Raw genomic sequence first — 72,089 nt, 5'->3', positions numbered from 1 at the left:
ACGGAACCCATATCCCTATCTTGGCACCGGAGCACCAAGCCGGCGAGTACATAAACCGCAAGGGGTACTTTTCAATAGTGCTGCAAGCTCTGGTGGATCACCAGGGACGTTTCACCAACATCAACGTGGGATGGCCGGGAAAGGTACATGACGCTCGCACCTTCAGGAACTCTGCTCTATTTCAAAAGCTGCAGGAAGGGACTTTATTCCCAGACCAGAAAATAACTGTTGGGGATGTTGAAATGCCTATATGTATCCTTGGGGACCCAGCCTACCCCTTAATGCCATGGCTCATGAAGCCGTATACAGGCAGCCTGGACAGTAGTCAGGAGCTGTTCAACTACAGGCTGAGCAAGTGCAGAATGGTGGTAGAATGTGCGTTTGGACGTTTAAAGACGCGCTGGCGCAGTTTACTGACTCGCTTAGACCTCAGCGAAACCAATATTCCCACTGTTATTACTGCTTGCTGTGTGCTCCACAATATCTGTGAGAGTAAGGGGGAGACGTTTATAGCGGGGTGGGAGGTTGAGGCAAATCGCCTGGCTGCTGGTTATGCGCAGCCAGACCCCAGGGCGGTTAGAAGAACACAGGAGGGCGCGGTACGCATCAGAGAAGCTTTGAAAACCAGTTTCATGACTGGCCAGGCTACGGTGTGAAAGTTCTGTTTGTTTCTCCTTGATGAAACCCCCCGCCCCTTGGTTCACTCTACTTCCCTGTAAGCTAACCACCCTCTCCTCCTCCCTTCGATCACCGCTTGCAGAGGCAATAAAGTCACTGTTGCTTCACATTCATGCATTCTTTCTTCATTCATCACACAAATAGGGGGATGACTACCAAGGTAGCCCAGGAGGGGTGGTGGAGGAGGGAAGGAAAATGCCACACAGCACTCTAAAAGTTTACAACTTTAAAATTTATTGAATGCCAGCCTTCTTTTTTTTGGGCAATCCTCTGTGGCGGAGTGGCTGGTTGGCCGGTGGCCCCCCCACCGCGTTCTTGGGCGTCTGGGTGTGGAGGCTATGGAACTTGGGGAGGAGGGCGGTTGGTTACACAGGGGCTGTAGTGGCAGTCTGTGCTCCAGCTGCCTTTGCTGCAGCTCAACCATACACTGAAACATACTGGTTTGGTCCTCCAGCAGTCTCAGCATTGAATCCTGCCTCCTCTCATCACGCTGCCGCCACATTTGAGCTTCAGCCCTCTCTTCAGCCCGCCACCTCTCCTCCCAGTGATTTTGTGCTTTCCTGCACTCTGACATTATTTGCCTCCACGCATTCGTCTGTGCTCTTATCAGTGTGGGAGGACACAATGCGCTCGGAGAACATTTCATCTCGAGTGCGTTTTTTTTTCTTTCTAATCTTCACTAGCCTCTGGGAAGGAGAAGATCCTGTGATCATTGAAACACATGCAGCTGGTGGAGGAAAAAAAAAGGGACAGCGGTATTTAAAAAGACACATTTTATAAAACAGTGGCTACACTCTTTCAGGGTAAACCTTGCTGTTAACATTACATACATAGCACATGTGCTTTCGTTACAAAGTCGCATTTTGCCTCCCCCCACCGCGTGGCTACCCCCTCAACCCTTCCCCCTCCCTGTGGCTAACAGCGGGGAACATTTCTGTTTAGCCACAGGCAAACAGCCCAGCAGGAACAAGCTCCTCTGAGTGTCCCCTGAAGAAAAGCACTCTATTTCAACCAGGTGACCATGAATGATATCTCACTCTCCTGAGAATAACACAGAGAGATAAAGAACGGATGTTGTTTGAATGCCAGCAAACATACACTGCAATGCTTTGTTGTACAATGATTCCGAGTACGTGTTACTGGCCTGGAGTGGTAAAGTGTCCTACCATGAAGGACGCAATAAGGGTGCCCTCCCCAGAAACCTTTTGCAAAGGCTTTGGGAGTACATCCAGGAGAGCCGTGATTGCCAGGGCAAAGTAATCCTTTCACATGCTTGCTTTTAAACCATGTATAGTATTTTAAAAGGTACAGTCACCGGAGGTCCCTTCTCCGCCTGCCAGGTCCAGGAAGCAGCCTTGGGTGGGTTCAGGGGGTACTGGCTCCAGGTCCAGGGTGAGAAACAGTTCTTGGCTGTTGGGAAAACCGGTTTCTCCGCTTGCTTGCTGTGAGCTTGCTGTGAGCTATCTACAACCTCATCATCCCCATCTATAAATTTAATGTCTTCATTATATTCTTTTTTCAGCAAGAGTCCAAAAAGACTTACTATCTTGGAAAATATAGAAGATCCACTGGGACTGAAGTTAAAATTAGTCCAACCTGGGAAAACCCGCTGGCTTTCCCATGAGCAATCCTTGGCTGTTGTCTTAAAATTACTCCAGCCGTTATTACTGGCTTTGGAAAGTATCTACCAAGATGGGATGGATCTAAGTAGTGAGGCTGGTGGATTACTTTTGCTACTACATTCAGAGAAGACTATTGCCATTCTCTCTCTCGTAAGTCTACTGTTGAAACCACTTGGGTCATTAAACAATGCCATCCAGGCATCTGCTACAACAGTAGTAGATCTTTGTCCAGCAATAGAAGCTACATTTGGATCAATTAGAGAGCTATCCATTGAAAAAGTACTGGAAGAAGCAAAGACTTCAGTCCAGAAGTTGACTAATGAAGGCATTTATATTGAATCCTAAAGTGAAGAGGACAAGAAGTGTTTGTTAAGACAACTGAAAAAGTACACAGACTTGATTCTTAAAAATCTACAACAGCGACTTCTAGATTCTAGTCCACCTCTACGTAGCTTTTACAGATGCCTGTCCTATAAAACACCGACAGTTGAGTGGAGTGAGGCACTACCAGCAATGGGGCTACCATGTGCTCAGGACAGAATAGAGAATTTGAACACAGAGTGGAATATCATACAATGAATGAATGAAGATTTGACTTCAACTTCTTTTTTATCACCACTAGTGGCTCGACCTGATCTTTGTGTTCTGTTTCCTGGGATGAGAGAAGTAGAAATTCATCTCTTGCTACTCCCAGTCACAACAGCTCCAGCTAAGTGTTCTTTTTCATCGTAGAATAGAATTTTGTGTTCTGAAAGAAGTCACCTCCTGCCTGATCATGTGAATGAACTAATGAGCATATCAGTTGAAGAAATGGAAGTACCGGGTACACAAGAAGCCACCAAAGATGAACGCATTGCATTCAAGAAGTTCATTAACAGAGTTGTGCAAAATTATAACAAGAAACAAAGAAGGATGTAGACGTAGTGCTTCATAGAAGGCTTCCGAAGCCAAGTTTCATTTGTGTGATGATTTTAAAACATGAGTTAAATCTAATAAAATGGTCATGAAACATTTTTCAGTTTTTACTATGGTGCATACAGCCCACCTTCACCCTCACAGTCTCACCCCTTATCGGCCCTGACACCAGCCCTACCCCCTGTAAATTCGAACACCCCCCCCCTAATTTCATTTCATTTCAATTCAGTCCCCCACACCTCATGTCCTAACTCCTGCACCCCCTCACACATCCCCACCCCCACCCTGAGCACCAAACGGAGAGCTTCTGCGCCCTCCCGCCCACATCCACCTGCGCCCCTCACACAAAATGGGAGCTGCCCCAGGTAAGCGCTCCACACCCCAACCTCCTGCCCCAACGCTGAGCCCCCTCCCTCATTCTAGCTCCTGGCCAGACCCTGCACCCCAACCCCCAGCTTGCTCCTGCACCCTAACTCCTTCCCAGACCCTGCATCCCTAGCCCTGTACTCAGTGCACCCCCACCTTCAGCTCGGTGCGGAGAGAGACAGAGAGAATGGGCTAGAACCAGGGAGAAGGTAGGTACCCACTCTATATGGGCAGGAGTGGGGGGGATCCTGTTTACACCCTCCCTAACCCTGCTGCACTTGTAGTTTACCCCCAGCCCCTCCCTTGCTCCAGGGACCAACCCTAGCTCCCGCCCCGCTGTGCTTTTGCCACCGGCCCCTGCCTTGCTCCAGTCAGCAGGAACTAATCCTCCCCCCATGCCCCACTGTGCTCCTCTTTCCCCTGGCCCCTGCCTCACTCCAGCTGGTGACCAGTTCCCCCCATGCCCCACTGTGCTCTTGTCCCTGGCCCCTGCCTCGCTCCAGCTGGGGACCAATCCTTCCCCCCGCATCCCCACCAAGCCCAGCTGTTAGGGTGGATAAAAATCAATGACTTTAAAAAAAGAAAATCTGATTTTTTTATTTAAATTGTTTTTTTAAGGAAAAAACATATCTAAAGATAGATACATTATATCTCATCATGGAATAAGGATTATTAATTCTATAGTATGAGACAATATATTAATGTAATGTTTAAGAAAAGTTTTGTAAATGAGTTCTAATAGTTTATGGATTAGGGACCCAATTTTATGGGGTTCCACAGGCTTCTGTATAGATTATTTAGGTTAATCTTTCTATCTACCCAGTGGGACTCAGTGCTCAGTCTAGAAGATACCATCAGAAATGCTTAGTTTTGCAGTTGTATTATGCAGTAAGTTCCGAATTGTGTAATATAGATGTTGTAGAAATGTATAGAAAGCCCGCATTCGCTTGCAGCATGTATCCCCTCCCCCTCCGCATTACCATTGATCCTCCCTTCCCCCTCCAACTACTATTCTAGAAAATTCTTTGACCTATATAAGCAGCCGCATCAGGCGTGCCCAGCGCAGTGTCTACAGTGTTTGTAATTTTTGTTGCATGTACTCTACTGAAATAGCATAACAAGCCTGTGGCTTTAAGTTTTAATTCAATGGTATGATACCCCCTTTTAATTTTAAAATATGGATCGGTTCGTTGTTAATATAAGAAAAGGAGCAGACAAACTGAATTATAATGAATGTGCTGATAGTAGTGCAAATACCTCGGACTCCTCGGTTAAGAACTTACATGAAGATAATGCCGCCACCAGTTCCAGTGCGTGCAATAAACTGAGTAATGACCAACCGAGACAGACTTTGTCTCTTAGTTCATGTCAGTGTAGTTCCTATTCAAAGCCATCAAACATTCCATCTGACGACCTGGTCTGTGATATTCCAAAAAATAGATTAGAACGCCAGTCTTGATTATCTAGAGGTCCTTATCAGCCTAGATTGAGTATGTTTCCTAGAAGTAAAATAGGGAATAAACAAAGAAGTTTTCAGTCCGATTGGTATGAAAAGTATAGGTGGTTAGAATAGAGCCCATCAAAGAACGCAGCATTTTGCTTTTACTGCCGTTTCCTCTCCTCTAACGATGCAGCAAACAAAGGTCACACTGATCCAGCATTCATTGATAAGGGATTCAGAAACTGGCATAGGGCTAACGAATGTTTTTAAAACAACCAATTGTCAAAAAATCATGTGTTGAGCTGTTCTTCATGGTCAAGTTTTAATGAAGGGACACCTACTGATGTATTGGTGGATGAGAGTAAGCAGGCTTATCTGTCTAAACAAGAAGAAGAACGGTACCATAACCGAAGTGTAATGGAGCAACTGATTGACATTGTTCTGTGTTTGGCGAAAAGTGGGAGACCATTCAGGGGTTTGAGAGAGGTTTATTTCTAAATCTTGTCAATATGCTCCAAAAATATGATCCCATAATGGCAAAGTATGTGCAACAATCTCCTCGAAACGCTACCTATCAGAGTAATCGCATCCAAAATGATTTAATTGTAGCCTTGCACAACATTGTGCAACAAAAGATTGTGTCTTCACTAAATGGAAAAATGGTCTCAATAATTGCTGACGACACTACTGACTGAGGACACCGTGAACAGATGTCCATTGTGGTGCGGTATTTTGACAACGAAAAACAGTCCAGTTGAACATTTTTTGTCTGTTCAGACACTATTAATAGTTGATGCTCAGTCAATTTTTACCAGTTAAATGATGTCCTTGGCATTCTTAAAATTGACCATCAGTGATGTCTGTCTGTTTTGATGGCGCATCTACTATGTCTGGGTGTACTGTGGGAGTTCAAATGAAATGTGAAGAAAGAAACAGTGAAATACCCTATGTACACTGCTATGCGCATTGTTTGAACCTCGTCCTAGAAGATGCATGCACTGCAAGTAAACAAAACAGAACTGTCTTTGATTTTTTTTCATGTTATTCAGACTCTTTATGCCCTCATGGAGGGGAGTCCTGTGCGACATGCAGTAATGGAGAAGATTTCACAAGAAGTAGGATCCCAGTTGAAGACTTTGAAGTCCCTGTCAAACACAAGATGGGCATGCAGAGCAGAAGCAGTGGCTGCTGTAAAACAAAACTACTCTATCGTTTTACAAGCTTTACAAGAGATTATCGAAACAACTCGCCTTGCTGACGCTAAAATAAAAGCCAGGGGCTTTATCCATGAACTAAATTCATTCAAGTTCGTCTTTGCCCTTCACATGATGCACCCTATTCTCCAGATGGTGGTAAAAGTGAGTAAGGCTCTTTAAGCTCCAGATCTCAACTTACTTACTGCAATGACAGGGGTGATAAGCCTTGTGTATCTCTTTGGCTGTGATGAGAAGTGGCCCAGAATATTTTCAATCTATTTTCAATGACAGTGTGAAAATGTGTGTAGAGAATGATATATCGATTCCTCCAGTTAAGAAGAGAAAAACGTCCAATCATATTCATGACGCGTTTGAGTCCCTGCATCACTTTGATACAAAAGAGGCGCAGGAGAGAATAACTTCATTTTCCCCCACTCCTAGACTCCATGATTACCTGCATTGACCAGCGATTTGATCAGGAGACTTGTAAAATTGTGATTGTAATGGGAAAACTGCTGAGCTTAGACATTGGCAGGGACGATATGAGAATCATTGCCAACAAATTTAAAGTGTCCTTGGATGAGTTGGAAGCTGAAGTCGGATTGCTTCGGGGTTATGACGGATCTGTTCCTAAAGGTAGCACTACGAACACCACCAGCGAGAGGCTTGATTGGCTAAAGGAATTGGATCGGTCTTCCATGTTCCAGGCCTTTTACAAATCTATTCAATGCTTTGCAGTCTTACCTGTTACAAGCTGTTCACATGAAAGAGCCTTTTCGAAACTAGCACATGTAAAAAACAAACTAAGAAGTACAATGTCCTAGAAGCGCCTCGACTCACTCGTGATTTTGTACATTGAACGAGAATTGGCTTCGTCAGTTAATTACAATGATATGATTGAGGAATTTAAGTCCATAACACCTGGTGAGCAACATCTCATCCTCTAGGACAGGAAGATGAAGAAACCTTAACCATTTGGGTCAATTTGGGTTAGCTCATTATCTGGTTAAAGATAAAGATCATGAAAATTGACGGTATCTTTGTATACGCCTGGTTATCACTACAGCAAACATTTGGTATTTTGTCTCATTTTTTAAGTTTTGTATTTTTTAAGTAAAGTTTAGTTTTTAATTTAAAAAACATTAAGTTGAGTTAAGTTTTAGTTTCTTTAGTTTGATGAATAAAAATGTCCTTTATGATTTGAGTATTCAATAAATGTTCTCCTTTAAAAAAAATAAATAAATAAAATTCCCTGGGTGTACACCCTAATGCAATGTGCTGCGCATGCCTATGGCCCTGAGCCAGCTAGATTAAAGCTAGCTCAGCTACCTATACTGTAATCACACCTCCAGTTGCACTGTAGACATACCCTATCTAGGGCAAGCCACAATTCTGCAGGAAAGCTACACATTGCACAGATTTATTCAGGACATATGCACTGAATTTTGTGACAATGTTAATTGATTATGAAACATTTAATAGTCTTAAATTTACTTCATTTTAGTCTCAGAAGTTCACACTTCAAATGAATACAGAAGGTGCAGGGGAGGGCAACTTCACACATGATGATTATTATTCTGTGGGGAAAGATTCCTGATTTGCAAGATTGTAGGAGTAGGTGGCAAACACAGCCAGCACAGTTTGAGCTCTGCATGGCAGGTACCTTTGCTGCAAGCCTCCCCAAGTCTCAAAGTACTGCAGTGCCTGCTGCCAGTTCTCCTCACTTAAGTCCTGTATAGAGGAGCAGTTTAGCCACTTCTTTTGGCCTCAGCCTGAATGGTAAAACTCAATTGAGATAATCGCCTTTGAGCAACAGTGCGTGGGGATGGTGATTGTTCTGTTTGCACTACTTTTAATCTGCAAGCATCTTATTGCTGCCTGTGCTTTTAAAGGGTAGTAGCAGGCAAAAGACAGGAGCCAACTGAGGAAGACGTAGAACAAATGAAGAATAAAATACTAGGGAGAAAGCAAAATTGCAGGCAAAGGAGCTCCAGAGCAGAAGGTAGTATTTATAGATTTATGGATGCACAAGTGCTGGTAACTAGTGGAGTTCCTCAAGGATGGACCTTAAGACAGATCTTATTTAATATTTATATTAATGACTTTAGCACACTTCTACTTTTTGTGCCAATGATACAAAGTTGGAAGGCGTTGTCCATACAGAGGAACTAGATGTCCTTTAAGACTGGAGTAACAGAAATGGGATGGAATTTAATAGGACGAAGTGCAAGGGTCTAATAATTTCTGCTACAAGCTGGGGGCTCATTGGTGGGAAGTTACAGAGGAGGAGAGGGACCTGCATACGTAGGTCAATCATAGGATAATTGAACCACCACTCTGATGTGGCTGTGAAAAAAGAAAATGTGATCTAGGATGTATTAAATGAGGCATTTCCAGTAGAGACAGAAATATTAATGCCATTGTACAAGGCACAAGTAAGACCTCATTTGGAAGGCTGTGTACAATTCTGGTCACTCATTTTCAAGAAAGATGAATTCAAACTACAACAGGTGTAGAGAAGAGCTACTTCGATGATCAGGGGAACGGAGTGTCTATCTTATGAGAGAAGATTGGAAGAGCTTGGCTTGTTTAGCCTCGCACAATGAAGGCTGAGAGGTGATATGATTGTTCTCCAGAAATACATTGGGGGTAAACACCAAGGAGGTTGAAGAGCTGTTTGAGATAACAGACAATGTTGGCACAAGAACAAATGTGTGTAAACTGGCTATGAACAAATTCAGCCTGGAAATTGGAAGAAGTTTTCTAACCATCAGAGGAGAGAGGTTCTGGAACATCCTCCCACGAGGAGTTGTAGGGGTAAGCAACTTAATTAGTTTTGAGAGAGAGCAGGACAAATTTATGAGTGGGATTGTATGACAGGGTTGCATGTAACGGTGGAGGGCAGGGTGCGTCAGCGCTGGGAGTTGCTTCTGGTTTCTAAGATTTCAGGCTTCAGGGCTTCAGCCAATCAGCTGCAGGGGTCAGGAGGGGATTCCCCTTCTCCCCCCAATGCATTCTTCTTTTTCTTGTCTCCTTCTGGAGCACTAGGGATGCCACAGCTGGAGATGGGATACTGGTGTGGTGGGACAGTACTCTGAGGTGGCACTGACCATTCTGTCTCTCATGCTTGTCTGGCTGGTTCTTGCTTCTGTGCTCAGGGTCTAACTGATTGCCATATGTGGGGTCAGGAAGCAGTTTCCCCCAGATCAATTTGTCAGTGACCTTGGAGGTGGGTTCACCTTCCTCTGAAGCATAGAGAGCAGGTCACTTGCCAGGATTATCTGAATATATCTCACTTAATCAATTCCCTGCCACTGCAGGGACCTTGTGCACTGGTGCATTTCAGTATCTCCTCTTCTGTCTGGCACATAATAGTCTAATCACCTGTGGGCTGTAATACCTTGATCTATTTTCAGTTGTTGGGTTTAGTGTGTGGGTGGTGTTGGTGGCCTGTGAGACACATGGATCAGACTAGATGATGTGGTGGTTCCTCTGGCCTTAACCTGTGATTCTCTGACAAATAGATTTATACTGCAACTTGACAAAATGGCAAATTGTGGGGTTATTTTACAGGATTGGACATTGAGGCCCAGACAATATTGCTACTTGAAGAGCCAGAATAAAAGCTTCCCCTGAAATACCGAGTGTGTAAACGTTTATATTTGTAATCTAAATTACAAAATAAGATTGGGCAAATCATATGCCTTACCAGTGTGGGGAGTTTGTTTTATGTCAAGTTTTGACTGTTAGTAAATTAACATGTCCTGGAAACTCACAAATATTTGGACTTCATGTATATCATTGCCTAAGACAAATAAAAATATAGAAACAGTAAGTAAAACTAAATTTGGGAAGATAGGAGCAAGTAGCTAATAGCAAATAGCAAAGCTAATGTGCGGAATAAAAATAAGTCTAATTAAAATGAATACATTCTGCAGAGATTCTGTATTCTCAACTCCTTACTATGAATCTCACCCACAGACAGATATTTTTCAGGACTTTATTTAGACAAGGAAGAAAAAGCCTAAATTTGCCCTCCATTCAATGAGAGGGAAGGTGGCAATTCCCCCAAGTTTATACAGTATGATTCAATTATTCATTAGACACACTATGTACACTTGACAAAATAGAGACACACCGTCTCACATGGAGTCCCAGTTGAAGAATGCCTCAACCCTATTTCCTTAAAGCTAGAGTTAAGCAGGATGTAATCAAGGAGCTTACGTCTGCAGTGTCAGCTGTGTGTATTTTCCCACTGTTGTAAGTCTTCCACTGGCTTATAGGCTGGAGGGGTGCTTTTTGACTCTCAGGTCTGCTCCTTCTGGGGGAAACAAAAGTGCAACACAAAAAAGTAGTTCTTGGACTCAGTAATTCAGCACCTCCATTGAGGCAGGCTAGGAAAAAATTTGAGAAGCAACTTGACAAAAATGCAAAAACTAACAGGTTTTTATTAATATATCAGAAGCAGAAAGCTTGCCTAACACACAGTGGGACCACTAGAAAACAGAGGTTTAAAGAGTTAAAAGACCACTCAAGGAAGACAAAGCCATTGCAGAGAAACTAAATTAATTTTTTGCATCAGTCTTCACTGTGGAGGATGTAGGGGAGATTTCTACATCAGAACTATTCTTTCTGGTAAAAAGAACAGGAGTACTTGTGGCACCTTAGAGACTAACAAATGTATTTGAGCAAAACCCACTTCATTGCAGTGGAAAATAGAGTAGGAAGATATAGATATATACATACATAGAGAACATGAAACAATGTGTGTTATCATACATACTATAATGAGAGTGATCAGTTAAGGTGAGCTATTAGCAGCAGGAGAGAAAAAAAACCTTTTGTAGTGATAATCAAGATGGGCCTTTTCCAGCAGTTGACAAGAACATGTGAGGAACAGTATGGGGGGAAAATAAACATGGGGAAGTAGTTTTTCTTTGTGTAATGACACATCCACTCCCAGTCTTTATTCAAGCCTAATTTAATGGTGTAACTCTCATTATAGTGTGTATGATAACACCCATTGTTTCATGTTCTCTGTGTATATACATATCTTCCTACTGTATTTTCCACTGCATGCATCCGATTAAGTGGGTTTTAGCCCATGAAAACTTATGCTCAAATACATTTGTTAGTCTCTAAGGTGCCACAAGTACTCCTGTTCTTTTTGCGGATACAGACTAACACAGCTGCTACTCTGAAACCATTCTTTTTGGTGACAGTTCTGAAATACTGTCCCAAATTGATGTGTCAATAGAAGAGGTTTTAGAACAAATTGATAAACTAAACAATAATAAGTTATCAGGACCAGATGACATTCACCCAAGAGTTCTTAAGGAACTCAAATATGAAATTGCAGAACTGCATATTGTCACTGAAATCAGTCTCTGTAGCAGATGACTGGAAGGTAGCTAATGTAATGCCAATATTTTAAAAAGGCTCCAGAGGCGATCTTGGCAATTACAGGCTGGTAAGCCTAACTTCAAAAACGTGGAAATTGGTGGAAACTATAGTAAAGAACAGAATTATCAGGCACATAGATAATCAAGATTTGTTGAGGAAGAGTCAACATGGCTTGTGCAAAGGGAAGTCATGCCACACCAATCTATTAGAATTTTTTGAGGGAATCAACAAGCACGTGGACAATGGTGATCTAGTTGATATATTGTACTTCGATATTCTGAAAGCCTTTGGCAAGGTTCCTCATCAAAGGCTCTTAAGGATACTAAAAGTAGCCATGAGATGAGAGGCAGGTCTTTCCTGGATCAATAACTGGTTGAAAGATGGGAAACAAAGGATAGGAATAAATGATCAGTTTTCACAATGGAGTACTGGGACTTGTGCTGTTCAACATATTCATTAACAAACTGGAAAGTGAAGCAGCAAAGTTTGAAGCAGATGCAAAATTACTCAAGATAGTTAAATGCAAAGCAGACTGCAAGGAGTTACAAAGGGATCTCACAAAACTGGATGAGTGGGCAACAAAATGGCAAATGAAATTCAGCATTGTTAGGTGCAAAGTAATGCACATTGGGAAAAAATAATAACTGTATATATATAGTGATGGTAATAGTTCATTTAGAATCCATCCAAGAAAGAGATCTTGGAGTCATTGTGGATAATTCTTTGCAAACTTCCGCTCAATGCACAGCAGAGGTCAAAAAGGCTAACAGGATGAAAGGAACTATTAGGAAAGGGATAGAAAATAAGACAGAGAATATCATTCCACTATATAAATCCGTGTCGTGCCCATACTTTGAATACTGTGCCAAGTTCTGGTCACTACATCTCAAAAAGAATATAGTGGAACTAGAAAGGTTCAGAAAAGGGCAACAAAGATGATCAAAGGTACGGAATGGCTTCCATACGACGAGAGACTAAAAAGTTTGAAGCTGCTCAGCTTAGAAGAGAGACAACATAGGAGGGATGTGATAGAGGTCTATGAAATCATGAATGATGTGGAAAAAGTGAATGGAGAAGAGGAAGTTACTCAACTTGTGCAGTAACGATGGTTTTTTGAGATGTGTGTCCCTATGGGTGCTCCACTTTACGTGTCTGTGTGCCCTTGCACCTCTAATCGGAGATTTTTAGTAGCAGTGTCCCGTTGAGCCTGTGCATGTGCTCTCCCTCCCTTGTGGTCTGCCTCGAGGCTATTTAGCACTGCACAGGCGAACCCCCCTCACTTTCTTCTCTACCACAGAGCCCTATAGAGAACATTGAAGTAGAGGGGAGGAGGGCAGGTTGCGGAGCACCCATAGGACACACATCTCGAAGAACCATTGTTACTGCACAAGGTGAGTAACTTCCTCTTCTTCTTCGAGTAGTGTCCCTGTGGGTGCTCCACTTTAGGTGACACTGGAGCAGTACCTACCACTGGAGGCTGGGACTTCAGAACGGAGTCTTTTACTACAGAGAATACTGTGGAGTCGAAGATGGTGTCAGCAGCCAAATCTTCAGTGATCGAATAATGTTCTGCAAAAGTATGGACAGAGGCCCCAGTCATTGCTCTATAGATTGGGGAGATAGGGGTATCCCTGTGGAATATGATTGAGGTAGGAACTGATCTCATGGAGTGCGTATGGACGGAAGCAAGTTGCGCCCTTGCCAAGTGATTAATGCAACTAGAGACCCATTTGGATAGTCTTTGAGGAGATATCACAGAGCTTTTGGATCTTTCTGTGGAAGAAAGGAAGAGTTTAGGGGATTTCCTGAAGTCCTTAGTCCTGTCCAAGTAGAATGCTAATGTCCTTCTAATCTGTAGCATATGCACAATTGTCTCCCAGTTGTCACAATGTGATTTTGGGGAAAAAAACAGGGAGATGGATCTGTTGATTCATATGGAAAGTGCAGAAAAAGTAGGGAGAAACTTGGGTTATGGCCTTAGAGTGATTATTATTATTTTATTTTTTAAAGACAAAGGCCGTGAATGATGGGTGTGCCATCAGGGCCTCTATTTCTCCTGTGAGCGTAGCTGAGGTGATGGCAATTAGAAATGCTGTTGTCGTGGACAGGTGTAAGAGAGAATAAGTTGCCCTGGACTCGGAGGGAGGTCTAGTCCAAGCCCTAAGAACTAGATTAAAGTCCCAGGCTGGAGCGGGTGGTGTCACAAGGGGGAAGAGAGTCCGAATGCCCTTAAAGAGTCTATGCATTAGTGATTGAGCAAACTCCAAGTGGGAAGCCATTTTTGCCATGAGATGTACCTTAAGGAAGCTGAGTGAGAGTTTAAAATGTAGTGCAAAATCAGAAGGAGGAAAGATGAGATTGGGTTTGTCCATTTGGAATGGTACAAACTTGGAGTCATTTCCATTTTGTAGGTAGGTATGTGGAGTGGTCAACTTGTAGTTGTGTTGCAACATGTGTTTCAGCTTGTCAGAGCATTCTGCTTCTTAGCCTTGGAACAAAGAATGATCCAAGCCTGGAGGCGGAGGACCCATGGGTTGGGGTGAAGGGTCAGCCCATTGTTTTGAGAGAGTGGGTGAGGAATTGGCTGATGCCAGAGGAACAGGAGGGCATATTGCCATCTGCATTAGGTAAGGGAGCCGGACTTGTCATAGTCAAGAGGGGCAATCACAATAACTCTTGCTTTGTTTTTGTTCAATTTTCAACAGAATCTTGGATAGGGTAGGAAACTGGGAAAAGACATACAAGTGGGCCCTGTCTGCTGGGAAGATGAGGGCAACTGCCACTGAATGTTTCACCAAAGGGTGGCTATATCTTGAAGCACCTGTGAATTCAGTATACGCTCATTGTCATGAGAAAATTCCAACAGAGACCGTTGGTTATCCCATTCTGTATCCCTTCTAGACAGACAGCTGAGATGAGCACATTGTGATGGGTGCATCAATTCTAAAGTTTGAATGCTGTCTTGCAGAGGGAGGGAGATCTGGCAGCTCCTTGGCAGTTTATACAAAACATACAGGTCACATTAAGTCCATCATAACCTTTGTGTGTTGTTTTTGATGAAAGGCAGAGTTTGTGCACAGGCACTCCTGACAGCCCTTAGCCCCAAAAGAGTGATATGGAAGGTCATTTCTGTGGAAGGCCATTTGTCCTGAACCTTGTTGTTGTGTAGGTGAGCTCTCCGGCATATTAGGGAGACGTGTCCCAGGGTGGTGAATGTGGGTAGTGAGAGGAGCGCTCTCGCTTGTACTGCATCAGGTTGGTGCTGATAAAGTCCAGTCACTGTACCGGGGTTCGTATGCCACTACAATGAAGTGAACCTTGGAGACTACCCTGTGTGGAGCAGTCTGTACCTATAACGATCCTGCCCCAAAGGTAAGCAGTAGGAAATCTTCTGTACAATGGTTGTATTGAGATATGGAAGTAGGCACCCTGTAGGTTCAGGGCTATAAATCAATTTCTTTGCTCTAGACCTGGTCCTAACTGCTGTGAAGTAAGGCAAGGTGACTTCTGAGTGGCGTGACAGATGTATAGATGGCAGCTGATGCTGTAAGGTATCATTGTTCAGGCCCCCGACCAGCTCATCAAAGTGCTTATAAGAGGCAGTTTTAGAGGTCATGGACTGGGGTGCAGACTGTTCTCACTTTTGAGCCCTGGGCCTCTTACACTGTGGCTCATAACAGCACAGAGATGTGATGGAGCACCATCCAGCACTATGATGGAGTTGGGTTGCGGAAGTTGAAAACAAAGTCTGCCTCTTTGGGTAGAGATGTAGGGTTGTTTTTGTTTACACTCTGTTGCTAGTTGGTGCGATGGAGGCTGGCTCTACCAGATGATTTTGGTAGGATCTAGAATCAGCTCATTAATTGGGAGGACAGTTCTAGATAAGAAGGTAGTGTGCAGAATTTCCACCAACTTGTGATGTGTATCTGCCACCTCCTGTAAGGGAATCTGCAGCTCGTCTGCCACCCTCTTGGTAAGATCCAGAAAGTTCTTAAATCTTCACCTAGTGATGAGGGGTGGGCAGCACAGTCTCATCTGGGAGAGATGTGGAGAAGTGTGCTGAAGAGGTAGCTTCCTCTTCAGGTGTGTGGGTTTTTTTTCCCCTTCCCCCTTCTTTCCTGTTCTGAAAAGGCTTTCTCCTGTCCTGGCTCAGGTGCCAGGCTGTAGCAAACCATCTGATGGACTCTCCGAGAGACACCGGAGACGGTCGCGCTGTGTGTGTATATACCCGAAGAGTTACAATATGGCCTTGGGAGGGATAGGCAGGAAGGCAGGCACGGGCGGTTGGCGTGATGGAATTGGGGGTGACCCTTGTAGTGTGGTGGTGGGCCACCTTGAGGGGCCAGGGAATGTCTCCTCCTGGCCAGTGTCAGATTCATCAGTGGGTAAGGGTGCCGCTGACTGGGATATTGGCAGTATACAGCCCAGTGCTAAGAGTGATTCTGGGTGCCGGGACGTGCTCAATACCAGGGTCCTGGTACCAAGTAATGGGGATTGTGGTTCTTCCCCAATCATCAGGTCTCCACGGTACCAGAGCTCATGCAGTACCATGGGTTCATTTGGTACCACAGAGGAGGGTCTGTGGTACATTGTCAGTACCGATAGATGGGCAGAGCACTCCCTAAATGAGAGTTTTGCCCAGTACAAAAAGTTCGTTGGTGCCACTTTTTTAGAGACGTATGGTAATTGTCTCTCCCTGGTACTGAGGCCACAGGTCTCCAGAGTATGGGAGTACCTGTGTTACCATGGGCTCATCCGGAACCCCAGAGGAGTGTCTGTAGTCGGTATCAATGGTTGGGAAGGTGCAAAACACTTCCTAGATGGGAGTTTTGTTGCATCTGGTATCAAAGGGTTTCTCTATGCCGCTTTTTTAGAGATGGTACGGTAACTGTCTGCTCTCCTTAGGGGACAGTACCCTTGCCTCAGAGCATGATGGTGGAAGCCTCTGGTGTCTTGGTGCCAAAGCAGAGCTGACAGCAGGGCTTCTCTGTGTCACTCTTTTAGAGATGGTACGGTAACTGCAGTAGTTGCCCAGAGAAGAGCTCAGAGCAGCACAGGGCTTACAGAAGCCCCTTGTCCATGTGGAGAGCAGAGCTCAGAGCAGGAAGCCCCTTCTCAGGTTTCAGCTTCCAGAGCGTCTGGTGGGGACGGGAGCGGAAGCTGAGCTCACAGCAGGAGGTTCCTCTGCTGGTATTGTCCTACTGAGATGGCCGCACTGGGGAACACCCCTCTGGCTGGCCAGTTGCTCGGGGATCGGTGCCGAGATGGCTGCACTGGGGAACACCCCTCTGGCTGGCCAGTTGCTCGGAGGAGCCTTTCCAGGGGCAGTCTGCTGGTGGCGTCTTCTTTTTCTCTCTTTCTCTTCTCCGCTCCACCACTCAACCCCTTTTGAAGTGAAAGCTCCGGGGATGAGCCGGGGTCAACACCCACCAGAGTCCCCTGCAGACTGAAGTGTTTTCTCTATAGGGAGGAATTTTCAGCTCCCAGCTCCTGTGTGGCTGCAGTTTTAGGTGTGGCAGGTAAAGCACTTCTGTGAGGGTCTCCCAGGCACAGGGAGTGTCTGGCCATTACAGGAACTGACTCCTGGCAGGAGAGGCACCGCTTGGAGCAGAGAGAGCCAGGCAAGCCCCTGGGCAGGGGGTTCTCATCCTCTAGCAGGGAGGAATATGCACAAGAACATCGTCTTTTTTTACTTTTTTAACTTAAAAAGAAAATAATTATGAGTCTACTAGATGCTGGGGGGGGGGATGCCCCCAGACAGGGAAGGAAAGAGAGGTTCTTTTCCGTTTTCTCTTTTCTTTTTAAACCAAAGGAATAAAATAAAATAAATAAAACACTAGCCTGAGTACTTTTAGGGAGAACAAAGGTAACAAAACAAACACTACTTATGCTAACGACACAGATAAGAAAGGGACAACTGCTCCTTCTGTCAGAGGCCAAAGGCAGTAGAGAAGAAGGTGAGGGGGGGTTGCCCATGCAGTGCTAAATAGCCTCTAGGCAGACCACAAGGGAGGGAGAGCACATGCCCGGGCTCAACTGGACACTGCTACCAAAATTCTCCGATTAGAGCTGCAGGGGCACACAGACACCTAAAGTGGAGCGCCCATAGGGACACTACTCGAAGAAGAAGCATTATTTACTCTTTCCCACAATACAAAAACCAGGGGTCACCCAATGAAATTAATAAGCAGCAGGTTTAATACGAACAAAAGGACATACTTTTTCACACAATGCACAACTACCCTGTAGGACTCAAGGCCATTGGATGTTGTGATCGCCAAAAGTATAGCTGGGTTCAAAAAAGAACCGGATACGTTCATGGAGGATAGGTCCACGAATGGCTATTAACTAGGTGGCCAGGGATGCAACCCCATGCTTGGGGCAATCCTAAACTTCTGACAACCAGAAGCCAAGAGTGGAGGACAGGAGTGGGTCACTCCTCAGTTGCTCTGTTCTGTAAACTCCCCCTGAAGCTCTGGTATGGGTCATTGTCAGAGACAGGATATTGGGCAAGATGGACCATGGTTTGACCCAGTATGGCAGCTCTTATGTTCTCTCTCGGAGGGTTACACAGTATCTTCAGCCTCCCCAGGATACAGCTCCTGTTTATCCCATCCCCCAACCTAGTAGTTCATTTCCAGTGCGGTGGGGGCTGGAGGAGTGGTCAGCCCACAGGAGTGGGCTGGAGTAACCATCAGCTCAAGGTGGGATTCAGGGACCACGTTCATTGTATATCTAAAGGTTCATTATTATGAAGGGCTTTATAGTGAGGGTGTGCTGTAATATGAACATGTATTCACATAAGTTAGTGATGTATATAATGTAATGGTTCTGACTCATTTAAAGGTTTTTGTTTAAATCTAAATAAAAATCAGTAATCATTGGCCCTCTGCATAGCCATTATCAGTAGCCATCATGGTATAAGGAGATCATGTACAATAAACACTGATCATTAGAACTAGACAGTTTGTGCCGGTATCAGCTGCATTCAGAAAGCTATCCTGGAATTTAGAAAACTATTTCTAGATGGGTCACATGCATCTTACTCCTACAAGAACATCCAATTGAGGAAATGAAAAGTTTGTGCTCAGAGAATGAAAGGGAAAGCATCTCCCAAAAGCATCCAACACCAAGCTGCATAGCCACTTTGAGCAGGAAACACAAATTTGTTTCTTTACATACTAGCATGTACTAGTTTCATTCCAGCAAAGGAACTGACAATAAATATTACTTCACCTTTCATCCACTGATGATGTATCACTTTACAAACATTAAATAAAAATCTCTCATCGCTGTGAGGTTGGGAATAATTATACTCAGATATAATTATACTATGCACATATATAGGTAAAGTGCAGAGACTGTGTTTTGTCCTAGGCCACAGTGCGTCAGTGATCGAGTTAGGGAGACTGATTCAGGGAAGTACTTTAAGCATGTGAGTAGTCCCACAGGCACCAAATTTCCAGTTTGCTGGGGGGTGCAGGACCTCTGGCTCTACCCTTCCCCCAAGTCTCCAGCCCCGCCCTGCCTCTTCTTGCCCCTGCCCCGCCTCTTCCCGCCCCATTTTCCCTTGCCCCGATTATCACACCCTTGCTCCTCCCCTCACCCCCTCAGAGCCTCCTGCATGCCATGAAAAAGCTGATCGCAGCATGCGGGAGGTGCGGGGAGGGACAGGGAGGAGCTGATCAGTGGGGCCTGCCGGCTGGTGGCAAACACTGTCGGGGAGGAGGGGAGCTGATAGGGGAGCTGCCGGTGGGTGCTCAGCACTCACCATTTTTTCTCTGTGGGTGCTTCAGCCCCGGAGCACCCATGGAGTTGGCGTCTATGAGTAGTCCTATTCACTTGTATTTAAGTCAGACATACGTTTAAGTATTGTGCTGAATTAAGGTCATAAGCTTTAAGGCTCAGATGCACAAAGGGACTTAGATGTTGCAACACCTAACTTTCAGATGCCTAGAAAATCATTGGAAAATGTGGTGATCCACAAAGTTTGAGTTAGGCACCTCAGCACCCTATACTGTAAAATGAATGGGGAGAGAGAAGCGCCTTAGAATGTAATCTATAAAAGCCAGCAAGGTAGGCAGTGAGGTCTCTCAGCTAGTCACTGGGAGATGCCAATGAGAGGTGTGTGTCCTAAGCCCTGCCCCTCTCATAGAATTAGGCAGCTAAATCTGGACTGCTAGGAGGCACTTATCATTGTGTGTGAGCCACAGCCGGGACCCCTCTCCTTGAGTCAGGCAGCTTAGGTGACTAAGTTATTTCTTGTGACACTAATTTAGGTACTCGCCTACCTCCATGTAAAACAGCCAGCAGAGAACGTGGTAGTCTCATTTTATAACTTTTAGCCTAGCAGTTAGAGCACTAACCTGGGACACAGGTGTGACACTATCTCTGGGTGTCCAGGACTGTGAGTCCCGCTCTTAATGCCACTGCTGCCAGCAAGAGGAAAATTTGTTTGTGGAGAAAACCTTTTGTCGTGATAATCAAGGTGGGCCATTTCCAGCAGTTAACAGGAACATCTGAGGAACAGTGGGAGGTGGTGGGGGGGGAATAAACATGGGGAAATAGTTTTACTTTGTGTAATCACCCATCCATTCCCAGGCTCTATTCAAGCCTAAGTTAATTGTATCCAGTTTGCAAATTAATTCCAATTCAGCAGTCTCTCGTTGGAGTCTGTTTTTGAAGTCTTTTTGTTGTAATATTGTGACCTTTAGGTCTGTAATCGAGTGACCGGAGAGATTGAAGTGTTCTCTGACTGGTTTATGAATTATAACATTCATTTGCAAACTGGATACAATTAACTTAGGCTTGAATAGAGCCTGGGAATGGATGGGTCATTACACAAAGTAAAGCTATTTCCCCATGTTTATTCCCACCCCCACCCCCCACTGTTCCTCAGACGTTCCTGTTAACTGCTGGAAATGGCACATCTTGATTATCACTACAAAAGGTTTCCCCCCTTCACCCCCGCTCTCCTGCTGGTAATAGCTCATCTTAAGTGATCACTCTCCTTACGCTGTGTATGATAACACCCATTTTTTCATGTTCTGTGTGTATATAAATCTCCTCACTGTATTTTCCACTGAATGCATCCGATGAAGTGAGCTGTAGCTCGCGAAAGCTTATGCTCAAATAAATTGGTTAGTCTCTAAGGTGCCACTAGTACTCCTTTTCTTTTTGCGAATACAGATTAACACGGCTGCTACTCTGAAACCTGTCATATAAAACAAAAGGTATAACATGCTTCTTAAAATCTAAACTTTAACAAGCTAAAATTCTTGTTTAAAGTAGTCTAAAGCAATCTCCCAATGTCACCAACCTGCGTGGCTGGGATCCACCATTTATGAATTCAAAAAACGCTGTCTTTTTTGCTCCCTCAGTGATGGATGATAGGGTGCTGTCCCTGTCCCCAAGTTATAGAACAATAAATCTTTGAATGCTCTTCAACAAAGCTCTTTTCCTCCTGCTGTTCTTTTCTTCCTGTTAAATGTTACAATCTGCATTTAGCTTAGGCTGGTGATTGTGAATGAGACAATACTCAATTTGGATAAACATCTCTGGTCTGGCAGCAGGAAACCAGTTTTTCACGTCTGTTGGGGAGTAACATCTTGAAACAAACTATGAGGACATATCTCCAATATATAGACAACTTTTTAAATACCATCAGTACACACATTTCACAGTGGTAAGTATGATCCTGGTTTTCATTTAAGATCTTACATGACACTCTTTATGAATAAATGCTTTGAAAGCAATGTGCTCGGGTAGTAAGTGTGTCAGGAGTTGCTATTACAGAACAGTGAACCCTTTGCCACTTGGCATTGAGAAGTTCTTAGGGTCTCAGTGGGAGACCCTGGATCTTCTGTCAGGCAGGCAGTGAGGATTTGAACAGGAGTCATCTAGCTCTCAGAAGGGTGCTCTAGCCACTGAGCTATGGGATACTCTGACATAAGGTTTCAGAGCGGTAGCTGTGTTAGTCTGTATCAGCAAAAACAACAAGGAGTCCTTGTGGCACCTTAGAGACTAACAAATTTATTTGGGCATTAGCTTTCATGGGCTAAAACCCACTTCATCAGATGCATGGAGTGAAAAAAACAGTAAGCAGAATATATATTCTAGCACATGAAAAGATGGGAGTTGCCTTACCAAGTGGGGGGTCAGTGCTAATGAGCCAATTCAGTTAAGGTGGAAGTGGCCTATTGTCAACACTTAACAAGAAGGGGTGAATACAAAGGGACGGAAAATTACTTTTGTAGTGCTAACAAGGTCAATGTAATCAAGGTGGCCCATTTCCAACAGCTGACAAGAGTGTGTGAGTATCAGCAGAGGGAAAATTACTTTTTGTAGTGACCCATCCACTCCCAGTCTTTATTCAGGCCTAATTTGATGTGTCCAGTTTGCAAATTAATTCTAGTTCTGCAATTTCTCGTTGGAGTCTGTTTTTGAAGTTTTTTGTTGAAGAATTGCCACTTTTAAGTCTGTTATTGAGTGTGCAGGGAGATTGAAGTGTTCTCCTACTAGTTTTTGTTTCAATTCTTGATGTCTGATGTAAGGCTTCTTCAATCTCTCCTGTTGAAGCTTTTCCACCTTTTCTAAATACTTGAACAGTCATTGGATCAGAGCAAGAGCAACTGTGCAACTGTGCCTCCATTACGCCTGGGGGAATTCTGCACTTAAAAATTCTGTGCCAACAAATTAAAAATTCTGCGCACAATATTTTAAAATTCTGCAAATTTTATTTTGGTAATTTATTTCAAAACACCTGTCAGCAAGTATGTCTGTAACAATATAGACAAAAAAAAGATTCAGGAAATGTTTTATTGACAAATAGCTTCCTTACTAAGCATATTAATACATAACTTTGACTAATAATTTATTTAAACTATAGTACAGAACCGTATTTCCAGCACCCCTCAGAAGCAGTGCAAAGACTTGGGGGAGTCAGGGGTAATGGAGGAGCTGAGGGAAAGGGAAGTAATTGGTGGGAAGGATCCTGGGAGTCAACCTGGAGGGTTGTTGGGTGTGGGTAGGAGAAGTATGGAATAGGAGTCTTGGGGGGGGAGGATTGCTAGGGAGCCTCCCCAATGTAGACCCTGGCTCACCCCTAACCTCTCCCATTTAGTCAGGCACATCTGCTCCTGTCCCCATGTGTCCCTGCCCTCCTCCTCATCACCCTCCTCCTCTCATCCCCATGTGGTCCTGCACCCCCCACTCAGCCACCCCATCCCCCATGGGGCCCTTCACCCCCCACTCAGCCACCCCTCCTCCCCCATCCCCATGTGTCCCTGCACATCTGTCCCTGTCTCCATGTGTCCCTTCACCCTCATTTAGCCACCCCTCCACCCCCCGCATCCCCAAGTGTCCCTGCACCCCCACTCCCATTCAGCCCCAGGCTCAATGCTGTCACCAGCGGTGAAAGTAAGGCGGTACAGGCCGGTACAGTGTACCAGTAAAAAGTGGCTGCCTGTACTGGCCCATACCACTGACTTTAAAGTGCTGTCGCGGCAGCGCTTCAACATCCCTGCCCCTTTTGCCCCACCGGACCTCCGACGGGGTGGGGCAAAAGGAGCAGCTACCCTGGGGCCCGCAGTTTTAAAGGGCCCAGGCTGGAGCCCCAGGCGTCGTGGGCAGGCTGGCTGGGGGACACTACCCTCCCAGCCCCGTCCCTTCTGTCTAAGGCCCCGCCCCTGTACTGGTAAAAGACACATTTTACTTTCACCCCTGGCTGTCACCCCACTAACCCCCACCCCAGTCTATCCCCCCACTAGCCCTTTTGAACCCCAGTCTATGTGACCCTCCAGCAGCCCCATGTGCCCTGTTCTGTTCCTCCTGCCCCATATCCCATGTCTCCTCACCTGGTCCTGCAGGCAGGGCACTGTGTGGAATGCAGATACTGCTCCCTCCCTCTCCGTGGCTGGCCACTCTGGCCCTGAACTAGCTAGCTGCCCTCTCTTCTGGTGTCACAGCAGCTCCTGATGGGTGACAGGTGTAATTGCAGCACCTTTCTGGCAGAATATATTTTCTGTGGGGAAAAAATCTGTGGGGGACATGAATTCTGTGTGTGCGCAGTGGTGCAGAATTCCCGCAGGACTACTCTATAGCCTGGTGGCTAGGGTGTCTATGTGGATGACCTAGGTACCAGTTCCCATGGTCTCATGCTTCTTTAATTATTTATACATGATGAAACAGATTCACCAGGATAGAATGAGGGAGCTCTCCTACATGAGACTATCCCACAGCTCAGTGGTTCGAGCACCACTCTTGAGATGTAGGAGAATCCTGTTCAAATCCATTTTCCCCTCCAGCAGAGAGGGAAATTGAACCCAGGTCTTCCACATCCCAGGCAACTGCACTAAATGTTGTACCAATAAATTAAAAACCAGCAGGATCTTATTAAAGGGAAAAAGGCAAAATACCACATTTATTGTGAATACAGAAAGAATCATAGTAAGCAGTTAGTTACAGCTGTAACATTCCATTCAATCTCATCTTTATTCACTCATTCATTCATACAAACACACACACACACACACACAGGTTCTGCAAGGTTGTTATCATAGTAAGCAGTTAGTTATAGCTATAACATTCCATTCAATCTCATATTTATTCACACATTCACACACACACACACACACACACACACACAGAGGTTCTGCAAGGTTGTCATCATAGTTACCAGCCTTAGAGTTGCTCATGCCAAGCCACTGGCCAGGTGGCCTGGACATGAGGAGGGAGCAGGGCCTTGTCAGATGCTCATCTGATGCTCCTGGAAGTTGGTTTGCAGAATCAGACCCCAAAGTTCTCACTTTTTAAGAGTCTATTTTTATAGAATTTCTTCCTATGCCAGTCTATGGGAATTGCTTCATCATGCTGTTGCTGAATCAATCAGCAGATAGCACATTCCTGACGGCTCCAAGAAGTTATCTTGTTCTTTGGTTCTCCCATTCTTGAGGCTGTTGGGTGGATTCCAGTCTGCCCTCCGGGGGTCCTCTGGTTATTTCCACTTGACGCCTTCTTCAGCCGATGGACACTGGATTCTTAGGCTGGCACCTCCCTGATCATTCAGTTGTTATCCACACCAAGCATCCGTCCACATACATCCTCTATCTCTATTTTAATCACAATTGTTAATACAACAAAAGGGCGGGGAGTCTCTGGGTGCTGTTTCTGTTGTTAGAGTATTGCTTTGAGTCTCTGTGAATTGCTTTGAGAACAGATTCTGTCTTAGAATGTACTAACACAATTAGCAGCTTGCAAGTTTCACACATAGAGGGAGAGAAACAGTACCAAAACCCAAGAGACCTCTTAATTAGTAATACCCTGGAATTTAAACTATGGGGAATCAAACTCATTTGTGATTTTAATACAGAACTTCTTTAATATGATCCAACATAAGCACTGGGCTAAAAGTTATTCATTGGGTGATGGCAGCTCCTCCTCCTCCTCCTCTGACTGTTATGTGTGGACTTAGGCAGGCACCCAACTCATTCTCACAAGAAACTACTTATGCACCTATGATGTTTTGGGCTCCACCCAGACAAAAGGGATTCCATCACCCCCTGCCCTGTAACTTTGGGGGCCTATGTGCTGTGCAGCTGTAGTCCAATTCCCAGACACCAGTAGTCTGCACACAAGCATAAGGTCTTATCCTGGCTCTCACCAGACTAGTTCCACTTTGCTGGGTGTAAAGGGTGCTTTTAAAGGGTGCTCTATCAGACACATGGATTTTTAAAGTCCATTGTTTAAAAACAAATTAAGTTGATAACTTTCTATTAAATAATAAAACCAACCATCAATATTGCCTTTATGGAGGGTTACAAGAAATATAAAAGCAATGTACAAGACCATTCCTAATTATCAAGTTTTGCTCTGTAAGACAAGCTAATACAGATATATTTTAAGTAAAAATGAATAAAATGTACACAGAACTACCAAACACCTTAAATAATTAAGAACAGTCCAATTGATCTTTACTATCAAACTAATTCCAAGGTAACTATATTAGCAGGCCTAGAGTTGTATTTATATAGACCCAGCTCCAACCCTAATTGGCATAAGCTCACCAGTTAAGGTTTCCAGTTCCCCCTGCTCTTCCTGTTATTCCTTGATTAAACTAATATAGTTCCTGTTATTTAAAAACACCCAAAAACAGGTAAAAATTGACTAATTTATAATGAGAGTGTTCCCTTTCGATGTTACAGCTCTAAGGAAAGAACCTGAAAAGTGATACAAACAATGTGTTTTCAGAAACAGAGATATCATGGATATGAATTTACTTTGAGAAGTGATGAAGAAAAGAAGATGAAAAATACTATATTAGAGTGTTAGAAAGGAGGGGAAGGGGGAAAAAAGCAGAAAACAAAATTTATTTTCAAGAGCTCTCTGGTACAGGAGACATTTTATGCTCTGATATTACAAACCTACATTAGAAAATGCCAAATCCTGAAATATTTCTAAAATTATCTGCAAAAATCCCAGAATGTAGATGAGTGTATTGTGATTAATATACTGTGTATAGTAGTATGCTAGTATCTCCAGACATCCTACTTCCTTTATCCATTCCTTTTTCTTATTATGGTACTGCAGTGTAGGAACTTCTAGATTCAAAACCAGTTTTGTTTTATAGTGCTGTGATTGGAGTGCTGTAGCTGAAGATAAAAAGGCCTTCAGTTCTAAAATTTTGCTTTTAGTTGCATACACCTTCTTTTAAAAGATAGCTTTTAGCTGAAACTTTTCATGATGTTGCTTAGATCAGAGGGACATTGATTTAGGAAAGTTGAAAGAAAAGGCTTTCAGGCCTGTTAGGTTTTTTTTCCAAACCATTAAGAAAATTGTTTAGTTGCTTTTTTGGCACTGGATGGCTCACGGTTTATTTAAAAATATATAGATTATAAATTTTACAAGCATGAATGAGTAATGTGTGCTGCTTAGATTTATAGAAATTTAGTTATTAGGTGTTGAACACTGTGCACTAAGCATGGAAGGCACTTAACTTTTTTTACTGATTTAAGCACATATTGAAGAACAATATTCTTAAAACCAGACTGTGTGAAAGTTTTAATATATTTTATTTAAATCTTTGCCCATAAGAAAGGTAGTGTAAATTTGTATTGAATAAGAACAATAATTATGGAGTGAGAAAGTCTAAAAACAACATAGTACAAAACAGTATAGAAGAAGTAAAGGTTTATCTCTTTTTTGGTCAGGAACTACAGGGATGAGTACCATTTGTTCTCAACTGTTTAGTGCTGTTTGCTTGATATGTCTGATGTTGTACTGTCCTATAATCATTAATTATAATATATAATCCCATTTCCTCAAGCATAGTTCCATATTCAGGATCCAGAACTTATGTATCATTTTTGCAGGTGCCAATAAAAACACAAGCCAAGATTTAAAAAAAACAGGACACTAAAGTTAGCATTTGGGTTGACTTCGTTAGAAGCTGCTAGGTGCTTAGCACTTTTGAAAATCTGGCTACTTATTGAGATGTCTAAAAGACCCTAGCTTTAGGTTCCTATTTTTTAAAAATCTTGATCATATTGCTTCATGTGTGTTATACAAGTTACCTCTAAATCCGGGACCCAACAGGCATATATTTTGGCTTATCATAGCTGAAGATGCTTGGGGCAAAGCAAATGAGGTTTTGACAGATTATGGACCAAAGCCCCACAAACTGAAAGAAAGAGAAGGTGAATATATGTGCAATCATCATTACAGAATTAGTGATTCCAACCTTCTTTATAATCAGGTAAAATTACAACTTGAAACCTTTCTGGGTAGCTGATCCAGTCTTTACAGTCTTTTGTTCAGGATGAGCACAGCTCAACAAACACCCTTTTGCTCCAACAGTAACTCTCCTTAACTTTTCAGTGTGCTACCACTAACTTTAATATTTTACAAACAAAAATAATATTGGAGATAGATAAATTCATATTGGAATGAATAAATTATGGAGTTGATTGCCACTAACTAGGCAACGGTTTATTAGGCTAGTGATCTGAATAAGCTTGATCTTGCCTTATTTTTAAAGTTAGGTAATTTAGATTCTGTTAAGTATTTGTATGCATGCACTCTAGCATTGTTAGTTCAGTGTGGTCCTTAAACAATTGCCTTGTTTGTTTTGTTTTTATCAGTTTAACCCTACAATCATGTTAGCTGTTTGTTGATTATTTCAGACAGTTTGCAAATAAGGCCATGTTTACACAAGGGATTTTTTGGGGGGACGGAGACACCAACACTACAACCTGTTCAGCTACACCAGTGTTAGCACTGGTGGGAGTAGTAGTGCAGAGAAGATTCCAATGGCTGTTGGCTTTTATAACCACAAAATAGAGTTGTAAATAGGCTGAATGTCACCAGAGTCTTGTCTGAAACACTTGACCTGATGGTGGCATCAGTGGTAATTTTTTCACTAAAATTACCAGAGCCTGTATGCTGTAAACACTTATGCAGGTGCTTAACTTTAAGCACAAGAATAGTCCTATAGACTTTAATTAAATTAAGCATGTGTGTAAATATTTGCAGGATCAGACCCCTAGTGTAGACAAAGCAGAAAGGCCTGCAAGCAGCCTTTGAATTATTCCTCCATCTCCACAACAACAAAAGAACCTCTGAGCTCTTGCAACTATTGCCAGAAGATCCCCAATCTTAGCTGGGAAAATTACTTTTGAAGTGCTAACAAGGCCAATCCAATCAAGGTGGCCCATTTCCAACAGTTGACAAGGTGTGAGTATCAGCAGAGGGAAAATTACTTTTTGTAGTGACCCATCCACTCCCAGTCTTTATTCAGGCCTAATTTGATGGTGTCCAGTTTGCAAATTAATTCCAGTTCTACAGTTTCTCGTTGGGAGTCTGTTTCTGAAGTTTTTTTGTTGAAGAATTGCCACTTTTAAGTCTGTTATTGAGTGTCCAGGGAGATTGAAGCGTTCTCCTATTGGTTTTTGAATGTTACAATTCTTGATATCTGATTTGTGTCCATTTATTCTTTTTGCATAGAGACTCTCTGGTTTGGCTAATGTACATGGCCGTTGCCAACTCTGTCCGCATATCTATTCAAGGAACACCATCAAAAGACCTTACCACATCAGCCACACCATCAGGGGCTCATTCATCTGTACATCTACCAATGTAATATATGCCATCATGTGCCAGCAATGCCCCTCTGCCATATACGCTACAAAAAGTAATTTTCCCTCTGCTGATACTCACACCTTCTTGTCAACTATTGGAAATGGGCCACCTTGATTGCATTGGCCTTGTTAGCACTACAAAAGTAATTTTCCCTCCCTTGGTATTCACCCCTTCTTGTCAACTATTGAGAATAGGCCACTTTGACCTTAATTGAATTGACTCATTAGCACTGACACCGCCCCCCCCTCCCCACTTGGTAAGGAAACTCCCATCTTTTCATGTGCTATAATATATATTCTGCTTATTGTTTTTTTCACTCCATGCATCTGAGGAGGTGGATTTTAGCCCATGAAAGCTTATGCCCAAATAAATTTGTTAGTCTCTAAGGTGCCACAAGGACTCATCGTTGTTTTTGTTTGCTTATAGTTACTCAGCTGTATAAGTATTTGTGGGATATAGGCCTTTCATTATATGGGCTGTGTATATAACAATATAGAATCTCTGAATGATACGTCAGAATTGTGCAGAATGATCCCAAAAATCTTGTACATTTGATGGCTATCTGCCCCAAAGGGGAAGGAGAATATACAGAAGGCTGTGGAATTTCATACCTTTCTTTGCTTTGTGGATGTACGAAGTCACTGATACTTGGAGTCAGATGCACTCATAGCCAGGTTCCCACCCACACAATATTTGTGGTCACATAGCACCTCTCTTAATAACTCTTGTTGGTTTCTTTGTTGATCGTCTGGCGCCATCTAAACAATTCTGGCATGTACTCAGAAAAGTTGCCAGACTGGGTTGGTCTGCACTCAGCTGAAGCTAATTGTAAGGCGGTGTTAAAGTTCGCCTCTGATGCTGAAGGATTTTGCTGTGTTTCAACAAGTTTAAAATCTCACTCAGGACATTTGGAGATATCACTACTACCCCCATGATTTCAGGCTCTAATCCTTATGTTGATGCCATCGTCCTGTCATTGTTATTCTGTGAATTGGTAAGTGAGATTGTTACCTATTAATTTTTGATTGATTGTTCCATAATATAAATCATGTATGGAATTCTAGAGATCATTGGCTTCAAATTGTACAGTCAGTACTGACCAGCCCAGAACTGACTGAGTGGGAATGTGTAAAGCAGGTGGTGTCACAGACTTGGTGCTTAGTGACTGGAGCAGGGGTTGGGCATAGAATCAATATTCACTTCAAAGGATGGGGCACGCAGCCCAGGTCTGAGCGTGGAGGGAGATCTCATTGAGGAGACAGCACGGAGTACAGACGCATCACAAGGAGAGGGGCACACAGCCCTGGTTCTCACTGAAGTATTGGGAAAGGTAAATACTCGATGTTCAGTGTGGAGGTGGGAGAGACAGCCCCAAGTGTCACTCTCATAGAGGGGATGTGGGGACCCAGCCCCAGTTGTCACTGAAGGGATGGGAGAGCATATAGTCAGTACAAGAGAGAGGAGCACAGCCTTAGCTCTCACTGAAGAGACGGATGGAGGCACAGACTTGATGCTTAGTCGAAGAGAGTGGGGAGGCAGTCACAGGTTCTGTGCTGGAGTGGGGTGAAACAGCCCCATGTCTCAGTTCTAGTCTCAAGGAGGGGATGGGGCCAGAGCCCAAGCTGTAACTCATGGAAAGGGGACACTGGCGCGGGGGGGGAAGAAGTTCCAACTTGCTGAGGAGTTTGGGGGGGAACAGTTTCAGTGGAGTGGGTAGTCCCCATTGTTACTTGGAAGTTGTGGGGGCTGGCCTCAGTGGGGGGAATCAGATCCTGCTATCACAAGCCTAGGAAGCCCAGGCCTGGCGGGCAGTCCCTGCTGTCAGAAGGCCATGGGCTCTGTGGGGGAGGTTAGTCAATCTCTCTGACAGCTGAGGGGGGGCAGTCGCCGCTGTCACTGGTGGGTGTGGAGGGCATGGGCTCGGTGGGGGTGTGTCAGTCCCCACTGCCACAAGGGCGGGCAGGAATGGGGTGGGGGGGGATTCAGTTCCACAGTCATGGAGAACATGGGCTCGACGTGCGGGGGTGTGTTACTCCCCCCTGGCACAGGGGTGGGGGCATAGGCTCGGCGGGCATGTCAGTCCCCACTGTCACGCAGGGGGCGCGGGCTCTGAGGGGGGATTAGTCTCTGCTGTCACAGGTGTGGGGAGACGTGCTCGGTGGGACTCTGGGAGGGGTCGGAACCCGCTGTCCCAGGCATGGCGGGGCACGGAGCCAGTGGGGAAGGGCCAGTCCCCGCTCTCACGGGCTCGGTGGGAGATGTGGGCTCAGTTCCCCGAGGGGGCCCTTCCCCCCGCCCCACGCTGTCACGGCGCTGCGCGGGCGGCGGAGGGTGTTTCCCAGAGCGGCCGCAGATGGAGCACGGAGCATGCGCGGCCGGGTGGCGGCCGGAGCCCTGAGGCTGCGCGGAGCCGGGGTCGATCTGGCGGCGCAGGTGCCCGACGGCGCGGGGGCCGAGCATGAGGCTCGCCCAGCGGCCGGGGCAGGACAGCGAGCTCGCCGTGCCTGGCAGAGGGTGAGGTTGCGTGTCCCCACCCCCATTCTGCGCCGACCTGGGCCTAGGGGCGCCGCCGCAGCTGGGCCACCACCTTGTGCAAGGTGCAAGGACCCGCCCCCCGCAGCCCCTCACGCAGACCCCACACCACCCCCCATGAATCTCCACCGTACGGGGAAGGGCCCGCCCACCCGACACACTCCCATGGAGGTGGGGGGCTGTCACGAACTTGTTCTGCCCTTTCTGACTCTCCCTCTTTCCTTTCGGTGGTGACATGGACTTGGCGTCCCTTGTGTGTGCGCGTTGGGAGAGGCTCCCTCTTGCTGGGTTAGTTTCCAGAGGCTCCCCTGTTGGGGGGTGGGGGGCGCTGCCATGTGGGAGTGTAGCTGTCTTTAACTCAGCAGGGATCTGAGGAATGGTCCCCTAGTGCTACGGCCCAAGCCACAGCCCCTGCATTAAACTTTGTTTTTAACAAAAATGGTTCTTTAATTGAAATTGTGTATGTGATACCTTTTTGTTCTTTTTCTCCCATAGGTAATTGTCTTCTGAATTCCCATGTCATACCAGCAGGAGGATTACAAAGAATCTATCAAAATGATGACAAATATTGTCATTTTGAGCCTGCTTATTTGTATTTCGTTATCTTTCTGGATTGTGTCTATGACAGCAAGTACATACTATGGTAAGTCTGTGGCCAGCCTACTTGGCTGAGCAAAATTTAGCCCTATGCTCAACTTGAACCCCCATCGTCTCTGTCTCTGTTAGTAAATGATAACTTTTTAATACTGTCTCCTGTCAACTCCAAACTTTTAGAGAATGTTCTAGTCATCAGTAGGACCCTATGGATTTTGATGAGAATTGAAAAACCAATGGAGGACACACGAAGGCTCCTGGCATGTGGTTAGAGACCAGTCAGCTTCAGTGAGATCTGTAATGGTCTATAGTTGATGGTAGCCATTAATACTTTCCAGCATAGTACCCCTCATCTCAGCTCTGCCCATTGATTCAATAGAGTTTTTAAAATGTGGTTGCCCTGAATGACTTATCTCCCGGACAGAAAAAATGAAATAATTGTGTAAGGGGAACATAGGACGAGGGGCTGAGACAGGCGGCAGATGGGAGGCACAGAGACAAGTGGCACAGGGAGAAAATGGGGAACCCTAGTAAGGGAGAAAAGGGGGCACACAGAGCCCCTGGCATGAAGGAGGGGTTTCTGTATGGAGTTCCTAAAATGGAGGGAGATGGGAGGGTGACCCTGGGAGCTTGTGGGGGGAATTGAGGAATACAAGGAGTGTGTGCAATGAACTCAGCCTCCAGAAGCAAGATGTGCCAATCCTCTAATAAAATATATCTTGATCATATTTTGTTAATTTGCAGTTAAGATTTTTCTTCAATCACTATTATTACTTTATAGAGAAAATACATGTCAGGATCATTGTAGTAGGAGAGTATTAAAGAATACTTCACATAAATTTTCTATTATCCTTTTAGTGATTATGTCTGGTGACTGTACACATTCCATCTACTACCCTAACTGAATCACAACATGCAGATTCTTTCAACATCTGCATCGCTAACTATATACTTAATTACAAAGACTTTTCAATGCTGTTGAAAGAATTCATCAGTGTTTCTTTTGGTTTTGAGTTAAGGTGGCTGCAGTGTGTAAAGGGAACTGCCACATGTTTATATTGTCCTTAACCACATGTATGAACTCTGTGAGTAATAGTATATTTAGTAATTTAACTGAAGAGTTTTTACATGGAAATTTACTTATTTTCTCAAAAGAAATATAAGAAGTCTTGTAAATTTAAAACCAGTTGGCATGCATAGTACCCATACAAGTTTGTATAGAAAATTTTGTGTTGGGTGATGCTGGAAATTACTAGGCTTTTTCTTACACATCTTAGGTACAGGTTTCAGAGTAGCAGCCGTGTTAGTCTGTATTCGCAAAAAGAAAAGGAGTACTTGTGACACCTTAGAGACTAACAAATTTATTTGAGCATAAGCTTTCGTGAGCTACAGCTCACTTCATCAGATGCATTCAGTGGAAAATACAGTGGGGAGATTTATGTACATACACACTGTAACGAGAGTAATAGCTCACCTTAAGTGGCAGACAAAGACACACACTGTGTGAGTGAGTGAGAGAGAGAGAGACGCGCATTTCCCCTTTAAGTAAACCGACCCACTCAAGTATATTGCCTTGTTAAGTTAATCAGCAAGCTGAGACCATAGCTGCTGCCAGGAAGTTCCCTCTGTCCTGAGCCCTGTCCTATGTCCCCTTGCTCTGTGGAGATAGGGTAAGCGGGGTACAGGAGCAAGGGGGAGAGGGACACCCTGACATTAGCCCTCGCGCCCTCCCCTCCCCCCCAAGAAGCAGGAGGCTCGGGGAGCAGCTCCAAGGCAGAGGGCAGGAGCAGCACATGGCAGTGGGGGCAGGGACAGCTGAACTGCTGGCAATTGATAGCCTGCTGGGCAGCGGCTGCACAGGGAACTTAGGGTGGCTGCCTGTCCACCCTGGATCCAAGCCCCCACCAGCTAGCTCCAACGGGCTGCTCTTCCTGCAAGCAGTGGACAAAGCAGGCAGCTGCCAAACGACATTATAAGGGAGCATTGCACAACTTTAAACGAGCCTGTTCCCTAATTGATCAGCAATGTAACAATGTTAACCGGGACGACTTTAACGGGGGGGTTACTGTATGCCCAAGTGGAGCTCCTCTCCTATGTATACTATAGGAGGTTCATAGCAACAAGGCTGCCTTCCTGTCATCTCCCAAAGCACTTGCTTTGCACTCTGGTACAGAGGAGAAGAAGGGGTGCTTCTGTCTTGTGAATCTTTTTGCATAGCATAAGACATGCATCATTTGTTGGGATTCCCTCTGAGACCTTTTCCATGTGGCTTATCCATAAGCTCCTTCATTTTCAGATTAAACCAAATTTTACCGAAAAAAATCCCAGGTTTTACAAAAAGTATTATTCACTTTTTTCCTATTTTTCACCCTACTTTTGTATCATTCATATAAAAATGACATGTTTTATTAGGAAAATACAATACATTGCATGAGATATATGTATTATGATAATACGTTAGTCTGTGTATATATGCAAAGCTGCCTGTTGAAGTAAGGCTATGTATTAGTCTAGAACAGGGGTTCCCAAACTTGGTTTGCGGCTTGTTCAGGGTAAACCCCTGGGGGGCCATGAGACACTTTGTTTACCTGAGCATCCTCAGGTATGGCTGCGTGCAGCTCCCAGTGGCCGCGGTTCGCCGTTCCCAGCCAATGGGAGCTGCGGGAAGTGGTGGCCCGGCCCACGAAACAAATTTGAAAACCCCTGGTCTAGAACAGTGGTTCTCAAACTTTTTTTTTTATGGACCACTTGAAAATTGTTGAGGGTCTCGGCAGACCACTTAATGATCTTTCCAAATGTTATTTGTACCCTTAGCTAACTATTGTAAAGCGCTTTGGATAAAACCCCTATATTGGGGGGGGGGGACCTTAATAATAATTAATGTGTTTTTGTTCTACAAGTAAGAGCACACACTCATTTTAATATCAGTAGTCTTACCTTTCTAATGCAATGGATTTGCCCTCTCTCCCCTGCCGTGGCAGCCCCAGAGCTGGGGTTGGGAAGGAGGGCCATCTCTCCCCGGCAGCCACAGTCCTGGAGCTGGGGAAAGTCGCCACTTTCTCTGGCCGCCGCAGCCATGCATGTCCCAAATTCCCACCACCCCATCTTCTCACCCACTGCTCCCTCCCACCTATTTCCCCCAAGACCACCATCTCATCTTACATGTGCGTCTTCTCCAGGGTCCAGTCACCTAATTAGGTGGGTGGCCCTTCATTCTGTTGTGTGCGGCCGCCCAGGTGCGCACCTTAGAGGGAACTATCCGTGGACCACCTGAATGGAGCTCGCGGACCACGGTTTGAGAACCTCTGGTCTAGAAGATACAAACAGTAGGCACGCACACAAGCTCTGAAGTACTGATGAATCTCACACCCACCACGTACACATTTAAAGCTGTCAGCAGATAACGGCTTAAAGATCTCCCACTAAAATGGGAAGAAAACGAAAATCTGCGTCTGAATACATTTCAGAACACAAGGAAGTATTCGAAAGTTTAAAAAAAAAAAAACCATGAGAAAGGAATTAACTTAAGTGTATGTGCTGAAAATGGCGTAGCCCAGTTATTAAATGTAAATGTTTATAGGCTAATAGTTCTAAGTCCGTGGTTCTCAAACTTTTACACTGGTGACCCCTTTCACATAGCAAGCCCCTGAGTGTGACCCTCCACCCCCTTATAAATTAAAAACACTTTTTTATATATTTAACACTGTTATAAATGCAATAGGCAAAGTTGGATTTGGGGTGGAGGCTGACAGCCCAGGACCCCCCATGTATTAACCTCGCAACCCCCTGAGAGGTCCTTGTTATACCAATAAAATAAAAAACAGCAGGATCTTATTAAAGGGAAAAAGGCAAAATACCACATTTATTGTGAATACAGACAGAATCATAGTAAGCAGTTAGTTATAGCTATAACATTCCATTGAATCTCATATTTATTCACACATTCATTCATACACACGCACACACAGAGGTTCTGCAAGGTTATCATAGTTACCAGCCTTAGAGTTGCTCATGCCAAGCCACTGGCCAGGTGGCCTGGACGTGAGGAGAGAGCAGGGCCTCGTCTGATGCTCCTGGAAGTTGGTTTGCAGAATCAGACCCCAAAGTTCTCACTTTCTAGAGTCCATTTTTATAGGAATTTCTTCCTATGCCAGTCTATGGGAATTGCTTCATCATGCTGCTGCTGAATCAATCAGCAGATGTCACACTCCTGACAGCTCCGTGCTGACAGATGTTATCTTGTTCTTTGGTTCTCCCGTTCTTGAGGCTGTTGGGTGGATTCCAGTCTGCCCTCCGGGGGTCCTCTGGTTATTTCCACTTGACGCCTTCTTCAGCCGATGGACACTGCATTCTTAGGCTGGCACCTCCCTGATCATTCAGTTATTATCCACACCAAGCATCCATCCACATACATCCTCTATCTCTATTTTAATCACAATTGTTAACAAAGCGAGATGAATACAACAAAAGGGCGGGGAGTCTCTGAGTGCTGTTTCTGTTGTTACAGAGTATTGCTTTGAGTCTCTCTCTATGTGAGTGGTGGTTGTTACAAAGAATTGCTTTGAGAACAGACTCTGTCTTAGAATGTGCTAACACAATTAGCACCTTGCAGTTTTCACACATAGAGGGAGAGAAACAGTACTAAAAACCAAGAGACCTCTTAATTAGTAATACCCTGGAATTTAAACTATGGATTTTAATACAGAACTTCTTTAATATGATCCAACATCCTGACCCCCAGTTTGAGAACCCCTGTTCTAAGTCTACAACAGTAAACTGTTTATTTAAATAAAAAGTTTTATTTTGGGTTTAGAGATGTGTTTTGTTAAACTCATTATGTTTTGAGTTATGTTTTAGTTCTGCAGCAAACCACATTGAATTCCATTCACCAAAGCATTAATCTACTGAACACTTTTTTCCCCGTCCTTCCGTCCATCAAAATAAACCCCAGTATTTACCCAGAAAAATAAATAGTTTTTTCCACCAATTTTCACTTGTTTTTGTTGTTGTAATACAGGGCATTTAAGCTAATTTTTCAAAATATTCAAATCATTGCCCATGGCAGACTCATTTCTTGGATTCCCAGACAGAATTAAATACAATAAAAGCCAAAAGTGAAAGGCCCTACTTATCCAGAACAATTTGTCTAGTTGTGGAAGAACACCTCATTCTGTTCTCTGGAATCCAAAAAACTTCGTTTGACTCCATATTTCGTCATTCAGGTTCTTTAACTTGGCATACAGCAAACCTATGCAAAGTTGATCAGACCCAAGTGTAGGGGGTGGGTATAGGGCGTACCACGCCTCCAAAGTTACACAGAAAACCTCTTCATTTATATACATTTACACGTTACATTGCATTTACTATACATTGCATCACACATTTTTGGATTGGCTTGCTTATTTTGCGAGAACCAGTCCCTCTGCAGCCTGCTCTGACCATGCATTGTGCACTCTCAACTTCCTCTTTTTACAGTCCTAACTTATCTTGTCCAGTGTTAGTAAATGGTTCAGTGGGTGTTCTCCCTCCTATTGCAGCCAGCCCAGACATTGTCTTTTTAGCCTACTGACCTCAGCCTAATGATCTGTTTACTTCCTTAATTCTCTCCTCCAAGAAATGAGGCCTCCTTCCATATTTTAATTACTCATGTCATGCCAGACTTCAGGTACATCACTGCAGAATGTGCCTGCTCTGTAATACCCCTGAGCCCTTGGGGATCAGGAACCCCTGCATCTGCTGAGCTTTGAGCTCTGCTGGCCAAGCACTGCTTTTTCTCATTTATAATCCCCATTCCATGATGAGATATCTCTGAGCTATACTGTATCTTAATTAAAACTATCTTTAGATAGGCTTTTTCCTCAAAAAGCATTTTATCCAAAAAATCCAATTTAAATAAAATCCAATTTTTTAAATTTTTTTTTTTAAATCATTGATTTTTATTCACCCTGGCCACGGATACTGAAACAATGTATACCAGGGACCCACTGGTTCAGCAGTGGCATAGGTAAGAGGGGGACACTTGGGTGGGCGGGCAAAGATGGGGAGTGGAGGGGTAGGAGCGAGCTGGCCGCCTCCCTCTCCCCCCCCCCCCCCCCAAAAAAAAAAGCTGGTCTTGTGAGGGAGGGGGATGTGATGCTCTGGCCAGGGGCTACTGGAAAAAGGGGGGGCCTGGTAAAAATGTGTGTACCTGCTCTGCCTGGCACTTGGGGCTTGCCCTGCCCTGCCTGCCTGCCTTGCGCTCCTGCCAGGGAGCAGGATTGGAGCACGGGGGTTTGCCCCACTCTGCCCGGCGCTCCAGCTGGGGACTAGAGTGGGGGTGGGGGGGGTTCTCCATTCTGCCCAGCAATCCTGCCAGGGTGCGGGGGCTTGCCCCACTCTGCTTGGTGCTCTGCTGGGAAGTGGGAGTGGGGTGTGGGGAGTGCTCCGCCCGGTGTTCCTGCCGGGGTCGGGGTGTGGGGACTTGCTCCACTCCGCCCAGCTCTCCAGCCAGAGAGGAGGGTCAGGAGCTTGGAAGCCCCCGTGGCCCAACCCTGCTCCTTGGCTGACATGCTAGGCGGCGGTGTGGGGCAAGCGCTGGGGCAGGAGCAGAGCTGGGGGGGTGGGCCTGGATATTAAGTGGGTGAGCCGCAGCCCACCCATGGCTATGCATATCTGTCGCATATCCATCCCTCGTCAATAGGGGAACGTGTTCCAATTCATGTCAGTCCCGATCGATATATCTGTCATTTGCAATTTACAGTACAGTACTGCAAATGACGGATACGCAGATAGGGACCAAAGTGAATCAGAACACGTTCCCCTATTGATGAGCAATGGATAGGTGAAACAACGGATAAGGGGGAGACTTGTACCGGGGACCCCCCTGTAATGGTATTTTGGAGGAAAATGCTAGAATTTTCAAGATTAGGCCAACCACAAAACCAACAATGATTCTATATGTGTAATAGTCCAAAGGAGGTTGGACTATTACACAATTAGTATTTCCAGCCAGGTGTTTGATAGCTCATGTTTGGAGAAGGACAGATCCGCAATGTTACTGGCATAGACAAATAAAAGTATGATTAATCATTGCAGTGGAAGCAATTATAGCTTTATATTAGGATCAAGTAGATTTTATAATGTATTGGTTACTACAGGATTTGAACAAAATAAATACATAGATAATAAGAGGTTGATCGAATACAAAGGGATGTTTTGAAGATAAATATACACTATGAATGAATACTCATATATAGAAAGTTCATATATGTTGAGTGGAAAAAGTTAAAAATTGTCCATTTATTCCTACTGCATGCTTTATATCTAGACAATTTCTGATCCATGACCATTATAGTACTTTACTTCCCACTCCATGAATATTTCATTCCCTTAATAGTCTTTTTGTACATGACTATGTCAAAGGCTCTTGGAAGGTCCAACTACATTTTAACTGTGTGTTCTCCTTTATCTACCCTTGTGGTGACACATACAAAGAACTTTAGGAGTTTTGAGAGACATAAATTTTCTTTACATAAACCATTTTGGTTTATCTCTGTCACATCATGTTCATCTAGGTGTTTATAATTCTAATTGTTTTAACCAGTCTTCAGGATACTTTATTAAATTGCCAAGATTATTTGTCAAAGAAGTTTTTAGTTAAAGGTGAAATGTTTTTCAAAATCATTTGTATTTATTGCATAATGTACTATAAAATATATTGTTGAAACTTCTTCATATAGTTCTAGAGAAGCGATCAGAATATAAGGTACTGGAAAGATTTCTGTGTATTAGTTTATTTATTCAAATGTAGTCCTGCCATCGCTACATAAAAGTAATAAAAATAATATTTTGAAAATTAAGTTTTATAGGCTTTATATTATTTTATGTCTTTACTTGAAGTTAGGAAGAAAAAGGTCCCATAATGTCATTAGTCCGTTAGTGTCTTTATGTGTTTGCTGTAAAATCATAATTACACCATCCATTCTACCAAAATTAAAATCAGGCTTCAGTTAGTTTTGTATTTTTGAATTTTAATTTTCACTGTCTGTAATTCCCTTTTAGAAATTTAAAAATTATGTCATTTCCCTGCAGTTTGGTTCTTTTTCTGATTAGTAAAGTTTTTATTACTAAACTGAATACTTTCTCTTTATGTGGATTAATTTATGTGAATGCTAAACAAAGGGAGAAGGTCCTTTTCAATGTGTTGTTCTAAAAGAGAGTTAAAGTATTTCTCTTCCGAATTGTAAAAGGGGTGAGGAAAATAAAGCAGGTCTGATTTGTATGTTCAGAATGTAAATGCATATTAGTAAAGATTTACTATTCTAACATGTAGACCATTTTCTATCCTTCAGAAGGTGAGTATGTAATATTTTATTTAATACTTATTTTAACTTCTCAGGTACTTTACGGCCTATTTCTCCATGGCGTTGGCTTTTTTCAGTTGTTGTTCCACTAATGATTGCTTCACGAGGCTTTAAGAAGAAGAGTCTGGATCACAGTGGAGCTTTAGGGGGTATGTATTTTCTGGGAATATGAAGTGCACTATTTAATATATAAGCTAATGTGCCTTTCTTAATTTTTGCTTTTCTGTGCACTTTTAAGGACTTCCTACTCTCAATCCAATAATAATGTAAACATGTAAGTGTAAGCATACAGTATCTGTCATGGCTTCATGTTGGTTTAATGTTGTGTGTCATTTATACTTGTTTAAGCAAGCAGTTTATGCTACTGTATCTACAACTCACTGTTTTAGCTATAAAATCCACTACAATAATGGCAATGAGACATGAGATAACATACACCATCTTACTCTGCAGTATCTGGAGTCTTTGTGGAGAGACTGACGGTTGCAGTCTCTTTCCATCCATGCTAAGCCAGAAGAGTGAAAGGAGTATGGGGAAGGAGGCTGCTGGAAAGCAATTCCCTCAATCTGAGACGTGGAGGGAGCTTATCTGCTTGATTCTTCAGTTTATGTGATACAGACCCAGACTGTTCTCTGTGGTTCCCTTTGCTGAAGGATGGGCAGTGCTCCTTTCTTGCCTCCCAAAAATAAAAAGGAAATTAATGATCTGTTCAAGCCTGCTTTTCTTGACTAGGTGGAGAAACACCAACTTACAGTAGAGTAACGTTACCAAACTCTGATGCAAGCTTTGTAGCTATGGTGCTAGTCCATTTCATGAGGCACAGGGCAGAATGAGGATCAGTGTTGGGGAGAAAGAGCACGACCCCAAATCTTCCCTTCTTTTATCACACACTGCAAATATGGTACTTCATCTGCAGGTAGAATGGCAGGCAACACCTTGAAAGCCACCAACTTTATTTTTCTTCTCCCTTTGTAACCCCTACCGTAACCAACTGGAGGAGCAGCTCACTTGTATAGAGAATCAGGCCAACCTTCTATACTGCAGTGACATTGAGCTAGCTGAGCCTCAGGTGGCACCAGTTGACTTCTTTTACTAGCAGAATGTGGCTTCTGATGAGCAGTTGAGTAAGTAGAGGGAATCCGAAGTACACAGTGAGGAGGAGAAAAGTTAAAAACGAACATGTGAAAAAGCAACAAAGGGAAAGATGGCAAAAAGGAAATAACAGACAGAAAAGAAAAAGCAAGAGAGAAAATGAACAGAAAAAAAGAGATCAGCAACTGTCAGGACATGATATGAATGGATGGCAGGGAATGCCCAACCTGTCAAATGATCCAAAGAGGTGGCTCTGTGTTTAAAAAAAAAAGGGGGGGGGGGCGGAGAATCCAAGTCATGAAAAGATGTGTTTAAGGTCAGCATTTAAATAGTGGTGGCTGGAAACATAACAATAGCTCTCTGTCTCCTTTCTGCCTAGAAACAATAAAATATTCCAGGCAGGGTATATCCAGGGATTTTCACTTAGATGTCATTTGCCTCATCTTATTGTTTAATTTTCTTTGTATTTTGCATAGATGGGTGTTACTGTTTCCTGGCAATATCAGATGGCTGTTTCAGAAACCATATACTGTCCAGATACTTAGTGGAAGATTCAGGAATGTTAAAGGACAACAGCAAAGCAAAAAAGCCCCCAAAAAACTTCGTCAAAATGGTTGGCTCTTTTTAAATTGTGTAGACAGTTTTCAGGAACTACAGTAATGATCTAGCTAATTGCACTGTCATTTTATTATAGGTTTATCATGAAGGGGTAATTGATAATTTTTGAGACTCCAAAATAATTTCCTGTTAATTGTTTTGAAAAGATGATTGCGTGAACTAAACTTGCTTGATTTTTTCCCCCCTCCCTCCTCCCTTTTCAGGATTAGTGGTTGGGTTTATCCTAACAATTGCAAATTACAGCTTCTTCACTGCCTTGCTCATGTTTTTTGTTACTTCTTCAAAACTTACTAAGTGGAAAGAAGATGTGAAGAAGCGTATAGATTCAGAATTCAAAGAAGGTAAACACGAAGAATTATACTGTCCAACAACCTGTAAAGAATAGTTACTGTGTCTTACCTGATACTTTTGAAAGTTAGAGATATTATATAGTAGTACACAGAATAGAGAACACTGTAAAGCGTTCTTCTCCTCTTTATCCCCATCCTGGACTAGAAGCAATGTGCTTGCTAGTGGTTCATTTAATAGTAATAAACTAAAAGTAGTGATTGTGACTTGAGATTTTCATGTTGTTTTTTGAGTTGTGTGTGGGTATTTTTGTTTTTGTTTTTTTTTGCACTTTTTAATTTGCTTTTGCTACTGTATGATGTGGCTGAATGTCAAGTTTCTCTGCTACAGATGAAAATATTCAAATATTTTTGTTTTTGTTTTACTCAAGGTGGGCAGAGGAATTGGGTGCAAGTATTCTGTAACGGTGGTGTCCCTACGGAGCTGGCTCTGCTATATATGATAGAAAATGGACCAGGTGAAATTCCAATAGACTTTTCCAAGCAGTACACTGCATCATGGATGTGTTTATCCCTTTTGGGAGCTTTGGCCTGCTCTGCTGGAGATACGTGGGCTTCAGAGATTGGCAGTGTCTGGAGTAAAAATGAGCCAAGGTTAATAACAACATGGGAAAAGGTTCCAGTTGGTAAGGCCTTGCTGATTTACACATTCTTGTCTTAATGTGTCATTTCTGTCTGGGACCCTTAACATAATCATATCCATAAAAAGAATAAATCAAATTCTGCTAGTATTGTGAAGTTTTATGTGGTAAAAATAAGTACTTTGACATAGTATTTACCACATTCTGTTTGTCATGGCCTGTAAATAAAAAAATAGCTTGGAGAGAGAGCGAAAAATTCAAAAATAACTTCTGGTTTGGTTCAAACTGAAACAGTTTTTTCTTGCCAAAACAGGAAAAAAATAATTCATTTTTGGGTTGAACAAAACATTTTGTTTGACCCAAAACAGTTTTTTTCATTTTCAGGTGTTTGACCTGATTTTGTGAATAGTTTCAGTGACCTGAAAAATGCGTTTTTTGACAGATTTACTACTATGAAAAAACTTCACGTAGCTGCAGTTAGATAGCATCCTGTGAGATAAAAGCCTTACAGAATTCTGAGACTTCTTGTTTTTACTACCATTAGTGTGTTCATATTGCAGTAGATTTAAAGATAGATTTTATAGATATAAGGAATGGTAACAGTCATCTGACTTGCTTTAAAAAAGGGGAAGTGAAATGCTTTTTAAAGTCAAGCTAGATAAGATTTCTAATCAGTAGCAGAATGTGTGTTTTAAATGTAAAGATTATAAACATGCACTTTTAAACCAAATAGTCAATTCATTTCCTGCTTTGCTGTTTTACCATTCCCTGTCTCCTATAGTTGATGACATTGCTAACTCTTAAAGCAATTCATAGTATTTAGTTTTCTTGAAGCAAAGAAATCTAGATCCCTAAATTTGAGAGTTGGTTATTGTAAGTTGATTTCTAAATTGTGTGAGGACAGTAGTTTGCCTCTTCTCCCCCCCCCCCCCCCCACCATAAATGCTCACTGGGTTCCTTTTGCGTAAGTTGGTAAACGTGTTGTTTTTTTAGATAATTCTTTTAAATATCTTTTGGGCAAAACATATCTTGGTGAACTACTTCTGAAAGTTTGAATGGTAGATACTCTGGCTAAATAGAGTTACATGTACGGGTTGGGAGGATATCTTTATCTTCCTCCCGCTCTACCCCGAAAATTAAAGAGTCTAAGTAATACTGACACTTTGTTTTTTTTCTTTCCAATTTTGTTTAATATTAATTTAACTTATTGTTTGTGAAATTTTCTGGATTAATAGCCATGGAGACTGAAGTTATCTGATTACTCAAGTGGTAGTTCATAGGCAGCAACTTTGCAGGGTAAGCTACCCAGCACAATGCCAGTCAGGAAGGATCAGTCCTTGCTTTGTCTACACTAGCCTTTTTTCTCCAAAATTTCCCACACTGCTAACACTGGTTGCAGCTCCATCAGCAGTAACAATAGTGAAAGCATCATTGTAGACAATGTGTTGGCCGCTACTGGAAATTTTAGAGAAACAAAGGCTAGTGTAACGGAGCCTCTGGGAGTGAGTGGGTAGTTCTGTCTTCACTGTCAAGTAAACCATTAAAGCTAATTAATACATCTTCCGAAATGGTTTATAACTCAACTCTGTTTTTCTTTGATTTAGGTACTAATGGAGGTGTTACATTAGTGGGCCTAATTTCAAGTCTCATTGGTGGCATGCTAGTAGGTGTGGCTTACTTCATTACTCAGCTTGTTTTTTTGAGTGATCTGGATATATCTGCTCCACAGTGGCCACTTGTTGTGTTTGGCGCAATGGCTGGTTTACTGGGGTCAATTATTGATTCATATTTAGGAGCTACAGTGCAATATACTGGTAAGAAATTTTCTGCTTATTTTTCTGATTAACTTAAAAGCTCCCTTTTAACTCCAGAGAGGCTGGGGAAGTGGTTTTGAAAATGGGGAAAGAATGGACGGATTTCCGCAGTGGTCAAAGGGAGATAAATAGAATGATGGAGATCAGAAAGAAGATAAATGGCCTTTGCTCCTATCTTCATCCTTATTCTCTGCCATCTTGGTTCTTCTCCCCACTTTTTGATTTTGGCATTTCAAAATTTTCTGAGGCTGCTGTCCTCTGAGTCATGAAAATGGTTGTGAAATGGTATGATAGGGAAAAAAATGATTTAGTATTTTTTTTTCATCAGGCCTTGCTTGAATATGTCAGATCCTAGTAGTGCACACTGACTTTGTGTTCTTTTTTTCTGTCTTGTTCTACTGAATTGCTATCAAACCAAAGTGTGTCTAATATTGTATGACAGTACTTTCCTTTTACTTTCTATTATCACAAACATAGTAAAGCTAGGGCCAAATTGTCCCACCTTACTACGTCAGTAATGCATTAATTTGCAAATAGTCACCTTGATTTGAATTGGATTAGTTGTAGAGTCAAGTACTACTTGATTACTGGAGGCAGTGGCCCTTGTGCAGTGCATTTGGGTTTCGATTGTGGCTTTCACTAAAGATGTTAATATGGGGAGCAGAAGGTCTTTTTCTTGGGTTTGGCGAGTTATCTAGAAAATAAACATGAGGCTTGGCTTTTCATAGCACGTATTAAGTAAAAGTTAGACTACCTCAGCATGAAGTTAGTGCCTCTGTAGCCTCATCCTGTTCACCACTGAACTTTGGTTTTGGCCTTAGTTTAGTAAGTGATTAGGAGGCAACAAGACTGCCAGCTATTTGCTTTCCAAACAGGCTTTAAAAAAGAAAAAGTCTTTGGGGTGTTTGTAGGAATCTCTTTACAATAAAAGAGAAGTTCAAGGTGAATATTCTTATCTTTTAACATGCTGGGCATTAGGAGATCTTCAAAAGCTACAAGAGAAATACTGGCATATATTGTACTTGCCTGCTTTGAGGTGCTTCCGCCTCCCCTCATTCCCCACACAAACACCTCATGTGTCAGTTTTCTAGAAATGTACATTTCTCCTGGAACACACAATAGTGGAGTGGCAGGGAGAGCACTGTGATAGCTAATGAAAAACAGTGTTAAAACTCTGCTAATTCAAAGGTAGAGTAGAGAGCAGCTAGGTTGGTGGTGGGAAAGCCATGCAGCTAGCTAGTAAATACTGTTGTTTTGGAAGTGGCGATGTTAGTGAGTACTATTTCAGCATTTAAGGCAGTGCTGCCCAAATTTTTCCTGTTGTGTCCGCCCCTTACCAGTAATGGAATCTGTCTGTGCCTCCCCTTTCATTACTGCACAGTTGGCTCAGCAGAGGAGCTTGAGCTGAAGGCAGAGCTGGGAACGGGGAGGAGCTGGGGCTAGAAGCAGAGCTGGCCTGGGGGCAGAGAGGGAATGAGGGCAGATCTGGGCTGCAGCTGGGGCCAGAGCGGGACCGGAGCTGGGCGGTGCTCTCTCTCCACCCCTCCCCCCTTGTGGGGGCCGGCCTGGGTCCCACTGCGTGCCTCCCCAAATGTTCCTCCACTGATCTAAGAGGAGTAGACTTGCCATCAAACAGAGTAATCATTTTCTTTACATCGTTTATCATTGAAAACTAATTCTTTTTGACAGACATACTTTGTTTCTAACCATTTGTTTGTCAACAGCATCTTTCATATCAGAACTCTTTAGCTTTTGATTACCACTATCATTAGCTTCTTATTTATAGAACTGCATATGTAGATTTCATAGAAACAGTAACTACATTTTTTAAAAAAAGCTTCTCTCTAATTCAAAGTCTAGAATCTAGATTCCCTCCTTTGAGGCTATTAGTGTTAGTTTAGAATAATAGTTTAACATTATTGGCTAGTTAATTATCCTTTTTATATATGTTTGACTCCACAGTCCTATACTAAGCACTTGTAGGCAGTCATGTACATTTGAGGTCTTGGTAGTGGATTTCCTCTCAAGTATGATAGTGCTGGAAATTTATCTTTTATTTACTTCTTTCCCCAGGTTTTGACAAGCGTATTGGCATGGTTGTCAACTACCAAACAGAAGACTCAAAGCACATATCTGGAAAACCTATTCTGGACAACAATGCAGTGAATCTCTTTTCTTCTGTAGTCATTGCTTTGTTACTTCCTGGTGTGGCATGGGGTTTCTGGCCAAGAGGGTGAAACTTCCTAAGTCTTTTAATACATAGTTCAAATACACTTAATATGAATCAAAGGTTTCTCCCCAAAGCACTGTTTTTACCTTGTTTGAGGAAGTCCTCTGCATCCTTTTCAGAGCCAGAAGGATTCACCATCTTAACTTCCTTAGGCTGTAAGTTTTATGGGCAGCCACCATCTTTCTGGGAAAAGAGGACCAGATGAGGCTCTGTTAATAACCTGTCAGTGCTACTCCTTAATTGGACGCAGTTTGCTACTTTGTAACATGAAACACTTCATTTTCCCTTCTGAAGCTGAATGCTTGGTCTCCAAATCATTTCCAGCCGCTGGCAGAAGAAAGAGTGAGAGAATACAACCACAAATCTAACCTGGATCTGCTATACAACTAGTATTAACACTGTTCTCCAAGCCACAAACAAAGTACTATATATTTTCTGTAATATAGATCATAGTAGTGTCAATGAAATCACTGAATTCTGGTTTAGTATACATTTCCCATTATCTGCTACAATATTATAGGTTTTATAGAGGTGCATTGAAGTCTTTAAAAACATTGTACTTTAATAAGCATTGTTGCCTGTTCCATGTTGTATTACTTTTTTGCCATGCTTTTGACGAAGAGTAAGAAAAAGTAATGGTATAACATAATGTCTCAGGCATATGACTAAATTTAAAATCAAAACTAATCTTTTTCCAATAAGCAAAACAGGTTTCTGTCCTTGTTTTCTGAAAGTCTTCCTTGCTTTTTATTAAGTAGGAATATAAAGCTTATATAAGCAGCATCATAAGGTGGTACTTCTCAGATTAAGTTATTGATCTTAAAAGTAAAGATTACATTTTTTTAATTCAAAATCAACTGGTTAGAAAAGATGTAACTTGTTCTGTAACTGTGGAATTACTCTTTAATAATCCAAGTTAAATAGTAGCACGTTCACCAAGTTGTGGTCTTCATATTCTTCCTCAGTAACACTCCTTTTTTGTTTTACAAATTGTTGCTCACTGGAGATGTAAAAAGTGTTGGGGCCTGTACTATTGATAAATTATTACGGGGTTTTCACATTTGTCATTAAATGACAGGCTAAAAAGTTTTTCAGTTAACAATTTAGTATTTATTATATAGAATCAGATCCTGCAACTGGTTGCATGCGTGGATCCTTTTGGCCATATAGAGATCATCCACCTGGATCCATTTGCAGGGTATGACCCATAATGTGTGCACCAAAAAAAGTTTCTTCCAATCTGAGAGTGATTACCAGTTCCAGTGATATTCCCAGTTTTAAGTATAGGAGACTTGGCAGAATCTTTCAAAACAGAATAAACTAAGTGTGACCACTGCATCCTAATGTTCTTGTTGAAAAGCACTGTAACGTGAAAGGCATAGATGCCCTTATTGATTAATTATATTTAATTTAACTGTAAATAAATGCGTTTTTCTTCATGATATAGTTAGGATTTTGTGCTAACACATTTTTGATTTTGTTAATGCCACACGGCATTAGAGGAAGGCTCTTAGAAAGGAAAAAAGTAGATGATGGTGAGTTCAGTAAGAGAGTGAAAACATATAAATACTTTGAGGGGGTTTAGCTTTTCATTTAAATATTTTAATTGTCTGGTATACTATGTTGCAGGAATCAAAGGCATCTTTTCAGGGATTAAGGAGGCTTTTAGCCAAGTTTCTATTGTAATCTAATGTGGATCCCAAGCCTAAAACACCACACAACACTGAACATATATCCATAACATGTTTTAAAAACAAACAAGCTACATAGCAGTATGAAATGCCTTCATTGCCGTTAAATTAAATTTTAAACAAGCAGTTTTGCACCTAGCAGGTAAGGTGCGATTTTCAAAAGTGCAGAATATTGGCTTACCTCTGGTGAGAGCGGAGTTGGGCCAACAGTGAGTGCTTTTGAATTTCCCACCATTAAATCTCTAGTGTACAGAATCGTATTTAAAGAATGTAGCATTAGTTTTATTAAATAATATCCGCTCTGGACAGGATACCATTACACTGGACAACATACTATTAAATTGAACAGAACATAATAGTGCAGATTGTGTTGCCTTTGATTTTTTTTTTTTTTTATTTTACACAGTAGCTGTGCAGAAAGTGTAGCCCTTATGAGAAGAGGAGGAGAAATATAGGGAAATTGTATGTCACTAAGTGTAGTTGTTGTTGGGACCAGAAAGAAGCCAATGGAATGTTAACAAATGAGATCATTAGAAGGTGTCTGGATAGGCACAGAGAAAATAGATGAATTTAAAAGGGCAGGTGATAAAAGGAAAGGAGGCAAAATAAGCAGAGTAAGATATTAATAGAAATGAATTGAGGGCACATAGTGTTTTTCCATTACACTGTGTTTTAAATATTTGAATATTTGTTTTGCCTCAATGCCTGTATTTGGATTAGTATTTGAGATTAATCTATGCCTGTAAATTAAAATTTGACATTTATCTGGCACTAATTTATTTATTTCTTACTGAAACAGCATGAAAATTCACAAATCACCTCTACAATACTTTGATCAAATTTCCTGAAACTAAAAAATTCCAGTTGGAAGTCAGTTGAGCCTTATCTGTATAGTTTTATAGATTGTGAATGTTCAAGAAAATGACTATTTTTCAATATAAATATGAAGTAGTTTTTCTTAATAAACACATAATGTAATTGGTTTTTGTGTTAAATCTTGTCTCTGCCTGAAAAACTTTCAGTTAGTCTGGTATCTCAGTCTGAAGCATTTTTAAGGATACAACAGTGCAATCATTTATTTACAGAATACAGCTTTATAATTATACTAATTTACTAAGTGTCAAAATTTGCATTGTTTGTGCCTGATAGATCCACCGTAGTTAAGTGTGCAAGCACTTCAGTGGTAAACTACAGTTCACTGAGACATGTTTAGCTAAAACCACTCAATAAGAGATGTCAAACAGTCTGGGGAGATGGCCCAATTACATGTGAAAATGTGGCCCAGGGCTTTGATTTTTAAATTATTACTGAGTCCAGATAATCCACTGAACAGCGATAAAAGATTACGGTTTCAGTGATGCACAGTCCTTTCTGGGATCACTACTACTTCTGTCTTTTGTTTGGCAATTTTTGCATGCAGTTAACTGGTGTGTATGAACAGTTGTTAACTGTGTATGCAAATTGCACACCTACATTATTTTCAAATCTGATTCCTAAATATCCATTATTGGCTTCATAGTTAGCACTGGGAGATGAATGGGAGAGTTCCCACCTATCTGCTGTTTAGGACAGGACTACACCTATTCATGTTCAGATGGTTGTCTTCGCCACAAAGGGTCAAAACTTTTTTTAAAAATGAAAGCTTGAATTCTATTGAATCTGCATGCCAGATTAACACATCAAGTGGACTGATGCCATTTCTAAAATGAAACAAGTTTAGGACTGGATGGCTCAGGATTGGTAATAGGGCTTGTCTACATAGGTATGTTATATCCAATTACCTTTAGTTTGCCTTAAAGTGCCTTGCATCTATACATAACCTTTTAAAAAGTGAATTTGGCATCTTCGGTTGCTGTAATGAATCCTTGCAAGAGGATGGTTTGCTTGCCTGCAATGAGTTTGTTTGTTCTAAGGTTTGCATATGCACACTCCTAACTACTATACTTCTAGCAGTCTCCCCAATGCATTGCTTCACCCCTAGATCAGATTATCTGTGTACCTCCATGGCTCTGGGGTCATCTTGACTGGATTTCACCTCCTTGTTTAAATGCAGGCTGGCAGCCAGCTGTGCCTCTTTTTGATACCAGATAGTAGTGAGTTCACACACCTGGAGTCACATATGTTATAGCCATGCCCCTTCCTCCCTCCCCCAAGACTTCCCTGTGGACCCAGGCTTCCCATTCCCCTAGGCTTCTTTGTGAACTCCTGCAGAGGTCCTAGATTTGATTGTTGTTTTTGGAGAGCTGCATGTTCAATGCTTGGAGAAGAGTCACCGGAAGGCAGACTTGTACAAGACACTGACAGAACCAATGAAGAGCAGGGCACTTCCATACCTGGTCCCAGTGCAGTCAAAGCACAGGATCTCCAGCAGAGGTAGCTGAAGACCAGGAACAGGACCTCTGGTAAAGCTCCCACTGCTTGCCTATACTATGAGGACCTGGACTGTTTCTGCAATCAAAGCCACCACTGCACCTAAGAATGATGTCGTGGACGGTTTTCCACAACGCAGCCCATACAGCATAACAGGTACCGTTTGATCCCATGTATACTAGGAAGTCTGACAGGAGATTTTTCTGGGCAGCCAAGAACGGTATTACACAGCAGATTTAGAGATTACACAAGAACATTGTGCAGATAGCTGGCCTGAAACTGCTGTGGATGAGAGCTCTACAAAAATGAGCCTGAAAATGCTACAGAGGGGAGCTGTATCAGTCAGTACTATGCGCTGTATTACAATACAAGCATACAGGGAGAGTTAAATAACCTTTTTTCTTGTACCAACCATCTGCTGTTGTGTTCGGGGAGCCTTTCCCTGGCCGCTTAGCTTTTAACCACACTAGACTAAAAGCTATGAAGTTTTATTTCCCTGTAGTATCAAATCCCACAACCACATGTCCCACTTGCTGCATCCACAATTTCCTTTCTGAGGTGTTTCCTGCTCTTTCACCCACCTCTGCTTAAGATGTTGGCAACACAGGCCGGTTAAAAAAACCTGCATGGCAGGTGTGTTTGTTGTAGTCACAGAGTAAGAGCAATAGCCAAAGTATTGCGGCTCAGTTTCATTAATACCCTCAACCTTTAGCTAATTTACGTTGTGAAGTAAACTGCCCAAATGAGGCTAGAGAGACAGTTCAAAACAGATTGTAAGGCATTCATTTACTGTAGAGTTCTCTTTATTTTGGAGTGCACTTTGTTAATCTGAGGGTGTAATAAAAGAGACCTTAAGGCAAATTAGAGCTTTCTTTTGGCATGCATGTTCCAAGACAATGAGTTTTCTCAGAATTGCCTACATAGCTAATATTTACCTACCACACCTGCACCAGCTGGGGGGACACCATCTTGGTAAATAGCAGTGCTGTATTTGCCTATTGCCTTTTTGAACAAGACCTCTCTCTCTCTCCTGGGGACTTGCCACAGAATGACATCTTCCACCATAAGGACAGCCACCAGAGGTGCAGATGCAATCACAAAGCCTGGGAAGGGTGTACATAATGCAGAAGCAAGCAGCTATGCTGGAGCACCTTTGTTACAAAGTTAAAGGCTGGACCCCAACCTTGCACTGTGCTGCAAACTATGGAGAACGCACCATACTGGGACCTCTATTTCAATCATCCTAATGTCAGGCCCTTTCCACACAACAGTCAACCCCCTGCCATCACCCCACATTCATACTAGTGAATAGGTTTTTCACCTCCAAGATGCAAAAAAAACAGCCACTGCCCAACCTTGACCCCCCAGCCCCATGGCCTCCACTTCCCCTTTCAGGCACCACTCACACCAGCCTGCCCTCCTGGTACCCACCTAACACAGGTGCTGGTGCAGGTAGGGCGCTGGGGCTGTTTCCAGGCTTCTTTGCCTCTTACTTTCCCCACCCCTTGCTGCACTCCAGGCCCCCAAGCAGCTAGCAGGAAACGCAGCCCCGCAACAATCCCCGCCCCCGAGATGGCAGCTAGTGAGTCTGGCCAACCCTGGAGCATTTTAGGAAGGAGGGGAAGGCAGACGAGTCTTCCCAGGGAGGCCTGGCTCTTACAAGGGATTGGCCCATGGGAAGTCTTTGCTGAATGTTCCCTTCCCCCTCAGGATGGGGAAACAGGGAAAGGGCAAAAAACACCTTGCCATGAAGATGTGCTATCAGCAAGGCAATACAAAAACTGGCCAGGTGGTAATCGTATTGATGAACCTTCCACAATGATCAACCGGGACTTACCACTCCATGGAGAAATACCCTTTCTTGCTGATAAACTCCGAGGCCTGGTGTGGGGAGCAAAGAATAGGCATGGGGGGGAGGGGGTCCCATCAATAGCTCCTTTGAGAATCCCATCTATGCAAAGCTGTCAATAACTTCCTATGCATTGCCAAGCTCTATGACTCAGCACAACAGCACCCCCTTAATCGCACCACAAACCTCCATGTAAAGAACCCCAGCAGCTGATCTAGCAGCACCAAAGTGGTTAGCTGGTGCCAGATAGGAATCGGGCTGGCAAGCTTCCAAATGGCAATGGCTACACACTTCTCCAGACTGGAGGAAACTCTCATGTTGGCGTTACGCTGCTGCAGCTCCACAGTGACCTCTACACAGATCACCAGGAAAGCAGCCTTCCACAGCCTGAAGTTCTGGAGCCACTGCTGGCCACCCAAGTGTTGCATGACCGCCCTGCCTCACCAGTCAGTGTCAGCTGACCAAGCCCAGAAGCTCCACCAAGTAAAGCTGTACCAGATAAGTCCTGCAGAAGTAACCTGTTAATTTCATCCTCCTTCTCCTCCACTGGTATCCATATTGCCATGGAATCCAAAGCCCTTTGAAGTCACCAAGCTGAATCTATCTGGCTACACGTCAGTGAAGTAAAGTTACTGTATGATTATGTTGATTTATTAGATTTTCCTGTATAAAGCTATTGGTATAGCTTAACAGGGGACTATTAGAAAAACAACCAGGAAAGCAACACAATGGATCTTGAAAAGCAACTTCCCAACAAACACCTGGGGGGGGGGTGAAGGAGGAGGTGGGCAAATACCAGACCATGACCTACTTCCAACACAGGCTACTGCAAACATATTAAATATAGCAAAAATATTGCTCGGGCATGTAGGAATGAAATCAGGAGGGCCAAATAGCACCTGGAGCTGCAGCTAGCAAGAGATGTCAAGAGTAACAAGAAGGGTTTCTTCAGGTATGTTGGCAACAAGAAGAAAGCCAAGGAAAGTGTGGGCCCCTTACTGAATGAGGGAGGCAACCTAGTGACAGAGGATGTGGAAAAAGCTAATGTACTCAATGCTTTTTTTGCCTCTGTCTTCACTAACAAGGACAGCTCCCAGACTGCTGCGCTGGGCATCACAACATGGGGAGTAGATGGCCAGCCCTCTGTGGAGAAAGAGGTGGTTAGGGACTATTTAGAAAAGCTGGACATGCACAAGTCCATGGGTCTGGACGAGTTGCATCCGAGAGTGCTAAAGGAATTGGCGGATGTGATTGCAGAGCCATTGGCCATTATCTTTGAAAACTCGTGGCGAACGGGGGAAGTCCCGGATGACTGGAAAAAGGCTAATGTAGTGCCAATCTTTAAAAAAGGGAAGAAGGAGGATCCTGGGAACTACAGGCCAGTCAGCCTCACCTCAGTCCCCGGAAAAATCATGGAGCAGGTCCTCAAGGAATCAATCCTGAAGCACTTACACGAGAGGAAAGTGATCAGGAACAGTCAGCATGGATTCACCAAGGGTAGGTCATGCCTGACTAATCTAATTGCCTTCTATGATGAGATTACTGGTTCTGTGGATGAAGGGAAAGCAGTGGATGTATTGTTTCTTGACTTTAGCAAAGCTTTTGACACGGTCTCCGACAGTATTCTTGTCAGCAAGTTAAAGAAGTATGGGCTGGATGAATGCACTATAAGGTGGGTAGAAAGTTGGCTAGATTGTCGGGCTCAACGGGTAGTGATCAATGGCTCCATGTCTAGTTGGCAGCCGGTGTCAAGTGGAGTGCCCCAGGGGTCGGTCCTGGGGCCGGTTTTGTTCAATATCTTCATAAATGATCTGGAGGATGGTGTGGATTGCACTCTCAGCAAATTTGCAGATGATACTAAACTGGGAGGAGTGGTAGATACGCTGGAGGGCAGGGATAGGATACAGAGGGACCTAGACAAATTGGAGGATTGGGCCAAAAGAAATCTGATGAGGTTCAATAAGGATAAGTGCAGGGTCCTGCACTTAGGACGGAAGAACCCAATGCACAGCTACAGACTAGGGACCGAATGGCTAGGCAGCAGTTCTGCAGAAAAGGACCTAGGGGTTACAGTGGACGAGAAGCTGGATATGAGTCAGCAGTGTGCCCTTGTTGCCAAGAAGGCCAATGGCATTTTGGGATGTATAAGTAGGGGCATAGCAAGCAGATCGAGGGACATGATTATTCCCCTCTATTCGACATTGGTGAGGCCTAATCTGGAGTACTGTGTCCAGTTTTGGGCCCCACACTACAAGAAGGATGTGGATAAATTGGAGAGAGTCCAGCGAAGGGCAACAAAAATGATTAGGGGTTTGGAATACATGACTTATGAGGAGAGGCTGAGGGAACTGGGATTGTTTAGTCTGCAGAAGAGAAGAATGAGGGGGGATTTGATAGCTGCTTTCAACTACCTGAGAGGTGGTTCCAGAGAGGATGGTTCTAGACTATTCTCAGTGGTAGAAGAGGACAGGACAAGGAGTAATGGTCTCAACTTGCAATGGGGGAGGTTTAGGTTGGATATTAGGAAAAACTTTTTCACTAGGAGGGTGGTGAAACACTGGAATGCGTTACCTAGGGAGGTGGTAGAATCTCCTTCCTTAGAAGTTTTTAAGGTCAGGCTTGACAAAGCCCTGGCTGGGATGATTTGATTGGGGATTGGTCCTGCTTTGAGCAGGGGGTTGGACTAGATGACCTCCTGAGGTCCCTTCCAACCCTGATATTCTATGATTCTATTAAACCTGTCCTCCACTATCTACGCTAGCTTCCCATAGAATTTTGAATTGAGTTCAAGGTTTCAAGCGTTTTTTCAAAGTGCTCAATGGTCTGGGCCCAGGACATCTAAAAGATCAGCTAAAGCTCTGGGACAAAGACCGTGGCTGACAACTCTGCTGCTCTGGCACAATGGAATTCTCAACAATAAGAGTAAAGTTCATCTATGCAAGAGACAGAACTTTCTTCAGGAGTGGCTTTTGACTGTGGAATGAACTCCCCCAAGAAGAGGGGGGACAGGAGTTCAGTTAACCCAGTATCTGCTATACTGTCCATCACCATAGTACTGGAGTGCCTTGAATATATTAATTTATCCTCCTAAATCTCCAATAAGGTAAAGTAGTAGTATTCTCCTCATTTAACAAACTGGGATCTGAAGCAGTTAAGCCCTGATCAAGGCCAAAGAGTTTGATTGACCTGACCAATGTCAAGGAGATTTCTTTGGTAACGAGACACATTTGAAATGAGGACTATGATGTATCTGAGAGATTAATTTTCTAAATTATGGCTGTTTCACTATAAGAGAGCAGCATTGTTATTCTCCTTTCCTTTCCTTTTTTTTAATGCTTGTGTTATTTGGGAACATTTTTTTCTAGTAAAGAGAGAGGGTAGTCCCTCAGTGCTATATGCCAACAACTAAGACAGGACTGGTCAGACTGTTATTTTAAATGGATCTTACAGAATGTTGCAAAAATCTTTCACCGCAAGAAAGTGGCACGTTAGCACTGGTTAATAATTGTTTCAAAATGAGGAAGTATTCCTCTACACAAGCAAGAGTGGGTGCCCTGCCAATAGATTATCTAACATTATTAGAAACATGAAAAAAATTGTGGTGGAGTTGAAGCTAGAAGACAAGACACTAAAAATTAACATAGCTCTCTCTAACACCTGCAGGCTACAAAGCCATCAGATATTTCACAGAAAGGAAAAAACAAACAGTGCATACAGTAGATACAAATAAATGTTGAAGGCCTTTTAAATGACCAACTTGAAAAAACAAACCAATTAATGCAGAAACCTGTTAATGCAATGTGAAGGTTGCAAATGAAAACGTCGTCATTTTATGGTGCCCCAAACTTGGCACCTTGCAATTTAGATAGAGAGCATGTTGGTACTGCCATGCAGAGTTTATGTTGCAATCTAAGGCACCTACAACTGACTTTGTGTGGGCAGACCCTGGTGGTCACAAAGAGCCCCACTGACTTCAAAGGGAGTCAATTGCAGGAATAGATCATAATTTTACAAATAATGCAACCAAGGGACAACAAAGGATAGGGGTAGAGACCGTGATCACAGTAACGAGACTGGAATTACTCAGCAATGCTATGTGTACAGACAGCATGGTTGAACTAATTATTCATGTGCAGTTTTTGATAAATTATAGGCGGAGCTGTTAGTGCCACCTATAGTAATGGTTGCCTGATACTTTCCATTATAAGACCCTAAGTTTAGCTGCAAAAGACTTTGCCAAACTTTAACCACTCAGGCTGAAATTTTCTATGCTGGGTGTCTGCCTCAACATTTTTGAAAGTATCAGCTGAAATATTTCAGTTTCCAAGAATGAGGTTGGGGGAAAATGTTGTTTTTGCCCAGATTAAAAAATATTTTCTTACAACTGTTTTGTTGGGAAGATCTAGCACCTTCATTCTTTAGAGCGGGGATTTGTAATTTAGCAGGGAGATTGCCCTGCTGACAGGGATGTGCTTTGAACTGTCCCTGTGAAAATTAACCCAAATTTGGCCAAGTTATGTACCTCTGAAAAATTGCAGTTTGCACAAGGTCAGTAGAGGCTTGTTCGAGTTTGACTATTAAATTCTCTGAAGATTCTGTCTGCACTGAGCATGCTTCAGCTCCTCGCAGACCCTGTGAGCTGATTGGACTGTTCATGTGCCATCCCCACACAGCACTCTTCATCCCAGGCTGCAGGGCTAAACTAGACTTTCCCTGTAATAGCTCTAAGCTCTCCGAGGGGCTGCTGTGGCACTTGGCCCAGGAACTGACAGCAGTGTGAGTGTTTCTCCTGTGCTATCAACATTCCCCCTACTGGCATGTGGAGGACAAGACTGAAGCTGCATAACTTGAATGCAGAGGGGGTCAGGAGTTGGGGCAGGCATGGAGGTGGATAGGGGCAGAAGGGGAGAGACAGAAGCTTGGAGAACAAGGGAAGAACTCTCTGTAGCCACTACAGTACACTCCTTCCAGAATCTGGAATTGAACCCTGCACACCTGAATCCCGACATTTCTCTCCTGTCAGCAAATAGCTGGAAGCCCACAAGCAAAGTGTGTCTTAGCCTCCTCTGGTGCCTGGTCTGCATAGAAAATAACAGCCTACTACTGCTCTAGTTACTCCATTAGATCAAGTAATAGAAGTCTGTGGTATGGATCTTAAGGTCTGAACCCTGCTCACGACCTAATATAATTCCACATAGTGGAATTTTTTTTTTGCACTTTTTTTTTAAATGCAGAAATTACATTAAAAATACATTAAAAAGAACATTAAGGCTGCAAAGTCAAGCACTCAAAAGTTAGGAAATGCCAGAATGCATGTTGCCCTTGTAACCTTAATTTGGTCCCTTGTGTGTGTTCATTATGATAGCCTGTAATTACATGATCAAACTTTATTTTTTTCAGTAGGACTCCTGCCTCATTCAGTGCACAAGATGGACAGTGTTTCAGGGTTGAGTAGTGAATGAAGCAGGAGTTTGCAGAAAGAGAAAGGATGATCTCACTGTTAAGGAGGTTAAAGTCTGCCCCAGAAAATTGGATTCTCTCTCTGCCTCTTGCCACAGAGTTCCTATGTGATGCTGGAAAAGTCATTTAAACCTAGATGTCCACAGCTGGCCACCGATTGTGTACCCCTCGTTTTCTGGGTGCATAACATGAGAGTATGGAGCCAGATTTACAGAAATGATGAATGCTTACAACTGCAACTGAAGTCAACTGGACTTGTGCTTTGAACACATAATGAGTTATAATAATGCTAAGTACTCTACTCTAGAATTAGGCCCTAAGTGTCTCAAGTTGGGCACCCTAAATTAGTGGACATGTCTGACAGTTTTGGACTTAATCTCTCTATGCCTCTGATCCCCATCTGTAAAATAGGGATATTATTCCCACCTGCTCTCACATGGGTGCGGTGAAGATATCTTCGCTAATGTTTGTGAAGCACTCAGTGTGACCCTAACAGCATCCCAGTGCAAAAGGGCAAGCAGCTCACTGGTATCTGGTGATGAGCTTCAGCTGGCCTGACCAGTTCAGTGTACCCTAGTTCATTAATGTCATAAACTGTATCTTATATCTGTCATATAAGGTATCAATGGAAAACAAATAACATACTGATCATTAATATTCTTCCATGATGTATGCACAGTAAATGCCCAAGGGATCACACAAGTATGAAGGAAATTTTGAACTAAAATGTGTTTACTAGACAAGTCTTGGGAATGGGTTAACATTTTTTCCCAAAGGACAAGCTGACACCTCTAGCCGGGTGTCATCAGAGTTGATCGACAATCACATGACAAATGGCCATTCATTTGCATTGCAGAGGGCAGGAACTGATCAATTTTCATTTTAGCAAACACTAGCAGGGAAAGAAACCAGCATGGACTTTCATTCTCCACCTGACTCCTTCCTCACAGCTTGAATGAACTTTATTTTGGGGGGTAACTTTCAGAAAAATCTTTTCAAAAGTTCACTGGACTGTAAAGGAGAGGGGCAAAGAACCCCAAGTTGTCTTTCACCTAAGATAAAAAAGGAACTAAGCACTTTGGACTTTGTGGGAGATTCTGACCAGAGGGATGGTCAGTCATCTTGCTGGAAGATAGTGTGGTAAGGATCTTACCTTGAACCAAGACTGTAGTTTTCTTAAGTCTTAGTCTCTACAAAGCATTTTTCACTTTTATTTGCTTGTAACCATTTCTAACTCTATCCTTTAAACTTGGACTCAAAATCTTGCCTCCTTTTGTTAATATACTTGTTTTAATCTAAACCAACCCAGTGCTGTGCTTGAATTGAAGTGATTGTTAGCTCCAGTTAAAGTGATAAGTTGTGCAGTCTGTCTCTTTAGCTGAGCAAATGAACCTTGTTATTCCTCTGAATGGTCCACGAAAGGGCTAGGCACTGCCAAGCATACTGGTTTGGGAAAATTTGGGACTGGGGTGTGTTGGGGTCTTCTTGTCAGGTGTATCCGAGGCTGGTGGAAGCCAGAGTGTGGCTGTGGTATGACAGGCTGCTGGAGTCAGAGTTGCTGGTCCAGGGCTGATTATCGCACAGACCCTCAGTGCATGCTTGTGTGCTGATTGGGAGCATCCAGAGAATGGAGCTACAGCAGCAGAGCTGTTGAAGGCAGGTGATGACAAAACCCTGCACTGGTCTGCATTGCACCTCAGAACGTGACACTCAGGTACTATGTTGGGAGCACCACAGAAATGCCCAAGAGGCAGGGATCCTGTGGGGGAAAATAGAGGTATTAAAGACAGTATCGTAATGCACATGTCCAAGGGGGGGTGGGGGGCAAATTAAAGGCAAATTGTGGCATTTCCTGACTTTGGAATGCTTGACTTTGTAACCTTGACATTCCTTTAACATAAGTTTTTGGATGTAATAAATGTATAAAATGCCTGACGACACAAAAATGTTTGGTTGACTTACGTTTTGTGCCTGTGGCAACAGGCAGAGATCTTAGGAGGGGGTTGAATGAAGAGAGAGTAATAGTCTGGCAAACCAATTCAGAAAGAGTTTCCATATGTATACAGCAGTGTGTAGGTAGGAAATGCAAAAAATAAGGTTCTAACTGTAATGTTAACCAAGCCAAATTGCACATTTAGCTATGTTTAAGAACAGAACCACTAGTTGAAAAAGCCACATATGTGCACTGCTGTTACTGGACTCTTACGTGCAAAAATACATTATTTTGTGTTAAACATATGTTGTACATGGTTTTGCATTTAATTTCTATGTTGTTTTCAGTCTTGGAAAGATCACCCTACCTGCTCTGCTACAAAGCTATGCATTTGTTTTGTGCAGCTTCTATGTATTGTGCTGCACTATTCTGTATACACATCAATGACATAATGGTAACATCCTGCTAGAAAATGTTTACTGTGCAGCCATGAAAGTGAATATTATTGTCTTTATTCATTTTTAAAGAAATGTCAAACTTCCCAAACTGCTGTCTTTGAGGATTAGACATTTGTGAACTTTAAAGTTTTGCTGTTTTTGAGATATTTATGTGCTAAATATCTTGCTTATTCGAAAAGTGGGAGTGGGGAGAGGGAGAATATTTTTCTCCACACTATTCACAGAAAAATGGCTGCAATTGGTCAAACATTCCCAAATTACCTTTGGCTGAGAAGCAAATCTTGAAAACTTTGGCCCAAATGGGGAACATCTGAAAAAGCATGCAGTGGAAATGGAGTTATAATTAGAAACTTACCATTGCATCTAAAATTATATTCCCTAGCAGAAATTTGAGTGTTTCACAACATTTCTTCAAAATCAACCATGAAAACATTCCTAGCTACAAATGCTTACAGCTCACATTTGCATTTGGGATAAAGATAAGAAAGACACTGATAACACAGGAAATAATGATTATTGCCTGATCTCCAAACACTGCTACAAGGCATTTTCAAATCTCAACGTAACACAGAGATGGGGAGTACAAAGCACACAATGAGCAAGAAGGGGGTCATAAATAGCAGCTTTGGGTTCAGGTGGCCTTGCCCCACCACACTTGCGAAGCAGGCCAATCTTGAAGGAGCCTTATAAAAGGAGATGCTTGCTCAATTCAGAAGGCCTGAGGAGGTGGACAGCCCTCTCATATTCAGCTCCCAGAAAAGAGAAAAGAGCACAGCAGAGCCTTTCTTCAGTTGCTTGTGAGCATAGAGCAGTAGGATAGAGAGGCTGGTGTTTCCTTTCCTTTGTTGCCTTGAGAACTGGGACCAGGGGTTGACCATGTGGCAGACCCCCTACTGAGAATATGAGCTCCTTGAGGAGAAGATGGGCCAATGTAGGAAGTAGCCAAGGGAAGAAGCAAGAGGTCTGACAAGCCAGACCTTGATCACTTTCTACAAGGGCTCCTGGCCTGGAACCCAGGGTAGAGGGAGGGACTAGGTTCCCCTACAGCCTCATGTGAAGACCTCAAAAACAAGGGGCCAGAAGGACTACTGGGCCTGCACCAGGGCTGTTGTGTGTTGTGTCTCACATGAAGTGTGAGATCCTCCAGCTATTGGTGGAAAGCCCTGGTTTAGCCCAAAAGGGGTGAGACAAAAGGTAACTTGGCTGGAGGGCTAAATCACAAGGCAAAAGGGGACCACCAATGGACCTGGTTGGCTGGACTACAGAGAAAAAAGCCACTGCATTACTGCATCTAGCCACCGGGTAGCTCTCTGTCTGGGGAGATACTTTATGGCAAACACATATAGTATATGTAGGTGTAACCCTTCTGCCCATCAGAGTTGGCAGCAACAAGGGCCGGGTTCAATATCTAGGGGATCCATTCCAATAACACAATGCTAACCGGCTCGAGCCCCCACCCAGTGACCTGTGACAAATATATACCACCCCCGCTGGGCACCTCCAAGAGGCAATACTTCCCCTCTCGCAAGCACATAGTCTGAGTGTAGCAAAAAGCCTTTTAATAACAGAGAGAAACAATGTGGCATTATGTTGGGGAAACACCACCAACAGGATTCATAACACAACCCATGAGCAAAAAAAACCATGCCCCTTTCCCTCGGGTTCTTGAGTCCCAGCACCCAAACGTCTCTTGAGTCCAGCAATCCACAAATCACCCAAAGTCCAAAAAGTCCAGCCCCAGAGTTCAAAAGTTCATCTGCATAGTGTTACTCCCCAGTCTGGCTAAAATGTGCCTGTGTGTGGGGAAAAGGGGCAAGGGGCACCTTACGTGTCCTGAAGCTGACTGCCCCACAGGGCTCTGCTCTGCTACGCTGTCTCACGAACGGCTCTGCTCCACCACGACCGGCTCCGCTCTGCACCGCTCGCCGTCTCACAAACAGCTCTGCTCAGCTCGCCGTCTCACAAACACACCGCTGTCTCACGACCGGCTCTGCTCTGCACCGCTCGCTGTCCCAAGAACAGCTCTGCTCAGCTCGCTGTCTCATGAATGGCTCCGCTCTGCACAGCTCGCCGTCTCACAAACACACCGCTGTCTCACGACCGGCTCTGCTCTGCACCGCTCGCTGTCCCAAGAACAGCTCTGCTCAGCTCGCTGTCTCATGAATGGCTCCGCTCTGCACAGCTCGCCGTCTCACGAACACACCGCTGTCTCACAGACAGCTCCGCTCCACCACGACCGGCTCCACTCCGCACAGCTCGCCGTCTCACGAACAGTTCTGCTCAGCTCGCCGTCTCACAAACACACCACTGCACTCTAGATCTTCCAGCTCCCCACTACTTGACACAGTGGTCAGTGATTTCAGCTCATAGTAGTGGGGGCCTTAGTGCTGTTGCACCTTAAGGCCAAAGTGAATGCAGCATAGTACCTGTAGCAAGACTCTTAATAGACCCAAAATTAGCTCTGACATTCCACAGTGGAGAGAGACAGAGGTGCAATTGGTGCTTCAGGCCCTCACAAAGGGGCCCACACCACCAGGTACTAATACCTGTCTCAAGTCTCTCTCAATTCACACAGTTTTGGAACCCATGACCCTTGCCTAGCGAGTGCTACTTAGTTGATGGTGAGTCCCTCCATCATAGCAAAAGGCCAAGTACAGTTCCAAGCACAGTTCCCATAATCAGGGTAATAACAATTTATTCTTCCTGCCCCAATAACAGAGACACTGGGGATCCCACAGCAGCCGAAGTGACCATTTGGGCAGCTATGGCCTCAGTCTAGGCGGCGTGGGTGTGCCTATGCAAATGAGATCAGCCCCTGAAGTTTTTTTTCCACAACTTGCCACACCTCACCACCAGATGTCAGGGTGGAGCTCATCCTGACACTGCTTACATCGGCTTGGCAGAATTCCACATTAATTTGTTTATGATTTTGATGGATATCAGTTTATTTTTATCACTTCATTTTTCTATCAATTTAAATTTTCACAGTTGTGCAAAATTATGGGGTTTTTAAACATTTTTGAAATTGTTATTGATTTAAATTTTCACAGTTACATGAAATTATGGGGGGCAGACAATAATTATTTAATAATAATAGTAGATGTTGATATTCAAAAAGTTAAAGCTATAATTAGAGAGAGAAAGTGGCTGAGGTATTATCTTTTATTGGACCAACTGCTTTTGGTGAGAGAGACAAGCTTTCGAGCCACACAGAGCTCCTCCTTAGGTCTGGGAAAGGAACTCCCCATCATCACAGCAAAATGCAAGGTGGATTGATCATAGACTTTAAGGTCAGAACGTTATGATTGTCTAGTCTGACCTCCTGCACAACGTAGGCCACAGAATCTCACCCACCCACTCCTGTAACAACCCCCTGACCTATGTCTGAGCTATCGAAGTTCTCAAACCCTGGTTTAAAGACTTCAAGGTGCAGAGAATCCTCCAGCAAGTGACCCGTGCCCCACGCTGCAGAGGAAGGCGAAAAACCCCCAGGGCCTCTGCCAATCTGCTCTGGAGGACAATTCCTTCCCAACCCCAAATATGGTGATCAACTAAACCCTGAGCACGTGGGCAAGACTCACCAGCCAGACACCCAGGAAAGAATTCTCTGTAGTATTGCGGGAAGCGGCATGGGCTGAGGGATGTGCTGGCCGCCGCTTCCCACAGCCCCCATTGGCCTGGAACGGCAAACCGTGGCCAGTGGGAGCTGCGATCGGCCGAACTTGCGGATGCTGCAGGTAAACAAACTGTCCCTGATGGGCTGCATGCCAAAGGTTGCCGATCCCTGAGTTAGCACATATTGTAAGGGAGCATTCGAGGTAGAGTAGTTTGTTAACACCGCTACATTCATAGGACAAAAAGAGGGGGTTAATAGTTTACAGAGTGTTTCTCATAAACCATAAATCCAGTGTCTCTGTTCAGTCCATGATTTTTGGTGTCTAGCAGAGTAATGCATTTAAGCTCCCAGGCTCATCTTTTGAAAGTGTTGTGCAGGTTACCTTTGAGGATGGGGACTGATAGGTCAGATATAGTGATTGCTTTATGAAAAGTGCTCACCACAGGTGATAGGGTGTGTCATAAATATAAAGGGAAGGGTAAACACCTGTAAATCCCTCCTGGCCAGAGGAAAAACCCTTTCACCTGTAAAGGGTTAAGAAGCTAAGATAACCTCACTGGCACCGGACCAAAATGACCAATGAGGAGACAAGATACTTTCAAAGCTGGAGTGGGGGGAACAAAGGGCTCGCTCTGTCTGTGTGTTGCTTTTGCCGGGACCAGAGCAGGAATGCAGGTCAAAACTCCTGTAAAAAAAATCAGTGAGCAATCTAGTTAGATATGCGTTAGATTCTGTTTTGTTTAAATGGCTGATAAAATAAGTTGTGCTGAATGGAATGTATATTCCTGATTTTGTGTCTTTTTGTAATGTAAGGTTTTGCCTAGAGGGATTCTCTATGTTTTGAATCTGATTACCCTGTAAGGTATTTACCATCCTGATTTTACAGAGGTGATTCTTTTACTTTTTCTTCAATTAAAATTCTTCTTTTAAGAACCTGATTGCTTTTTCATTGCTCTTAAGATCCAAGGGTTTGGGTCTGTGTTCACCTATGCAAATTGGTGAGGATTTTTATCAAGCCTTCCCCAGAAAAGGGGGTGTAGGGCTTTGGGAGATTTTGTGGGGAAAGATGTTTCCAAGTGGGCTCTTTCCTGGTTGTATTTGTTAGACGGTTGGTGGTGGCAGCAATAAAGTCCAGGGACAAAAGGTAAAATAGTTTGTACCTTAGGGAAGTTTTAACCTAAGCTGGTAAAAATAAGCTTAGGGGGTTTTTCATGCAGGTCCCCTCATCTGTACCCTAGAGTTCAGGAACCTTGACAGGGTGTTTTTGTCTTTTATCATTTTCCTGTGTGAGCTCGTTCAAGAGCATAGTCATTGTCTGCTTTCACCCACATAATTGTTACTGGGGCATTTAGTGCACTGGATGAGGTGTACCTCATGTGATAATCATGTGTAGGATCCATGGATCTTGAAAGGTGCACTGTGGGGATGTAGATCATTCTAGAAGTGGAGATATGCCTGAAGGTTTTGCATCTGTTGTTCTGGCAGGGTCTGGTGCCGCTTTGAGTTGGCATGTACTGGTCTGTGGGGAGCTTGCTTCTGATAAGGAGAGGTTGTGGGGTTTTTGAAGGGCAGAAGTGGGACTTCAGGAAAGATTTCCATTAGGACGGGGTCTCCACTGAGTATGGATGGTAGTTGTTTGATGATACCCTGTCTGAGCTCCAGCGTGAGGTGGTAGGTGACAATTAGGGGTACCTGGTCAGAGGAGATTTTATTTCTGTATTGAGCAGGTACTCTTGGGACATTTGGGTGGCCCATTCCACAATCTGATCTACTTCTCTGGTGGAGTGTCCTTGTTTGGTGAAGGCAATTTTAAGTATGTTAAGGTATATATTCTGGACTTTCTCTCGAGAGCATTTCTGGGGTCTTCAAACAACCCCCGCCCCCCCTCAGCCTCTCCAGTTTAATATCCACTAACTTTCTGAGGCATTTGGATTTGGCCTGTGGGGGTTTACTGGCAATGACTAGCAAGGCCCACCTGATTTCACTTATAAGCTCCCATGCAGGGTGACAGGGCTTAATGGCTATATGTTTCAAAAGGATAAATTTTATTATAAACAGCAAAATCTAAACATTTTCTTTAATACTCTACAAATCTCCTCTGGTTCCACTTCTATTAGCTCCTAGAAACCTGTCATTTCCACACAGACATAGCCATCTACTCCAGGATAGACCTCTCCTCATTCCTATGTTAAAGAGTCAAGACTATCTTTCCCTTTACAGAGAACAATCATCTGATGTCTTTTGGCAGTAATTCAGCTGAACGTCCAAAGGGGCATTTGTTTGTTCTGAATTTGCCATTTGCTAGACGTAGCTGCTTCGTTTGCTCTCAATTATTTGTTCCAAAATTGCACTGATGTAACAATTTTAATTAGCTTAAGGCTTTCAAGCACAGGAAGATTTGCAGATCTTTACTGTGATGGCTGGCAAGTCTATGTGACCTGGTGGTAGAAACACAGTCAGCCACAGGTGTACATTATGGTGACCAAAGTTTCTCCCACCTGTAGAGCTGAACCTCTGACATTAATGATGGGAATCATTTCTGTAACAATTCCTCATTGCAGACAAGGCCTACTGGCTTTAACTCTGTGTCAATTTTATTTAATTATCCATCTTTCAGACAATTTACACAGACCACACTTTTTTTATTCAATGACCTGTTACAAAATTTCATTACTAAAACCATTCCCAGTGCTGTGCTGCAGTTAGTGAGAAGTATCCTCAACAAGCTTTGACGCCCTTTATAAACTTAAAAATCCCTAAGTCTTCAATAAGGACTAAAGTGTCCAAGCATCTGGAATGCTAAGTGCTTTGGTTCTGTTTTGCCTCTGCAGTGGGGCAGTAGAAAAGAACAGCATTTGATTTGATATTTCTGCTTTCCTGTTTGAAGTATCTTTTTTTTTTTATTTTAAACATGGAATTAGTTGACCTGCAACAGTAGTACAGGAAAACATTGTACAGTATCCTTGTCGTAGATAGCTCACATCTTCTAAGGAGATCAGAGCAACTGGAGGCAAATGAAACCGCCACTAAGTGCTCAGCAATAGCAAAAGTTGTTTTATTGATAATAAAAACATTGCCTAACACAGCAGGATTATCTTTTCATCTTGAAAAAGGATGATCCCATTCCAAATGAATAACTAGTAGAGAGACACATTCATCCAACCACCATTTTTTCAAAGCAGTGGCCTCTCTTAACACTCCCTCCCAACCCATTCTGCAGCAAAGTGACATCAGAGTTTATTTACTGACCTTCAAAAAAAAAAATACAAATCTGCTACAGGTTGTTGTGGAGTGTGACAAATGTGGAACACCTGCATTTTGTTGCTGGTAGCACTTTGCATCCCCTGCTCTGCCAACAACAGGTGCTAAAGTTTTTCTAGCTTCAAAAACTGAGGGTTTTTTCCCCAAGCTGGAGAGTTTGTATATATCACACCAGTTTTATAAACTGGGATAGTTCTGAGCTGTGCCTGCAGTTCTGTGGTGAACCTGTAGATTTCTGCCAGATATACACTTGCATTTAAATAATATTCTATTATTTTTACAAGGCCAGCTGTTTACAGAATAAATATGACAGTTTGTCCTGAGCAGCTTGCCATCTAATTCTGGTAGCAAAGAAACCTACTTGAATGTGATCCCATGCAGCATTATCTGGTTGAGTCTAGGGACACAATAGGTCTATTTTAATTCCAACTTCCTTCCTGCTTCACGTCAAACGGAAAATACCGTGAGACTAGAGCATCCTTTCTCAGAATGGTTTAGAGAGAGACTTCTGTTTCTGGTCCTGCAGGCATCAGAAAGTGTAGAGTGAAAATTAAATAATGCAGGGGGAGAGAGGGGAAGTTATACAAACTTTCCTGAATCTTGAAAGTTTTCCTCTGAAGTTTAGGTGAAGGTCTTTGCTTCCTTGCTTTAGCTGAGAGAGCTTGACCATCCATAATGGTTTTGTTTATTTCTTTCATCGGGGGAATTTTTAAACAGTAGGGGCCAGATTCCTTTTTACTCTCTGGCCACTTTGCACCATATTCTGGCTGTAAATGACCGTAGAGAATTCCCTTCCTAGAGGGGAGCTGTCCACCTCAGTAAACCTGGTAGAAGTGGCCCCTATACTAGGTGATCCTCCCAGTAAAAAGGGCATGCTGAAGGAGGGAACAGGCCAGGGACATGGCAGAGTAGAGCTCTGCTATTCTGATTCTTACTGGTGTGGGCTGTTCTAACTGATGCTAGTACCCAGCCAGGACTGATGCCATGAATAGTTTTGCAATAGCTCCTCCTTTCTCCTATGCTGAGTGGACCATGGGCATGGGAGAGTTGCACACGATAAAGTGGCGTGTTATGTAATATCTTGTAGAGATGGTATATGCAAATTGTTGTAATTAAAAAAATCCCACAGCACTTTGTGAAAAGACAGGGTATTAGCTCCAGTTCCTGAACAAATTCCAGCTGGAACTTGTGGCAGTGTTGTTCATTTTCTGTCCTACACTTTTCTGTAATTAGTTAGCTGTGTCAAATATTAAACTGGAACTAGCATCTACTATACCTTAATGGTGTCTGAATTTCACTAGTGGGCAAATTGATTAATATACATGATTGTTGTAAAGAAATGTAACTCGAATACAGTAGACAGCTTTAGGCACTTTAGTGAAATTGGCTATATAAATATTGTACCAACCCCCCTACCCATGCTGACACAGCTGCTGGTAGATGTCCTAAGGTAGTGAGCCTGCACCTCTTTCTTTTCAGGGTGGACACAGCCTCTCCCCTCCCGCCCCCGCACCCACGCTTTGCTTACATGGAGCCAGAAACTCCTGACAAAGACCCAAGTGCACACAGAGGAGTTCTGAGACCATTTATATAAAAAAAAATTATTAAGCAAGGGGATGGTACAAACCAACAGGTCGGGGGACTGAAGGGAATTCACAGCAACCGTGAAACAGTTTTTTTTTTTTTTTTTAAACTAAGCACAATCCCTTCCCCCAGCTCTGAAGGTACCCAAAACCTTTTACCCCCTTCACCTCCGAGGGCTCTAATCCCACCAGTGGTACACACAGACCTGAGACGCACTAGGCTGGTGAGGTAGCTGCTTGCTGGCTGCTCAGTCTGGACCTCTGCCTGGTGGGATATGGTGCTACTTGGCCTTCACCTGCCCTGAAGACACATGCAAGTCTGAGTCCAAAGTGTTCACCACCAGCCCCCGTCTAGCAGTGCCCATCACACTCCTTTCCCCGGGCTCACACATACCCGCACACAGAGCAACAGGAGTCCTCCTTCCTTCCACCGAGACTCCCACCCCTGCCAAGATGGCGTTCTCCCACTGGTCCAGCTCTCCTGGAATCCTCTGGCTTCTTGCCGCTCTAGGCAATTGATCCTCCAAACTTGATTGCTCACATTTAGGTGCATCTGCTGGGTTATTATAATGTCAGTCATTCTGTTTTCAAACAATCAGTCTTTACAAAGATGAAAAAGTACTCTAAGTATTATGTGAAGTATAAATTGTTTCCTGAAAAGTTGCACAGAGATTTTTCAGCATTCTGCAAAAACCACAAACAGTGGGGTTTGCAGAACTTGTTGCATAGTTATCATTCCAGATGTGCTGAATCAGAGTTCCTGGACCTTGAGCTGTCCCTGTGAGCCACTTCCCTGAGGCCCTGCACCATTGCTGATTAAATTATGGGATTAATATTGCTTTCTGGAAACACAGGAAACTTGAAAACTGCCTGTGTGTGGTGAAAAATGTTCTAAGATCTCAGGGAACTCGGAGGAGACTTGCTGAAAGTAAATGAAATTAAAGTATACTTGTACCTCACAATAATGCACACAGTCAAAGGAAAAGCAGCTCATCTAGGGGTTGAGCTAGTTTCAGCAATTGCCTTTTAAATTAGCTGCCTTTAAAAAATTATCAGATTGTCTGAAAAAACGAAGCCAAGAAATTGTTCGGATTGTATTAGAGAATCCAACCTCCCTAGTTCAGTTGAGAAACCCAGGCATCACTCAGTGCCTTGGGGCTCTGATTTTTCAGAGTATTCCAAATCTGGCAAATTGAAATGGAATCATTCTCTGCCTCTCGGCATCTCTTCCCTTAAAACCAGTCACACTGTTTTAGCCAAACATGGAGCCTGTCAGATATGAACATAGGCATAGGTTTGAGATTGTTTCTACTTTATAAATGTTATCTGCATGTTTGTGAGCCAGACCTTAAAAGCATGAAAAGTTAAAAGGCTATTGTATTGATGTGCGCCAGATGATATGGGCTGTAGTGCATTCACAGAACTTTGTATCAATTCAGGTTATATGTTTAAACACTGACCACCTTGACGTCTTTGGCAGGATTCAAACCTGGGACCTCGAGCTAAACGCTGAATGAGCTAAAAGACACATCGTGCTTAGCCATAGTGTGGCAGGCTCATCAAACACTTGCTGGACTAGCTGCCATCACTGGAGAGGGACCAAATGCCACAACCAGCCAGGGGTTACATATGTATCTGTGTGTTCCTGTGGAATCTGCAATCGCTTAGGGGTAATTAATGCAAAATCCCAATGTCCATTATGCAGCTCCCCACTCTCTGAAGCTTCACCCCTGGGGAAAGAGGCAGTGACTGGCTTTACCTGTTTCAGGAGACAAGGAAGAAGAGAGGCTTTGGCGTATAGAGATTTGAGGGCCCTCACTTTGATCCAACAAACTGACCAAGGGGGCAAATCCTCCCAGGAGGGTTTGAAGGACTGGACCCTGCCTGGGACTCCATAGGAAAGGTGAGGGACCTCTTGTAAGCTTAACTATGTGTTTTTTACTTGTTTTATGTTCTCTGTAATGCCGTTGTCTTAAAATAAATGTACTTTGATTTGTGAAGGCACTTTGATGACAGGAAAACCACTGTAACTTTCCCTGAAGAATGAGAATGAAGTTACAGGACCTGAGCTAGGTCAGACATGCTAGGAAATCGCGCTGAATGGCCAGAGGGCTGCAAATCTAACCTCCCTTTGAGAGTGAGAGGGATGCAGGTCCCTGCGCAGGAGTGACATTTTGAGATGTAACAGGGCATTTCCTGAGCAGACCATAGAGGGGTCCATCACTCCACAACTGGGCAGAGCATCATAATGGTTCTGATGCTGGAAGGCACTGGCTCAGTGCCCATAACTCCCTTGGCACTCACATATGGAACATAATAACCGCATAATATAAGATCAGACTAGTGATCCATCTTGTACAGTATCCTGTCTTGGAGACAGCCAGTATCAGATGCTTCAGAGGAAGGTGCACTGGGAAATAGAGCTCATATTTTAAAAAGATATTTAGGCATTGCAACACCTAGCAGACTTAGGAGCCTGTCTCATTTTCAAAAGGGATTTAGGCACTTATGAGCCAAAATCCCATTGACAGTAAGTGCCTAAATCTCTTGAAAAATGAGACTTAGGCATTGCAATGCCTAAATACCTTTAAACATTTGCCTTAGGGAGGAATCTGTTCATACGGAAATTTACTAACACCACCACCCATGGGTTAGTGGCTGAACTATTCCCTGAAACATGAGGGTTTATGTAGTTTCTTTAGTAACTTTGGATGTTCCTATGTTCCATATACATGTCCAATACATTGGGAATCCTACTAAACTCTATTCCCTCACACTCTGTGCAAGGAATTCCACAGGTTAATTGTGCATTGTGTAAAAAAAGAAAATCCTTTAAAATCCTATTTAAATTCAATTTCATTGAATGTGCCCCCTTGTTTTATTATGAGAAAGTATAGAGGATCATATGACTTACCTTCTCTTCATTGTGCATCTCTCCACTCTGTTCCCTCTTTTGTGTTTCCA

General features: G+C 43.3%; 1 protein-coding gene across 2 annotated transcripts; it reads left to right on the top strand.

Annotated features, from left to right (window-relative positions):
• The first annotated feature begins 31,111 nt into the window (after nucleotides 1–31,111).
• TMEM19 (transmembrane protein 19) lies at nucleotides 31,112–49,530 on the top strand. Of its 2 annotated transcripts, XM_074942040.1 has the most exons (7): nucleotides 31,112–31,268; nucleotides 31,782–31,929; nucleotides 40,258–40,371; nucleotides 42,136–42,273; nucleotides 42,651–42,905; nucleotides 44,465–44,674; nucleotides 46,748–49,528. In XM_074942040.1, exons 2-7 carry the CDS (start codon nucleotides 31,803–31,805, stop codon nucleotides 46,909–46,911), a joined length of 1,008 nt encoding a protein of 335 aa, XP_074798141.1. In that variant the 5' UTR covers nucleotides 31,112–31,268; nucleotides 31,782–31,802; the 3' UTR covers nucleotides 46,912–49,528. The 2 variants fall into 2 exon arrangements, with proteins under 2 accessions (XP_074798141.1, XP_074798142.1); XM_074942041.1 differs by lacking the exon at nucleotides 31,112–31,268 and having other exon boundaries at nucleotides 31,803–31,929; nucleotides 46,748–49,530.
• The last annotated feature ends 22,559 nt before the right edge of the window (nucleotides 49,531–72,089 follow it).

The sequence above is a fragment of the Natator depressus genome, chromosome 1, assembly GCF_965152275.1.
Source record: "Natator depressus isolate rNatDep1 chromosome 1, rNatDep2.hap1, whole genome shotgun sequence".
In the NCBI taxonomy this organism is placed as follows: Eukaryota; Metazoa; Chordata; order Testudines; family Cheloniidae; genus Natator; species Natator depressus.
This window is presented reverse-complemented; position numbering and strand designations above follow the sequence as displayed.

Bases quoted from the DNA above. Each gene is read 5' to 3' on its own strand.
- TMEM19 (XM_074942041.1), top strand. From the start codon at position 31,803: ATGTCATACCAGCAGGAGGATTACAAAGAATCTATCAAAATGATGACA. The intron at 42,274-42,650 runs GTAAACACGAAG...GTTTTACTCAAG, and splicing joins AGATTCAGAATTCAAAGAAG to GTGGGCAGAGGAATTGGGTG. The intron at 42,906-44,464 runs GTAAGGCCTTGC...TCTTTGATTTAG, and splicing joins ATGGGAAAAGGTTCCAGTTG to GTACTAATGGAGGTGTTACA.